The sequence below is a fragment of the Micromys minutus genome (genome assembly GCF_963924665.1).
Source record: "Micromys minutus genome assembly, chromosome: 5".
Lineage (NCBI taxonomy): Eukaryota > Metazoa > Chordata > Mammalia > Rodentia > Muridae > Micromys > Micromys minutus.
The window spans coordinates 50,195,358-50,267,446 of NC_137974.1; the positions used below are offsets into that span (position 1 = coordinate 50,195,358).

General features: G+C 39.7%; 1 protein-coding gene across 1 annotated transcript; it reads right to left on the bottom strand.

Moving 5' to 3' along the window:
• Positions 1 to 6,454: 6,454 nt before the first annotated feature.
• ST6GAL2 (ST6 beta-galactoside alpha-2,6-sialyltransferase 2) lies at positions 6,455 to 36,485 on the bottom strand (the record flags this gene model as incomplete). The annotated part of the gene is made up of 5 exons (XM_080917433.1): positions 6,455 to 6,726; positions 21,321 to 21,495; positions 23,828 to 23,929; positions 27,556 to 27,653; positions 35,555 to 36,485. 5 exons carry the CDS (start codon positions 36,483 to 36,485, stop codon positions 6,455 to 6,457), a joined length of 1,578 nt encoding a protein of 525 aa, XP_080773559.1.
• Positions 36,486 to 72,089: the final 35,604 nt, after the last annotated feature.

The following is a 72,089-nucleotide window of genomic DNA, read 5'->3' on the forward strand; positions in this document are numbered from 1 at the left end:
AATAAGGTAGCTTTTGCCTTGTCTTGGAAAGTAGATCCAAGAGAGGACATCAGTGTAATTTAGAAAACTAAGAATAAAGTTAACTAACCTCTTGGAGTCATTTAAAGTACTTATCATAGCCTGATTCTTGGGTCCAGAAAACAGTATAGAATAGTCTGGACCAATATAACACAAGTAAACCTTCTTTATTAGAACACCAAATCAAAGCTCAGACAAAAATGGCTTGCTCAACACACACACACACACAAACACACACACACACACACACACACACACACACAAACACACACACACTGCTGATAATGCTGATTCAAATTTTCTAATGTATTCATACTTAGAGACTTATAGTTCTGATTGGCCAATATGTGGGGTCAAGTGTAAGCATCTGTAGGTCAGCTCAGGCTATCAGGTAAGCCTCATTTGCATGAGGCTAGCCTCACTGTTCTCTAGGTGAATAAGTCAATTGTTTTATCACCAGGGCTACATAAACATCTGAGTCTATGTATGGACTCCTTGTTGAAAACATATAGCAAGTATGATCCCTGAAGGAACTCCTTTATTGGCAGTTCTACACGGCAGTACTTCTCAACCACCTCAGCAGCTACCACTATCTCTCCTTGTACTGAACCCAGATATGATGTAGAATTCATCAGGATATTTATTTCTTGTTCTTCCAGAGCCACATGGCTCTACCTTCCAGGCTTTATAATTTCTTCACAATTATATTTTTAACATACAACTGCAAAATGGGTTATTTAAATCCTTTGATTATTGTGTTTTCCTCTACCCTTGGAATGATAATGAAATCTGTGGAAAAACAATAAGTGCTGATTTCTGTTATACCTTGACTTTTCTGATTTGTAAAAGTGTCTGTGCTGGAGCATCAATGTAGTTCCTTTGACTTGTTTCCTGAGCACAGTAGAGTTCAGATTGACTAGGAAGGAAGAGCTGTGGGATATCATTCAGTGGTGGCCTTCTGTCAGATACACTTCATCTCAGCATTCGGCTATAGCAATAAGAGATCAGCTTTTGAGAACAAAATTAAGACATATTCTTGCCTGGTGTATACAGTTCATTCTGTGCCAGAGCTCTGGACACTCAGAGGTCTGGAAAATTATGACCATCCATAAATTTTAAATCACAATTTCTCCTAATATACAAAGTATATTTGCTTCATGAGGGGTATATAGTTTCTCAGAAACACATCACTAGACAGTTTGCACATTGTCTGAACACTGGTTTCACACAAGAATATCTGGAAAGTACAACCCACTACACAGTGATTATGTAGGATAAAGAGTTGGAGATACAGTCTTTCAATTGATTAAAATGTCATTGTGCAAAATTAGCAGAGTCTATGTAAAAATATATCTTTGTTTTGCTGGGTAGTGGGGCTATCAAGAATTGTGGCAACTTCTCACGAAAGGGCTGCCTTAAAAGACTGGTATCATAGATCTTAGCATACATTCTGGATGGCAAACTTCTAGCCCAATCCTATTCTTTACAGCGTAGAATGTCTGTTTTAAGTGTCTGGAAGTAAACTGCCATTTTGTGATCCTCAAATTATAAATGGCCAATGGTACAAAAAGAGGGGTCTTCTCCAAGTCATCTCAGAAGGACCTATGCTTCCTAAGCTCCCCAAACTGTCCACATTTGCATTCACATCCAACCTGATCTGATCTGAGGATTCTTTGACATTCTAGTAAGAAAACTACACATGACCCAGAATGACTTTTCAGGGCCTAATTAGTTGAATTTTTTCCTTTTCATGGTTGGTGTGAAAGGCCTATGCTGGTTAAAGCCTGGTAAGTAAGAAGAGTAATAAAATTAATTACAGCACAACATTTGGTTCTATAGGCAATATTAATATATTAGACAAAATTGTGTACTTTCTAATTGATTTTCGTCCATGCCATTTTTTCTCCATATTTCACTTAACCAGGAAGAAAATACGATCTGAACATAAGCTGCCTCTGGTTGCTGACTGAGCACAATCCCTGGGAATTCTCTGGAAGCCTGTGGTCGCTCAGGTTTCTGATCCTCTTTCAGGCCCAGGGTGCTCCAGTGTCTTAATTGTCTCCATGAGGGTTGCATGGATTATTTACATGTTCAGTGTTTCCAGATTAAAACAGAGACACTCCATTATAAATGAAAACATGTTTTATTTACAAGACTGTACACTGTGTACACATAAAAATATACAAAAACAAAATACAAAATATTCAAGTGTTAAAATGTGTACAAACACTTTTAAAATGTGCTGCTTAGAAAACCTCAAGCTATTAATTAGTTTGAAGAGAACACATTTTGCTTTAAAAATTATCATACAAAAAAATTCCCAAAGCCTTTAAAAAATTTCACTGGTTTTCAGTGGAAAGGTTCTATACGTATTTACCTAGAGCATAAGAGGGTATGTGTTGTAAGCTTAGGTTTTAATGCTACTGTTGCACTTGCTTGTTGAAATCTATTTTCCAGAAAGTCAACAAACGCTTCTTCCCTTAATCTTATGAGAGCCACGGGCAATCAACAAACTCTTCAAAATTCAGAGCTATATCATGCTTCTGACTAAATATTACACTAGAGTAATGGTTCCGTGAATAGTACCTTTCAATATTGTGGTTATTGTTTGTTAATGTGGCCGAGACATGTAGAATATGAGTGTGTGTGTAGAGGGCAGAGGACTGATTGATTTTTAGCAGAAGGACATAAAATATTTGTTATCTTCTCTTAATTAGTGTTTTAATAACTAAAATAAAATTTATTGTAAAGCTCCCATTATAAAGATGAATGAAAAAGATAATAAAATCAACCATGTGAGTGGATAAGATATATATATATACAATTATATAACTACATGCACATTGTTATGTTAAGAATAAGAATTCTATCAGCAGTCTTAATTCCTAAATGTCACTACCCCAATCTTGAGGAGAATCTGCTGCTTCTTTTCTTATTAAAGGCTCCATTTGTTTAACAAAACAAGAACTAGAACTTGCAGTTTATTTTCTTGAGCTGCTAGAGAAATGTTGCACACTCACCAAGTATCTAAACATACCAAGTGACAGAAATGTGAAAAAAATCTCACGATGGAAATGTCCCAATATAAAGTGTGCGGAAATCCAGGCATTGTTTCCCTAACTAATTTATGTCTAAACAGAGCTGCCTCGATCAGTCATGTAGCCACGGGGTAGCATCTGACTATCAGAAAGTCAAATAGAAAAGGACAGTGTGGTGGGACAGGTCTGGAGATTATTCTACATGTATCCTAAGAAAATCTGGTGAAACTTAATCAAGTTGCTGATGCATACCAACGTATTTTATCATATCATAACCTGGGGGAGACTGATTCCACCTGAAGCACCCAAACAGTGCCCAGTCAATCCAGACTATACACGTATGGTCAGCTGGAAACACAGGCTGAACTCTGTTCCAGCATATGTACTGGTTCATAAACATAACAGAATAAGCCAGGCCCTTTGACATTTGATTCTAAAAAACATTAATGATGAATGCTGCACTACTTTTGTTCAGATAGCGTGGCACCAATGACAGAGGACTCCTGGAAAGTCCAGGTTGACTGAACAAGAGACCAAGAGGTCAAGACATAAGCAAAGTGTCATTTCTAAATCAAAGCATCTCCAACTCAGAACCAGGTAGACAGAGACACAGCAATTCAGATGTACTCAAACTCCACATTTTCCCATTAAAGCACATCTTATATGTTTACATGTAACTTGTGTTTGACTACCACTTGTCCCTCCAGAATCTGCAACAGATCAGGCATAGTCAACCACATGGGGTTGTTATTCCACAGAGTTGTCTGTAGTTAAGCATGTTCATACATTTTCTCTTGCCTCGTGTGAGCAGTAGAGACTCAAGTTAGAGGGAATCGTGGAGTAGCTGGATTGTCATTACAACTCTGCTGCCTATGTAATAGGAACAACAAAAATATCAAGAAACAGTGATATTTTCTCAAAACACAAAGGACAATGACATCTGTCACTCCTCAGGGTGGAACAAGCAGCACCAAGTGGCTTCTGGTAGCACCATGATGACCTTACCAGAGTCCGTTCACAGAAGAGGCCAGATAGATCTGGAAGAGCCAGAACCAGAGCCATGAAGAAATGAGGTGGGACAATGTTTAATGTTGCTATTCCACAGGTACTGTGGGTTCATTTTAGGATGGTAAATGCGGTGTTGAAATATTTAATCAATGTCTGGCAAAATATTGCCAGTTGGGACCCATTTCGTTAATACAAGAAAAAGGCACCATATTAGCCATCATTGCGTGAGCATCTGCTAAGGTATTTAAACTTTTAAATACAAGAGTGTGTAGCCAACAGCATATTAATATGTGTGCCATATTTTCTGAATATTTAACAGACTCTGATTCCCACAAGTCTTTAGGGCTATAGCAAATTAAAAAATTAATGAATGGTTTTCACCTTCTTATAACCCAGGTAAAACTGAGAGAAGCTTTTTAAAGGTACATGTGTGGCAACAGAATGATATTTAACAACCTTTAATGTATTTTTGGAGCTTTTGAATTTAGAATTTTACACTGACCTCCATAAGTTATTCTCTAAGCAAAGTCTCAGGCCACTGGAGGGCATTGTTGTGGATAATAAGTATGCCTTGTAAGTGAATCCCCTTCAAGAGTATAAAAAGAAACTTACTAGTTATGATCATTTAAAATGGCAAAAGATGAAAGATCTAAAAATCTCCAAGGATCCCAGGAGAAAATGAACAGTGGGAGTTACAGAGATGATTAGACATGTCAGCATGATGACAAAGCTAAGATTTCATGAGATTACATAGTTGGACCAGGCTGAGTAGATGATGCTCACTCAGAATAGGCTGTCAGCAGATACCTCATAACTGCAAACTCGACTTCTCTCACTTCACTGCTATAGCAATACACTGGAACATTTGCAGTCTGCCTTCAGCTCTGCAGGGGGCAATACCCAAATAGAAACTGGCCTCTGAAAACCTTGCTTCCTCAGGAAGTAATCATTAGAGCATTCCAGAACAAATTTATAGCGAAATAATTTTTCCTACAATACTTTGATAGCCACACATTTTGCAAGGAGGTAGGGTGGTACATTTAATTAAACTGATATTGTCATTTTCAAAAAGTCTTAACTGTGAGTTGCTTTGATCTGATATTGAAATAACACCTAGCCTGTTTAATTATAGAATTCTAAAGTGCTTATCTTCCACTATCTTCTTAGAAAAACAAACAAAAAGTCCCCACAAACAGATATGTTAATAACAGGAGGCTCATTCTGGATACAGATACACACAGGGAAGAACACTTTCTCCTCCCTGTGCCTTTGTCACACATAGATTCACGTTGTTAAAAAACAGTTCTGTTGTTCCATTACATTCTTAACACAAAACATACTCACAGAAAACAAAGATGGGTTCCTAGCTGTTTATGCTTAGAACTGGGCAACATTCAGAGCACAAGGGTCAAGTTTGTAATAGTTGAGAAAAGCCTACAAGAGCTTCCTATAGAACTGACAGGGGAGTGTGTATCCCATGAGGCTCAGAGTGCATGTTTCAATTCTTTATCGTTCGAAAGGAACAAGTGTGTGCCCTGGCTGACCTGAAGGGATGCAGTAACTGTCCAGCATATCCCTGGCTTGTGTAAGAGCTACAGAGTCATCTGAAGGCCAAGAATATAAAGCTGAAAACCCAGAGTTGGGACACCTGCCTGACCAGTTATGACCTTGCTCACAACACATGCTCTGCCTCCTGTGTGTGCCAAGTGTTGCTAGCTAGGTGCAGTATGTTGCAGACAGACAAAGGTCCTGTTCTTTGTTGCCAGCAGAAATTTCATTTGGCCTCTGAGATTACTTGCTGTGGAACATTTGTACTTTTGTAAGTGTGGCTTGCTTCTCAGTTGCACTGGGAAGAGAGCAACAGGAAGCAAAGCAGCGAAACTACTGTTGAAAATCATGTCCCTAACAAGATACACGAAGAAATGTCAAACACGGCTGAGTGAGAATGCAGACATTCACCAAAGATTCCAGGGTGCTTAATGAGAAACACAATGTATAGATAATTGCTTGCTACAGGACCTCAACTTGGATATTTCTAGGTGGAAACCGTATCATCAGCAGTATCAGCCCAACTTATAGCTGGAACCACCTGTGATAACAAGAGTCCCTGCTGTAGAGGTTAACATGTTTAGAGGTATCATGCCCATGAGTAAAACATCTGTTATCTATGTATCTTGTTTTGGCTTCTTCTTGGGTGGATTTGAAGTTCCATATCTATATTCAAAGCGGTAATAATTACCCAATGGCTTAGACTAGAAAGAATTCTCATGGCCACTAAGTTACAGTTTGAAGACAACACATGTATAAATCTACTTTCAAGTATTTTTTTTTCTGTGACTTTGAGGACAACAGTAGTACCTTATTGCACATCAGTTCCCAAGAGTTCCATTTTAAGTGTGTGTATTGTTAGGCCTGGTTACTGGGCACCTCAGGGTCCGGAAGCCTGGCAGGACCACCTTGCCCTTGTGATGCAAATCTGCCTGGGTGCCGGTGTTAAGGCGCTGCACCAGGAGCTTTTCATAGAGCAGTGGGTGGTAGGCACCCAAGGTGCAGGCTGCATCGTAGTACAGCTCATGGTAGTGGCAAAGCTCTGTCTGTCGAACAGACGGGATGTACTCATACACGTGCACCTCTCCACACATAGACATCATGATGAGGATTCCTGACAAGAAAGGAAATGAAAATACAGTAAGTAACTCCAAGAAAGGGAACAATTTTTACTAGTTTTTTATTTATTTACTCATTTATATTGGTTCTGGAGTTGTGGTGACGGACAGGAACGTCTATGGTGAGATACACACTCTTTACATTTGCAGTGTTACAGCTTCCGTTAGGAAGAGTGGTTAGTTTGGATTATATAAAGATATAATAATGCATGTATCCATTCATTTGGTCAGTTATTACTGCAGACCTAAACGGAGTGACAACGAGAAAATCGATTACAGGGGGACCTTGCTCCGAAGTGTGACTCACAACGTCCAGTTTACTCTCCTGTGTTAAGTAAACAATTGTATCCTCTGTGGGCTGTTATGACACATAACAAATGGCATAAAAATACGATTGTGAACGTTTATTAGAAACTGAATACAAGCTATTCTTCAGATGATTCTAAAGTAGAACCTTACAGTGAAACAGCTCCAAAAAATTGTATTAAGATGTAGACTTTAAGACATATATTAACAAAGTCATGTTTTCCAGTTGTATCTGAAAAGCTACACTTATAGTTTGGGCTACGTTCAAGCAGAAGGACTGTTTGAGCCCAGGATTTCTAGACAAACTATTGTACAGGAGAATAGTGGATGAGAAAATAGGCAGGATTACAACAGTGATGAATAAGTTGTAATTCTCATAAAGGCTGACAACTGATGCTGTTTCCATTAGACAGTTATAAAATCCTAAATGATGCTATTGCCCTTCATTCAGGCTGGTCTTTCATTCTTTCTCTCTTCCTTTCTCTTTCTTTCTTCCTTTATTTCTTTTGTTCATTTTTGATTGTTTTATTTGGGAGGGGTTGTTTGTTTTGCATAACCATCATAGAGTTGTGAGATCAGCCCTCAACATGTAGTGAAAATTAACCTTGATTTGAGATCCTCCTTCCCTAGCTGTTAACATTCTGGAGTTAAATATATGTGAATCTCCATCTCACACCAGTCAGAATGGCTAACATCAAAAACTCAAGTGACAGCAGATGCTGGCAAGGGTGCAGAGAAAGAGGAACACTTCTCCACTGTTGGTGGGATTGTAAACTGGTACAATCACTTGGGAAATCAGTCTGGCAATTCCTCAGAAAATTTGACATAGTACTACCTAAGGACCCAGCTATATGACTCCTGGGCATATATCCAAAAGAAGCTCCAACATCTAACAAGAACACATGATCCACCATGTTCGTAGCAGCCTTATTTATAATAGTCAAAAGCTGGAAAGAACCCAGATGTCCTTCAGAAGAAATTAAATGTACCGTAGAAATTGTGGTACATTTACACAATGGAGTACTACTTAGCTATTAAAACAATGACTTCATGAAATTCCTAGACAAACGGATGGAACTTGAAGCTATCACCCTTAGTGAGGTGACCCAGTCACAAAAGAACACTCATAGTATGTACTCACTCATCGATAAGTGGATGCTTGTCCAAAAAGCTTAGAATACACAAGAATCAATTCACAGAAATTATGAAACTCAAAAAGAAGGAAGGCCAGAAGGTGAATGCCCCAGTCCTTCTTAGAAGGGAGAAGAAAATGCTCACTGGAGGAAATAAAGGGACAAATAGAGGAGCAGGGATTGGAGAAAAGATCATCCAAAGACTGCCTCACCTGGGGATCTATCCAATATGCAGCCACCAAACCTAGTCACTATCGCTGATGCCAAGAAGTGCTTACTGGCAGGAATCTGATATGGATGCCTCCTCAGAGGCTCTACCAGAACCATACTGATACAGAGGAGGATGCTTGCAGCTAACCATCAGACTGAACACGAGGACCCCAATGAAGGAGCTAGAGAAAGGACTTAAAGAGCTGAAAGGGTCTGCAACCCCATGGGAAGAACAAAATGATCAACTAACCAAATGCATCACAGCTCCCAGGGACTAAAACACCAACCAATAAGTTAGCACAGGGAGACCCACGGCCCCAGATGTACATGCAGCAGAGGACGGCATTCTCTGGCATCAATATGAGGAGAGGCCTTCGTTCCGGCGAAGGCTCAGGCTCCTTTTCTCAGTGTAGGGTTGGGAGAGGGAGCACCTTCAAGGAAACAATGGGGGGGTATAGGATTGGGGGAAGAGGATAATATCTCAAATGTAAATGCAGAGAATATTCAATAAAAAATATGTGAATCTGAGTCTGGTCAACTTGGAACTTGAAAATAATTATACTTAATCCATTATCTGAAAGTGATGACCTTACTTACTATGGACAAAATATAAAGTCACACTGTTTCTTCAGACTTTCATATTTTTTAAGAAATTAGTCAAATATAGACCACAGAAATTTAAAATCAAGGCTAGAAGTAGCCTCAGGAAAGGCTCATATAAATGTCTCCTGAGAGTATTTGCTAGAGCCTTACTGATACAGATGAGAATGACTGAGCTTGGGGACCCCAATGAAGGAGTTAGCTGAAGGAGCGGAAGGAGTTTGCAACCCCATAGGAAGAACAACAATATCAACTGACCACACCCCCAGAGCTCCCAGGAACTAAACCACCAACCACAGAGTACATGGAGGGATCCGTGGCTCTAGCATTATATATGTAGCAGAGGATGGCATTGTCTAGCATCAACTGGTCCTGTGTAGGCCTGTTTCCCCAGTGTAGGGAACTGCCTGGGTGGTGAGGCGGGACTGGGTGGATGGGAGGATCAGTGGACCCATAGAAGCAGGGGGAGGGGGATGGGAGAGGGGGAATTGGAAAGAGGAAAACATTTAAAATGTAAATACATAAAATATCCAATAAAAATAAAAAAAATTATAATCCATGTAATAATATTTAAAGGCCAATTTTAGTTCATTTACATTATGTCATTTGATTCATTATTTATAGAAAAATGCAAAAAGTTTTAATACATTTTATATCCCCATAAATAAGGACTTAATTGGCTTCTTATTTTTGCATCATTATTCTCAGTTTGAAAAGAATATTGGAAAAAATGGATCCTAAGGTTCAATATAATAAAAGTAGGAAATTATGAATTATTATCAAGCATGCAATTTTTACATATGTACTAAACAGCCTAAAATTATAATGCTTGCTTCTGTGAATTTTAAAAGTATTATTTACAATATTATCAGTAGAAGTTGCCCTTGCAAAACTGATTGTTAATGGTTTATATAATAAAATAATTTGCAATATTATTTTAAATTTTTTAAGTATTACTTTCAATAACATCAGTAGAGGCTGTCTTTGAAAAATATGGATGGAATGTTAGTGGTTTATATATTTAAAAATTGGCAGTGATATATTTCAAACCAGCTCAGTGTCTGGTATGTTAGACTTCTGGCTACATGTTACCTGTTAAGATGGAGAAGGCTGGCATTTCCTGAATTGCTTGGGCATTCTATGTATAACACCAGCAGTGAACCAGGTCTTAACACTCTCAGTGAGTTGAACCACTTTCTATAGAAATAATTAACCTGGTGTGGTCAAGAGATGCTGTAGGAATCCAATAAAGCATTTTTTATTCAAATAGGCTTCAGCTAAATTAATGACTTCATGTCAAAATTCAAAGGTGCAATTGCTAGTCTCTAACTAGGGATGATAGAGAGAAATGCTGATGAACTAAAGCACTGTCTGAAGAAACAGTTCCTTTTGGGTCATCTAAATGGTCCTGCTTGCATTACCTAAGTAATAGCATTGGATAGCTAACCAGGTACTGGGTACTGGGAAACGAGTATGTATGCTCACAATGGTCACCTAACCATAAAGTTTGGGGCTTAAGGAAATAGCTTAAAAGAAAGAAAAATTATATCACATATAGAAATATTTTAAAATATGTATTGCTACATGTTTAGGTGATGTTTCATTGACATAATTGCTTCATGATATCAAAGACTCTGAAAGAATAAAGAAATTAACAGTTAAAAAAAACATAAAGAGAAGGCATATATCCTCATATCAAGGCTGAAAAAAAAACTAGTAGAAGGGAAAAAGGGATCAGGCAAAAGAATCAGAGCCACCACATTCCCACTCTTAGGAGTGTAACAACAACAACAAAAAGCTAAAGAATCAGAGAGCCTAGTGTGGATCAGTGCAGACTCCGCGGTTGCTGTTTCAGTCTCTGTGAGCTCCTAGGAGCCCTGCTTAGTTGATTATGTGGGACACGTTCTCCTGGTGTCCCCAATACCTCCGGCTCCTACAATCTTTTCTCTCCTATGTCTAGTCTTATCGAATCTAGTTATGCTGAGTTTGGTTGATATCACTGGGAAGCCTGCTCTTTTTCTGAAGGGAGAGAGGAGGGGCATTTTGAAGGAGAGAGACCAGAGGCTTTGGTCACAATGTATTGTATGAGAGAAGAATAAAACCAAACAAAACCAAAACAAACAATCAATTAAAAAAAAAACAGGCAACAATTATGCTATGCAACTAACTCAATGCCCTATGAAAGGCTACTTTTACCTTCACTAGGCATTTAACACGGAAGCAGTGTGTTTCTGTTTGGGAGTATGGCATTATTTTATATACTCTAACAAATCTTTACACGAAGAACATCAGACTTATAGCTAAGTATTACTACCATTAAGACGTCCTTAGCCACATGAAAGCATTATTACAAAGGCTTGCTCATGGATTTTAAAAATGGGGTTAAGAGCTAGCAAGTTATGTCCCTGATTTTTTTCAGGTCTTTGTAGATTCCAAGATCTTAATTACAAAGTCACACAGAAGAAGGTGAGCATCCTGCAGGAGATATACTTTACAAAGATGATTGTCCAGAAGTTATCTATGTCCTATCCACCCATTTTCGCATAAGATTGTGAATGTGTACTGGCCCAGTAAGAGCTCTCTGGGGGCACATTTGTCATACCTGGATGCGGTATATAATATATAATACCTCCAGGATTCTTTTGACTTTCATACTCATGAAATGGATTTTTGGGAAAATAAATGTGTTTGTTTTGGTATCAGCTAAACAATTTATTGTATCCTGACACCAAGGCTGATAAGCTTGATTCCCAGTATACACATGGTGGAAAAACATAATCAGCTCCTTCAAATTGTCCTTTTACCTCTACATATGAGGTATGGGTTATACATGCAAGCACATAGACACACATAAAGACAGAGAGAGAGAAAGAAAGAAAGAAAGATAGATAGATAGAGAGAGAGAGAGAGAGAGGGAGAGAGAGAGAGAGAGAGAGAGAGAGAGAGAGAGAGAGAGAGAGAGAGAGAGAAAGAGAGAGAATTTTAAAAGTAAGGTCTTTCACTTACTTTTAAGTAATAACTAAGTCATCAAGTTGAAATAGATCCAGAATCATCTAAAAATGTTTTCACAGTTAATTTTCAACTATTAGTATATAATGATTAAATGTAATAAATATTCATATTTTAAATAATGATTCTTCAAAATATTTTGACAAGCAGAGTTCCTAATTTGTAACATTGATCTGATGTTTAAAATCAGAAAACATAGGACCAAACACTCAGGCCATTTGCCACCCAGAACAGCAGAGATCCAGGGACACAGGCCTGGCAAAACTGCACTGCGAGTAGCTGGGGTTCAGAGAGGGCTAGGAATAGCACGCTATAGGTGTGGCCCTCCGGTTGGAACAGGGGAGCAGGAACTCTGCTATAGAGACACAGGTCCACCCGAAAGGCCCTTGCATGTGGAACAAAAGCTTAATCCATTTGCCACCTAAAACAACAGAGATCCAAGGACACAGGCCAGGTACACAGGAGAGACAGGAACTAATCACTGACAACAAGACCATGTATAGTCATGGCAAGAGGAAAGCAAAAGAAGTTAACCAATGGAAACCAAGACAACCTGGCAACATCAGACCCAGCTCTACGATCACATTAAAAAGTAGAATGCTAAACACTCAAGAAAAAGAAGACTCAGACCTGAAATCATACCTCAAGATCATGATGGCGATCTTTGAGAAGTGTGTGAATAACTCACTTAAACAAGAATGGGAGGAAAAGCATAAAGAAATCGAAGCTTTTAAAGAGGAAACACAAAAAACACTCAAAGAAATCAAAGCACCAGAGGAAAACAGAACCAAAGAGATGAAAAAATTCAAGAAGGAGTTCCAAATGGAAATGGAAACAATAAAGAAAACACTAAAAGAGACAACCCTGGAGATAGAAAACACAAAAAAGAAATCAGGAGTCACAGATGCAAGCATCTCCAACAGACTACAAGAGATGGAAAAGAGAATCTCGGGGGCCAAAGTCAACATTGAAAACATAGACTAAACAGTCAGAGAAGATGCAAAAGCCAAAAAGCTCCTAACCCAAAATGTCCAGGAGATCCAGGACACAATGAGAAGACCAAACCTAAGGATATTAGGAATAGAAGAGGGCGAAGAATATCAACTAAGAGGCGAGGCACAGTAAATATCTTCAACAAAATCGTAGAAAAAAATTTTCCTACCCTTAAGAATGAGATGACCATGAGCATAAAAGAAGCCTACAGAACTCCAAATAGAGTGAACCAGAAAAGAAATTCCTCCTGACAATAATAGTCAAAATGCCAAGTGCCCAAAGCAAAGAAAGAAAAGCAGTAAGGGAAAAAGGTCAGATAACATATAAAGGCAGACCAATCAGAATCATACCCGACTTCTCAACAGAGACTATGATAGCTAGAAGATCCTGGACAGACATCATGCAGACCCTAAGAGAGCACAAGTGCCAGCCCAAGCTGCTGTACCCAGCAAAACTATCAATCACCATAGAAGGAGAGACCAAGATATTCCAGGACAAAACTAAATTTACACAATATCTGACCACAAACCCAGCACTACAATGAATTATACGTGGAAAACCCAATACAAGAAGGGAAACTACATCCTAGTAAAAACAAGAAAATACCTAAGCAAGAAAACTAAAAGAAGAAAGACACACAGGCACAATTCTACCTCTAAAAGCAACAATAGCAGGAAACAGCAACCACTATTCCTTAATAGCTGTTAACATAAATGAACTCAATTCCCCAATAAAGAGACATAGGCTATCAGACTGGATACATAAACAGAATCTAGCATTTTGATGCATACAAAAAACTCCTCTCAGAGACAAAGACAGACACTATCTCAGAGTAAAAGGTTGGGAAAAATACTTCCAAGCAAACAGCCCCAAGAAGCAAGCTGGAGTGGCCATTCTAATATCAAATAACGTAGATTTTCAACCAAAAGTTATCAAAAAAGATAAGGAAGCACACTTTTTACTCATTACAGGGGAAATTTGTCAGGAGTAACTCCCAATCCTTAACATATATGCTCCAAATACAAGAGCACCCATATTCATAAAAGAAACCCTACTAAAGCTCAAAAAATACATTTCACCCCACACAATAATAGTGGGAGACCTCAACACCCCACTCTCATCAATGGACAGATCATGGAAACAGAAACTGAACAAGGAAACAATGAAACTAGCAGAGGTTATGAACCAATTGGAATTAACAGACATCTACAGAACATTTCATCCTAAAACGAAAGAATACACCTTCTTCTCAGCACCTCATGGCACCTTCTCCAAAATTCACCATATAATCGGTCACAAAACAAGCCTGAATAAGAAGACTGAAATACTCCCATGCAACCTATCAGATCACCATGGTCTAAGTCTGGTCTTTAATAACAACAAAGACAACAAAAAGCCCACATACACATGGAAACTAAACAATGCTCTACTAAACGATAGCATGGTCAAAGAAGAAATAAAGAAAGAAATAAAGGATTTTCTAGAATTCAATGAAAATGAAAACACAACATACCCAAACCTATGGGATGCAATGAAAGCAGCACTGAGAGGAAAACTCATAGCTCTGAGTGCTTCCAAAAACAAACTGGAGAGATCATACACTAGCAACTTGACAGCACAGCTGAAAGCTCTAGAACAAAAGGAAGCGGATACACCCAAGAAGAGCAGACAGCAGGAAATAATCAAACTCAGAGCAGAAATTGACCAAATAGAAACAAAAGGAACCATTCAAAGAATCAACAAAACCAAGAACTGGTTCTTTGAGAAAATTATCAAGATCGGTAAACCCTTAGCCAGACTAACTAGAGGGCAAAGAGAGAGTATCCAAATTAACAAAATCAGAAAGGAAATTGGCGATATAACAACTGAAACCGAGGAAATTCAAGAAATCACCAGATCCTACTACAATTAAAAAAATCAGAAAACATGATATTAATGTACTCATTCAGAATTTCAGAGGACTAACAACATTATAGATATTAAATTTTAATAAGTATCATATTAATATTAATAAATAAGTTATGATTTAATTTATTCAATTAATATATATTTACATTAATAGTTATAAATATTTACATATATCCTCTAGTTCATTTCTTATTATTTAAAGGTTGATTATCTTTATATGTATGTGTGTTTGCCTGTGTGAGTTTATGTGAACTGCATTCAGGAGCCTTGGAGATCAGAAATTGGCACCAGATTTCCTGAAAGTGGATTTACGGGTGGTTGTTTCCTGTCCTACATGTTCTTTCTGAGAACAGAGCCCAACCTTTCTGGGTAACAGGTCCTCTTAGCTATACAGCCATCTTTCCATCCCCCTAATCATTAACTTAAAATGATAATAAATCATCAGCTTTCATAAATTTTATGAACGTGAACTGCAAACCTCTGAAGTAGATGATTGCCCCAATCTGAGGTGTGAAGAAAAGGCCATAGAGAGCTTCCTTGAGTAATTAAAGAAGCCCCATTCTTTCCAAGAATATTGTTCTAAATGAAGCACTTTTGTTCAAATGAGGTTCTACTGGAGAAGCTAATTATGATAATGTGCAGGTTGTAAAGCCTAGAGGAAAAGGCTTAATACCTTGCTGGCATCTAGTCCCAATGTTGGCACAGCTCTGGGCTTACCAGGCAGCCTGTAACTGAGCAGGTGTTCTAGATATCTCTTGCCTGTACACTGTACGGCTGTTGAACTACCCTGCTTCAGCTGTGCAAACCAACCTAATAGGTTCCCTTTTGTAATGTACATGCATTCAAGGATCCTGGTTACACACATGTTTGATCATTTTTGACCCTATATATTTATTAGACACATAAAACAGCATGTATGAAAGTCAAAGAGATTAGAGGAATGAAGGAGACAAGTCATACTCAAGAACAGGAATATTAATTGGGGAGAGCAAGAGCTGGACAAAACACAACTGACTTCAAGAAAATCCAATATACACAAAATATATACCAACAGAAACTTAGTAAAATACATGGTTGTTTATGTCTAAGTTTTGTTTGTCCATTCTTGAGTAAAGAAAGGGAACATGGATACAAATGCAGTTAACATCTAGTAGAGCCAGAAGGGAAGATTTAATGCTAAACCATTCCAAAAGATAAAGATACGCACTATGCTTATTTAAATCTTGTACTATTTAAAGTAAACAAATAAAAGTAATTATCTCACTTGGGCTTGAGTGTGGACATAATTAAGTGATAAGTAGAAGGCATGTATGAGTTTTCAGTTTTCTCACGATACCCAAGCTCATCACCTTGTTGATATATCTATCAGTACAGAACGTACAGACTAACCTTATACAGTTCCTGCAACTTTGTTTCTTTCCACGAGGCTGAAAGTGGGGATCTGAATACCCCAGAACCAGCTTCAATGCCATCAGTGAGACTACAAGAAATGGAAATTCCAACCTGCTTCACTTATTCAGAATCTTTGGTCTGAAAGGCTTGAAGGTAGCTTTCAAACTGGCTCTCAATGGTTAGTGCCTGCCAGTAATGCCCCTGCCTCAGTCTCAGAGCAAAAATACTGACTTCTGTAGAAGAAAGAACACAGGCAGTCTAATAGCCTAGTAGAGGTGTGTGATCACAAGCTCTAGAAAAACTGATCCAGAATGTTCCTGGCAATCTGTCTTCCTATTACCTACTTGTACAAGGTCTGTAAGGTCATACCTACTGATCATTCTTTTTACTTGCTAAGCTTTGCATTGAAGAAATGTTTTACTAATATAGGTAGGTGGTATAAGACATGCTAAACTTTGAGAGCCCGTGAGCAAAAACTTGCTCATTCACCAAATACTGTCATTCCTCAGTTTCTGCAGAACTGGACTTAGGGCCCTGTACAGATCCCCAAACCGAAATGTGGTCATTATAACATGCCATAGGAATCTATGCACAAATTCCAGTCCATTTTATATATGTCCAGATTGCTTTTAATATGTAAAATAATGCACATGCTATTAAATACTTGTTATTGTGTGGGAAATAATGACAAAAGAAGAAGTCTGCACATAGACAAAATTTATTTTTTAAAAATATTTTCACCTTGAGGCTATTTGAATCTATGGATGTAGAACCCAGATATTGAGGACATTCACCTAATATGTACCAGCCTAAGAATAAGGACCTTATCAAAAAAGACACCCTAGAGATAATCTCTGTGCACTGTGTAACACCTGTCGATGAAAAGCTGATGGACAGTAAGTTGGGGCAGTACTAAAGGGTGGTACCTTTGGCATAGAGAGGGGAACGTTGGGAAAATGTCAGGAGGATTTGTCACTATGACTCAGAGAAAATCAGACATATAAAACTAATGAGAGGTAAGTAATCAGGTGGCAGAACTTAGATTCGTGTAAATGGGTTAATATTCAGTTAAAAGCTAACAGGAACCACACTGTCATTTTTTGGGAAGTTGAGTGGACATAGAAAAGGCCTAAATGGTTACAAGACCCTTTATAGTGCCTTGTAACCTTGAAGCAGCCTGCTCTTTCACCATCAGCTCAGGGTGTATGTGTTCGTCTCTGCACATCGATCTACACAATACTGCGTCTCTTTCACTGCACAGCAAGCACCAGGAAGACAGTCCCTTGTTTCTATTACCACCCTAGGTCTCACACTTGTATTTGAAGCACAGGAAGTGCTCAGTATTAGCTGTTATCACTGATGAACATGGCTTCTTCCTATGTGGCAGATTCATATCCCAGAACAAGTCTTTCAATGGGACCATAACACTTTATTTTGGGGTTCAGGGGAATCTCCCTGAGAAGGTAACCCCCCCCACTGGCGTCATTTCTGTACGAAGATATGTGTTTCTTGATTAAAACAGTGAGCTTATGATGTCTCTCCATTTTATGTGCTCAAACTCCTGAGTTTGTGTAAGAAAATGCATGATGTTTGTTGCATGGGCAATCACATGTGAAGCTACTTCCCACATATAGATTGCTGTTAGTGAAGGAAGTGACTCCTACTGTTTCACCTAGCAGACTGCTAGACAGTAGTATAGTGTATGGTGAGGAGGGCTTGCCTTGGGCTACTTCTGCATGAGAACCTCCTTGCTGACCAGCACCCAAGCACAGTGGTGAGTACATACTAAAGCATTCTAACCCACTTTGCCCCTGTGAAATGTGTTTTGTTCAGGAGCTAATGCTTACATCCTTAGAGATAACAGATGCTGGTTAATCAAGTTGACACTTCAACAAGACTTTAGAGCAGGAAAAAGGCATTTGATGCATACTTTTGGTCACAGCAACTGTATTTCTCTCTGCTTTCATGGAGCATTGGCCAATATAGTCCATGAGGGTAAAGGGCGTATGACTAAGAATAGGGGGATGGTTCAGAAGCCATGTGAGTATGCATAGTGAATGACCACACCAGGACTGGCTATGTGGAGACAGATCAATTTTACTTAGAGTAATCCAAGGCATCTCAAATTTGGGGAATTGAGGGTAGGGATGCCAAAATGAGTAAAGGTCACTGGCTGTGGACTTACAGTATGGAAATGCCTCATCAGCATGGAGAAACATTTCAGGAATCTCAGGTAGTAGCTGAACAGGTTCTTATCAGGAGAAAGGAAACTAATCCTGTAATCTGGCTACTGAACATTCCTCAAATGGAGGAATGTGGGTGTGCTTAGAATTTTCCAGACAAGGTCAGAGAAGAAAAAGCCCAACTAATGAAGGCAGTCTCCCATATTGCCCAGAGCCTAGAGGAGTTCTGGTCATAGTAGACTTTAATCTTATAAAACTTTCCCACAGCAACCAGACCAAACAAAAAGCAAAACAACAAACAAACAAACAACTCCCCTCCCCCCATAACACATTGATTTCATAGAAAGTTCTCTTGAGAAAGGGAGTGAGATGTGGTTAACATCATTTTACAGCTATTTGAAAATGTCAAATAACTGAGCAACAAAACTCCATCTTGTGCAGATCGAAGAGGAAGTACAAAGCCTACAACAATATGGGGTGCCCAGAGGACACTGCTAAAAGTAAGCCAGGTTGCTACCATTGCTCCTAGTGGTGAGAATCTCACATCCTTCAGTATGGTGAGGCTCAGAGGTGGCAAGTGTGTCTAATGCAGCAGTTGCCCTCTACTGCAGCTTTGTCTCCATTCACACAGCAGGTTGCCTGCTGGGAACCCGATGTTTTCTTATCAATTTGCTACATTTGAGTTAATTTATTTTGGCAAAACTTATCAGTGCTCTGGAACAGTAAAAACACCCCCAATTAGTACTGCATAATATGGTAGCTACCAGGAGGATGCCACAACTGAGCACATGAAATAGTGCTAGTAGGCCTCAGAAACAAATGTGATTTGCTATTTAATTATAATTAATTAAAATTTAAATAGTTATGTGGCTAAGAGCTGATGCCCTGGACAAGATGGTGATAGAAAATAACAGTGGGAAGTTGTACAGCTACTTTACCTAAAGTTGTATTACTATGTCTTATTTGAGGATACTGATGACCAAAAGATTAAGCTACTTGTTAAAGGCCCGCAGGTTGCTGAGAAGAAATCAAACCCAAACCTAGGCATTCCCATATACTTTGTTACAATGGCAATGAATTGTAGCTCACTTCCTTAATAAAAGGTCAAAAGGCAAAAGGGAGCCTTTGAGAACTCCACATCCATTATTAACAGCTTGAAGAGAGCTGACCCACATGCCTGAGCGCCTCTTAAACACGCTGGGAATTACCATTCTTGGCTATAACCATTTGGTGAACCTTCACAATTGTTAACCCCTAGAATTTTGCTTTAAATCTGTGCCTCGATCAAATATAATGATAATACCATGTCTTAGGTAGGGATTTACTGCTGTTCACACACGCCATGACCAAGGCAACTCTTATAAAGACAATATTTATGGGGCTGGCTTACAGGTTCAGAGGGTCAGTCCATTATCATCAAGGCGGGCATGGTACAGAAGAAGTTGAGAGTTCTACATTTTTATCTGAAGGCCACTAGCAGAATACTGACTTTCAGGCAGCCAGCATGAGTATCTTAAAGCCGACACTCACAGTGAAAACCTACTCCAACAAGACCAAATCTATTCCAACAGGACCACACCTTCTAAGAGTGCCACTCCTTAAGCTGAGCGTACACAAACCATAACATACAAAAACTTGGGCCATGTCCTCTTACACTGTATAATCACTGTTGTAACACGTTTACTCATTGCTAAAAACTGAATTACATTTTCTTTCCTAAATCAACAGAATTTTAGGAAAGTACAAAGATGAAGAATTGGGGATTTCAAATGAAACTTTCAAAGGCGTGACTTTAGTAGTAGTCACACTAAGATTTTCTTGAGATTTCATATCATCATGATGCTCTAAATCTGGTAAAAAGCTGCAAGCCTCACTTCAGGATACTGTGTCCTTAATTAAAATGAAGCTACTATTGTCTCTACAAACTCTCCTCTACTGATGGAGGCTTTCTGTGCAACCCAAGGAATACTGTAAACTTACTAAACTTTGGATGGCAACAAACACAATACCGTTGGTTCCGTTTCAGCAACTCATATTCCCCCAGGGGATTCAAGATACATTTTCCTACACCTTACACAGGTGACATCATAGAAGATGGGGTGAAAAGCTTCAAGCTATATGAAGAAATGGGACAAAATCATAGGCTTTGCATAGCGAAACCTAGCTGAAAAACTTAGTACAAGCTACATATGACTATCAAGTGTGAAAATCCACTGCTGGCCTGGAGCTAGAGCACTCTCTCACACAAACACTGCAATGAAATGTTTCAGCTACCTTCAGCATTGTCCTGTACACCAGCAACCACACAGTATCATGTGCCCCTTCAATTTGGCACTCCACTAGCCATGTGAACGGATTTGACAGTGAGTGAAGTCCACTGATTCTTCAATGTGCTCCCTATTAAGGGTTAGACAGCACACATGCAGGTCCTCATGCCTGGGCATGATGGTTCCTGTCTTTTAAGATACTTTCATCTGCCTGCTTAGGTTGCCATGTGAGAAGCCTAACTATCTTAAGGCCACTTTGAAAGAGAAAGCACAAGTTGATTCACAGTTTGCAATCCCAGTTAAATCTGCCCTTGGCCATCCTTGCCAAAACACTAGATATGAAAGTAAAGACAGCCCATCAGTGCACTGTAGGGCAAAATAATTGCAAAGTCTCACAAGTTCGTATTTAATAGTCAGGGACAAGAATGAGAGAGTTCTGTGTAACCACTGGCAATTTGGTAATGCATAGCTGAAAAATGTCCCTTTTATTGGTTAGTATTTCAGACTACCTGCTGTTGGTTCTTGCTACGTAAAATGAGTTCTCACCCAGCTTGTACACCCTACCATTTCAACTATTAAACACACCTACCAATAAAACCAGAAGATGGTGGGTTGGGCTGTATTTTCTCCCTTGTGTTCTCCTGGATAATGTCCCAAAGCTGCCATATGAATTTGGGGTGAAGAATGTAAAATGGCTGAGTTGGGTATTTCCGGCGATGCTGGATATATGGAGTAAAAAGGTTGTAATCTGGCTTCTTATACCACTGAAACAAAATAAAAACAACTCAAATTGAGAACCAATCAATTTGTGAGAAGGAGACAGTACTGAATATTCTAGTGCCAATCAAGAGCTGGAAGGTAGGCAAGAATTCATTCACTTGGAAAAGTACAAAAAGAGATCATAGTTCTGGCCCTAGGAGGAATAATGCTGCATCTTTTAATTAATTTTGACTCTGTAATTAGTAATTATACTAATTATACATTTTTCCCTTCACTTTCCTCCCACCAACCTCTCCCAATGATGTTTTATTCATGGCAAAATGAGACCTGGGTCTAGATAAGAAGCCGCAAGCATTTTCTGCAAAGGTGAGTAAACACTAGAATTCTGCCATGAACAAACCAAGGCAGCATGGAAACAGTCACAGTGGTTAAACCAATGGGCATTACGTGTTCTGCTCCTGTTTGTTAGGAAACAGTCAGAGCGGTTAAACCAATGGGCATTCCGTGTTCTGCTCCTGTTTGTTAAGAAACAGAGTGATTAAACCAAAGAGCATTCCATGTTCTGCTCCTGTTCTTCAATGGGAGCTCTGATTGGATTTGGCTCAAACTGTAGCACTCAAGCAGTGCATTTTGAAAGTAGACTTTCCAAATTATACAACAGTAGAAGAAAATGCATCATATCCTGTATTTTGGGAGGAAGGCTGCAAAACTTACAGGGTAGATTGACATGGGTTGGTAAAAACTATTCTTCCTTAATAATGGTAAGTGAATGAAAGGTAGGGATTTATTAATAAGCACCAGAATGGGGAGGTACATTTATTGTGTAAAATACATACATACATATATATATATATATATATATATATATATATATATATATATATATATATATATAGTATTTTTAAAAAAGCAGATAAAATTGGTTTAAAATGAAAGTCCTCAAAAATGTGGCAAGGGTAATAATGATATAGGATTTGGGGAGCTTGTAGGAACAGGCTTAACCCACTCAGCTCAGTAATTCAAATAGATAGCATGGGTATACAATTGATACAGATTAAGATACCAAGTAACATTGGCTGATGAAGCTGGTCTCTTCTTTAAGATATGTATTTGGTTTCTTCTTAATTCTCAGAGCCAGATGGCAAAGAAGCAAGAGCAATTGGATCCAAGAAAGAATATGTTCTAGCCCGCCTTCCCTGTCATCCTCTGTAGCCCAGCTCCCACCACAGTGGCCATGTTGCTTGTACCGTAACCCTGTTTGCCTCCACCTATAAGGTGGGAAATCTCTGACCAGGGCTTGGATGCTCCCAATAGATGAAGAAAGGAACAACAGCCCTAGTGGTCAGCCAATTAAAATCCTGCAAGAACTGAAATCAGTATTTCAGCCTGAAGACAGCTGGAAATATCCAGTCTCCACTGATACTTGATGCTTAGTGTAAGAGTCATATGAGAATTGAATTTTCCACATAATCTTGTTGAGGCTGTATTCTCTGCTTCTGGAAATGGAAATTTAACAGGCAGATTCAAAAATAATAAGCCAGTGATTCAGATTTGTACCACTGTTAAAAACAAACAAACAAAAAACACCAACAAAACCACAAACCAAACAAAACACTGACAATAATGTCAAACAAACGTCCATCCTGAGGCTCAAGATAGACCGTCGCACATTTACTCCTCTTGATGGCCAATTCTATTCCGAGGAGTTCTAAACATGACTGATCTCTGAAGAAGCAAAGATCTGTCACTCACATTCATCTTAGGAAATTTGTATGCTTCTAGTTTTGGTAAACCAAATCAAGAATACTCACTCACTAAGGTAAACAAAAATTCTCGAGCCCATATTTAAAAAAAAAAAAAAAAAAAGCAAAGACCAAATGAGCCCACTGGTTTTTCATATGAAATCCCATCCAACATTGGCAGTTTCTTGCTTGGGAAGATAATAATTTGCCATGAGATTAAAAAAATACAACTCACTTGTAAATAATGGTTATTCCATAAAAATTTGATGCATTCAGGAAGAGTCAATGAGAACCATTCTTAAGAAAACCAGAGACACTTATTTAAATAACAATGAACAGTTTATATTTTTCTTGGCAACTACACATAGTCTATTTCCAAAACCCTTATTATCATCCTAGCACTAAGGTCAACTGTCAGTTTGATAAGTCTCATTTTAGGTGTAACTACAACTTCCTAAGCTGTACTTTATTCCTTAGAGAACATGCACCTTGACAGAACATGGCTATGCTAGTCTAAGTGATGTCAAAAAGGTGCATGAAACACGGAGTTAGTGCCTATTAGTGATTTGTTCTTCTGGGTAATTAAATGGAGACAGTCTGACCGATGGTATAGGGCATTAAGAAAAACTCTTACCAGGTTAAGATTGGCAGAATAAGGAGCTGGATCCCAGGCTACCAGGATAACATCTTTATATAAAGAGCTGTCAATGAAGTGATGACTAGGGTTGGCCAGAATCTGTAAGCACACAGGAGAAAAATGAAGGTCTTTATAACTAGTGTTTGCTTTTTCAAAAGTATACTTTTAAAGCAAGTCACAATCAGAATGAGAGAAAGTCTCAGATTTTACACTTTCCTTTGTGAGATGGAGAAAAAAAATTAAAGTATATTTAAAGTTTTTTTTTAATATAAAACAAAACCAAAGCCAGAGTCCTCCATTTTTATCAGAACTGCATCAAGGATATTATCCCTTGCAAGATGAAACTCCTCAGCTACTCCAGCTTCCTGGCATCCTCATTGCCTTTGATATGTGACCTGAGACAGATATCAGTGAAGTGGAGCTAGGATTCAGTTAGGAGGTGACAGTGCACGCCTCCCTCCAAGGTCTCATCTGATACTTGATGGATCCATTAATTCTTGATGGATCACCTGCCATCCATCTTTCTTTTAAAAAGACCAACCATTGACAAATGGGACTTCATGAAGTTATAAAGCATCTGTACAGCAAATGACACCATCACTGGAGTAAAGCAGCAGCCCAATTTACGGGGAAAAATCTCTACTAATTGTATATCAGACAGAGAGTTCATGTATAGAATATACAAAGAACTCAACAAATTAAACACCACAAAAACAAACAATCAATTTTAAAAATGGGGCATAGAACCAGAGTTAAGAAAAGAAAAATTTTTGAATGTTTAATATCCATAGCATGTTATCTAGCTAAGAGAAAAAAAATGCAAGTTTAAATTATTTTGACATTTCACTGCATGCCACTCAGAATGATTAAAATACAATTAAAATTTAAAAAGCAAAAAATGCAGGTATGGATATGGGCAGATGGAAATTCCTACTAGGTGTTGATGGGATTGCAAACATGTACAATCACCATAGAAACTGATGTGGAGGTTCCAAAAGTCTAGATATGGATCTAGTCTCTGACCCATATAATGCACTTGGGCATACATACTCTATATACTCTATACATTACTTTATTTCAGAGACACAGACATGTTCAAGTATGCTCACTGCTCATATAGTCACAAAAGCCAGGAAACGGAAACATCCTAGCTGTCCATCAAATAATGAGCACATAAAGATAATACAGCGCATATACACAATGGGTTACTATTCATGTATTAAGAAAAAGATTAAAGTTTTAGGTGAATGGCTAGATCTGGAAATAACCATTCTTGGGTGAGATAACCAAAACTCAAAAAGACAAACATTACAAGCTTTATCTTTAAATATGAATGTTTAAATTAGAATGCCTAAAAAGGTGAGGAACCCAGTAAGAGATGATGGGAGATGGGTAAAGGAACATAAATGACATGAAATGGAGTTAAGTAGAGTGGAGAATAGGAAGGCAGGGTATAGAACAATGTGTGTGTGTGTGTGTGTGTGTGTGTGTGTGTGTGTGTGTAACAAGATGAAACCCATTTGAAAAATTCTTATGGAAACCTACTATTTTCTAACACACACAGAGAGAGATGCCTATATCTATACATACATACATACATACATACATACATACATACATACATACATACACACAGAGGGGGAAGAAAGAAGGGGGCTGTATGTAAATGTAAATAGAGCTAACCTACAATTGGGGGCAATGCCTTTTCCAGACACAGATGTTATCAACAAAGAAGCCCAGTGCCCTGAACAGATTACCTCTTTGGAATTTTTTTTTTTTTGTCCTAAGTATAGCTTCATAGAATCTAAAACATTCTAAGTCATAGCCACTGCACTTGGTTACTCTCTAGAATTTAATGATAGGATCCTACTGCTAAAGCCACCACATACTTTAGTCATAGACATGGAGAAATCAACCAGGCACTGATAGGAGGCTTCATTCCCTACTGACTAGCTGTTAGAGTGCTATGAAGGTAAAACTTTATCATCTAGATGTAAATCCTGAGAGCTACAGCAATGACTGGTCCAGCAGAATGTAACTACTAGTGCAAGAGTGGCATGGGAGGTATGGGAGTAACAAACCACTTTCTTACAGGATTCGGTCCCCTTTATAAAAAGAAACTCAAGTGTGGTACAATAGCAGGGTCATGATCTTATGGTGGGTGGGCTTTAGGAAAGAACTATTTAGCATCTGATATCGAATGACTTGCTCTTATATTTATAGATTTATGTGTCTTTCAACAATTATTATCAGAGAATCTTCATTTTACAATAGATGGTGATTATCACAGGGAACTACAACTAGTGAACAGACAAAATAGAAAACTTCCGAGTTCCCATCTATATATATCTCACACCTCATCTTCCCAAAGTTCAGAGGTCAATGTGAAACTGGAAAAACTCCACTATAGCAAGAGGGTAGACATGAAGTCCCACCCCTAGCTAGAGAATTATTAGCAATTGATAATTTCTAGGAAGGGAGAGACAGGTTTTTTTCAGGGATGTATATTCTGAGAAGCTACCAAAGCTACAGAGATGGCCCCATGTCCTGGCTCATACAGGCTGCACTAAGTGTGCACTTTGCAGTATATAAAACAAAACAAAGCAAAACAAATAACAACAACCAAAGCTAAAATAAGATAATATATGAAATTAAGAGGAAACAGTAGTTGGAGTTCAGAGGGGAGGGAATCAGGATGAACTTGACGTAAAACTAAACTAAAAATGTTCACCATTATGAAGATGCATTTTTAATTCTATCACATCTTAATAGTTATGAAATCAAGCTGATTCTTACAGGACACATGTATTTTAATTTGTCGAGGTTTATCACTTTCTGAGAAATTACGAAATGAAATGTAGATCACCAGTACTATGAATTAAGAAAATATGGTAATTGTTTTCACTTTGCTGCAGTGAACTGTGCAGGGTGATAATGGCTTCTTCTGCAGGCAGTTCACCAACAATCACTGTCACCTCATTTCCCCCCATTTTCTTCATCACTAAAGTCAGGAATTAGAAACTGTGATTTGTTCCGGAAATATATTTCTATAAATTCAAGACATTAAGAACATAGAAAAGGGTATTTATGCTTCTCACTAAGCAACTTATTTTCATTTCTCAAATTTCCAAATCACAAACTGAAGTTTCAAAGATATACAACAAGCTCTAATGTTTTGTGTGCTTCTATTCCCTTTAGCACTGCATGCCTTGTTCCCATAATATCTTCTGTAATAGAGAGCATTTTGCAGTTCATTAGCTGACTCGTGATCATCTATGACAGCAACTATGGGTAGCAAAACCTTTGGCAAATGTCTACCCTCAAAAATATCTACATTAACTATTCCTAACAATATCAAAATTAGAGTATGAAGTAGCAATGAAAATAACTTTATAGCTGGGAGTCAGAACAACATGAAGAACTGTAATAAAAGACGTAGCATTAAGAAAGCCGAAAACCACTGACCTATAATAACAAAAAGATGTACACACAAGTAAAAATCATTTTTATGCTTAATCTAGGTTGACTTTGGTCTTACTCATCTTCCCTATTCAAGTCACGTCTAGATTTCCTCTCTTTGCATTTTTCTTCATTACTTCTTTGTCATCACAAGAGCCACAGAAAAACTTTCCGTATTTTGGCTATGCTCCCCACGTCTCCCCTCACTCATTACATTAAATGATTTCCTACAGAATGTTCCAGTGAAAACACTTCATCCATCTTACCTGAGAATTAATGATGCGAACTGTGGTTTTATTTCCGACATCTTTCTCATAGCCACGTGTAGGGGCAGAGTTGAATCTCAAAACTGCATCATGAGAATCTAAGGGCACATAAGTGACATTTTTTTCCTCTGTAAGATCACATAATCTGGGAGAAAAGCACTAAAACAAATCTTGCAATATCTGAAACTTAGAAACCATTAACAGAGTTAATGTATATATACACAGATTTTTATATAATTTGGTGTTGATTTTTGGATGACAACTAGGACAGAGAGACTAGTATGGATACTCAAGAGTCACACAGCACTAGGGCCACCAGTCAGTACAGCTCACAGATATAAATGTATTCCCAAGTTATACTTCCTAATAAGAGTGACATTTTCTTTTATGAAGTATACTATATGAGCCTCACTACTGGCAAAGTTACTTAATGATATATTTCTTCAGATGTACCCACTTGTTTCTTGGTAAAGTTCTGTGTGAATATCTATGTATATACACACACACAAAACCAATGGATTACAGGTGACCTACTTTGCTTTTTATATAAAGATGCTTGTTATTTTTTACACTGTGTATAAATATCATATTTTGTGTAATCAGTCCCCTTAAAGTTTCAAAACATGTAGAGGCTGTTTCTACAGGAACAGGTAGAGATTCTGGGCACAGAAGCAGCTCACTCGGGTCTTTGTAGCCTGTAGAATAGAGATGGTAAAAATTGTCATCTAATCTTGCCTTCATTCAAACAATCTAAAAACTACTGCCTTTGGGTCTGCTTTATCACCATTTAGTGAAGCTTTAGATTTAAAAGAAAGTCTTGTGTTAATGAAGCCTCTTCTCCCTCTGTGGATGCCAGGGAGTCCATGCAGTTGTAGAAACCAGTAGTGTCTCCAGTGACCAGGCCTTTGTACAAACAGTAAGGGGGGTTCTTTAGCTTTAAGAGTCCTGTGCATGTTTCAAGTTTAATCTGCAGCAAGCACAGTGACTTGGCTGTATGCGTGAGAGGCAAACTAGGTAGATTTCTGACACGGCTAAGAGTCACAAGGACCCATGGATACCGTACTTACTGTGACCATATTCTGTACACCCTGCTTTCTAGAAAAGGGTTCTTATATTCCTTTCTCAGAGTCTGCACCCTACACATGAAGGAATAGAAGCTACTGTGCATGTCCATTAAACCAATGATTTTAAAAGATACATTTATAGACAATTTCTGAGCACAATGAATGTATAGGGGTACTCAGCCACACTGTCTGTCTGTTGTCTGTCTTTCTGTCCCTCTCTCTCTGTCGCTCTCTCTCTGTCTCTCTGTCTCTGTCTCTGTCTCTCTCTCTCTCTCTCTCTCTCTCTCTCTCTCACACACACACACACACACACACACACACACACACACACCCAGGCAAGCTATTATCAGTAGGCGAAATGTGGCCTGCCTCTGTTTTAGTGAATAAAACTTTAAAACATGTAAAAAGCATATAAAACAGTCTATTCTGGCACATCTGACTTTGAAACAGAGATCTTGTGGCCCACAAAACTGAAAAATATTTACTATATGGGTCTTAAAAGAAAAAATAAAGTTTATAAATCTCAAGATTTCAAAGAATCCAAGTTCCATGGAGATAATGCAAAACCCTTAACTTTCAGCCAATGTGACCATATGCATTATGTGCTGATTTTCATTTTTTCAGTGAGCTGAGTTATCTATATTTCAATTAAAAGTACAAAATAATCTGAACTTTGGAACTATAAAGAATGTATTATAGAGAGTAATAAGTTCATATTTTACTTTTAGCAGAACTTGTTACACACATGCACACGTACATGCACGCACACACATGCATAAATGCATGAACATGCACACAGAGTTTTAAAGAGAAGATTTTATAAGCTCTTCCAGAAAATTGTGAATATTCTTTGATAGTTCTCTCATAGTTTGTAAGTTGCAGTTTGTTAAGAGCTAGTTGCATTGAGGCATCTCAAAAGCCTATCAATGAATATTTTTTTAAAAATGTCTTGGTCCAAAAAATTACTGACAACCTACTTTTATTATGAAGTGAAAAGCAGGGTTCTTTTGGCAGTCTTGTGTCTGTGCCTACCACTGATGATATCTTCCTTGTAGAAAGTACTGTATTTGTGGCTGAAGTTATAAGTCTTCCAAAATTAATTTTTAAAAAAATTTAAAATAAACAGGAATAAATCCAACTAGCTTTTCACTTTATAATCTATTCTGTATTGCTCTTAAAATAGGTCTTTAGCCAATAAAAATTTTGCAATGTTGTTCAATTTTAATTTGAGTACCCAGGAAACAAGTTGGGCAATGATCCTAAATATTATATTCCACTATAAATCGTCCATAGACCATATGGGTTAATTAACCATGGATCTCGTCTGTTTTCAAGTTCGGGAAGCGTCTAAGTTCCTTGTTAGAAGCTTCATTTTTATCATTTCAGCAAATACTGTCAGTTATCTAAGAGTGACAGTCTCATTTCACCCCTTTTCTGAGAAGGAAGCTGTCAAGTGTCCAGCTGAAAACAATTAAAGTCTGTCAGTCACTTTATTTTTTAAATAAAAACTGTGTTTTATGGCATGAGTGGCTAGTTCACCCTCTGGCTCCATCCCATAGGGCTTCCCCACGCACAGGTGTCTTCTCCCATTTCCTTCTTTGTCACACAAGATCTGCAAAACACCTGCTTGCAAAAGCCGAGACTTCCGGAAACTATTCATTTTGATTGTTGGCCATTTACAGTAAACAAGGCACTCACTGTAAACAAGGCACCAGTGTTATGGGCACACCCATCTGCAGATGTGTGCTGAGAAGCCAGCAGTTTTATCCTTCAGTGCTTTTATTTTCCCAGTACGCATGTCAAAATTGAAAAGGAAAAGATTTTGAGATATAAATAAGAATTGATTTTTATCTTGTAAATGGGCCCTAGAAACCATAAGTGAATCACAGATTTGAATCACAGATTTGAAGTGATAGAGTCGAACCCATCAAGAAATCAAGAGGGAAGAGCGAGACACCAAGGGGTTGAGGGTCTTACTAAGGACACAGAAGGATTTAGGTACAAGGCTGGTCAACAAGTGTGACACCAACTCCCAAACCATTTCTCCATATTGCCCAGAGCCATACTGCCCACCACTGTGACAGTCTCTGTGTCATGGTCTCATGAATATACCCCCTGTCCTAAGCAATGGATGTATTTCAAGAAAACTGGCTGTAATTCTAATTAACAAAATGACTCTCATAATCTCCAGGCATTTAAATGCCTATTGCCCTAGGTGAGAGGTTCTCAACCTTCCTAATGCTGTGACCCTTTAATACAGTTCCCCGTGGTATGATGAACCCCCAACCATAAAATTATTTCTATTGCTACTTTATAACTGTAATTTTACCTCTGTTACTAATTACATCTGTGCTTTCTGATGGTATCTAGGTGATCCCTGTGAAAGGGTCATTCACCTCCAAAGGTTGTGACTCACAGGTCCCCAAGATAGACCAGTACTTCGTATATTCAAATGTTACAAAGCAGAAGACAGTGAATGCCTTGGAAGGAGTGCTGGTCTCCAGAGTCACAAGGTCACTTCTGCAAAGGAGGCAGTGGTGGAGTCTGCTGATGGTGAATGCAGTCATTAAACAGAGCCAAAGGACAAGCTGAAACCATCTGTCCTAGTCATACGCACTTAGCAAATATACTCTTGACTGCACAGTAATGCATCTTCACAAGTTAAGCCATTATTCATACTCAGAGGAAAAGAAGCAGATCAAACAGTAAACACAAGATGAATGATGTCAAGATCCACTTATAGAGAATGCATTTCTGGTCAGAGTAGACCTACGCTGACTTTATAGTAGAACCCATGAAGAAGCAGCCAGGCATAAGTCCTGGCACTAAGTCTCCACCCAGCCCTGACTCAGGTCTTGCTTCTATCCTTCTTCATCCTCCTGACTCGTACTGAAAGTTGAACAGTCAGCATGCAGTTTCCAATGCCCTTCAGGGACAGGACAAACACATGAATTACCTCTATTTATTCCCACCTCATCCTCCTGCTCTCTGGCTTGCTCATGCCTCTTAACTTGTCTCATGCCCCCAAATGCTGGTTCACATGTGATGTCTCTGAAATTAAACTTCTACCCTTATGTTCCCTTGCCTTGGACATCATTGCTGTCAGACAGAGACCCATAAGCAGAATCTACACCCTGTCCTTGGGACTTTAGACGTACATGTCCTTGGCTGATTTGACAACAGCTAAAAGACTAAAATCAGGCTCTGTCTACAGCAAACAGTCTCAGCTGGCACTGCTACTGCAATTAGAGAGAACAGGACTATCTATACACTGCCCTCTTCCTTTCCTAGCCAGCTTCTTTCCTGCCACCACTGCCTCCTCTTTCTCTTCCTTTTCTTCTCCTCTTCTTCCTTTTTCCTTCTGCTTTTTCTCCTCTTCCTCTTTCTGAACCCTGTAGGCACTAAAGCTGCGCTAGTTTTATACTCTGCTGGAGTCCCGACCTGGACCAGCTTCTGCATGCAGTCTATCTTGACTTCCTCTAGGCTCACCAATAGGTAACCCGCTGTGTGGTTAGGGTTCTGGTGTCATTTCTGTCCTGCTTGTCTACACATCTCCAAGCATTTCTCCAGTGGGCAGGACACTGAGATTGCCTGCTAATAGTCTGGATTCCCCGCAGTATGATGTAGAATTGGAAGTTGTGTCCATCACTTATTTGTCTTTGGGTCTGCCAAAAACGTTGTGATCAGCAAGTATCTAGTGATTGTAGAGTGACTATATAAATTGCTTTCATGGCTTTTTAAATGTTAAAAAAAAAAGCTACAGAATATGCCAACACTTGCTTAAGAAATTACTTTGGGGTGTTACCCTTTACTCTACCTGCTACCTCCCATTTCCCACACACATGACACTATTCAGTTGTTCAACAACACAAACCCTGGTCATCTACATCAGGACTGTGATGTCCCTTGGGACATTGTCCTTTTCTGTGTTGTGCTTCCACAGCCCTGCCAGGAATTAGTCATCTGTTGTGGGGATGAAGAAAGATTGACTCATAACTCCTGGAACAAATGTTCCGTGTCTCCAAAACAGCTCAGGTCATACAAGTGAAATAAAGGCACTTACAACCAGTACATCTTACAACCACTATACCTTACAACCACTATATCTTACAATCACAATCACTATACCTTACTATCACTATACCTCACAACCACTACACCTTACAATCACAATCACTGCACCTTACAATCACTATACCTTACAATCACTATAAATTATAATCACTACACTTTCATATGAAACAACAGTCCCATAGGTCTTGGTCTAACAGAAGGAGACCTTCAGAGAAGGACTGAATGCCCACAAAACAGACACCTGGGAAGTCAAAGGACTTCCCTTCTTCTGGAAAAACAAAGAAGCAGGTGACTTTAGTTAAAAAGCTTCCCAGCAAAGATGAGGGTGGCCTTGATGTAGGACTGCATTGGACTTTAAAGTTTTCACCGGAAGAACTCTGGAAGCCCCTTTGATCTTCTCTTAGCCAATCCAAAGGGAAGAGTTTGAGGTTAGCACAAATATGCCCAACATTCCAAGGCTTTTGTGTTCTTGTTGTTTGTTGCTGTTGATTTCTGGGAACCATTAGAGACCACATAGGTTTGCAGTGGAAACTTCAAGTAAGCAGGAAGGAGGTCAGCCCTTGACATGTACAGTAATGGTCCTGCTACACCACCTTACAGAGATGAACAGCTTTTTGCTTAAACAAACTGAGCAATGTTCTATGACTTAAAAGCTGGAGGTATAAAATCTTAACTTATACACAATGAGACAGAATAAACCAACCAAGGTAGCAAATAAACAGCCAAATCCTCAAACCTGTTAGTCATTTGGGACTTTACAATTCTAATCACGAAACCACACACTTGAAATTAAATTTGGGTACTAGAAATTAACAAATATACGTGGCCTTTCATGTTCCCCAGAAACATGGCTTTCGGTGACTTTCACAACCTCTTCCAAATTGTGAATAGAGTTTAAACAGCTCTAGTCATGAGCACTTAGGAAGAAATAAAGGACAAGAGAATTCTCTTTTGCATGCAAGAGCCATTTGAGTTCTGTATATTTATGATGCAGAGGTGGTTAAAGCTAAACAAAACCAGAAGAAAGTTACTGCTTGCTTCAAAGCATAATACTTAAATTCCTCTCCTGAATTTTAATATGGGTCCACAGAAATGAGAAAGCCATGGTGTTATTTCACCCTGGGGACCTCTAAGCCACTGCTCTTTCTTAATAATTTGCAGGATGTTCTGCACTGGGTTTTACTAAAAACGTATGTGACACATGGGTAGTGCTATTATGAGCTTGATGTAACGTCGGCACAGAGACATAGGGACCTCACACTACAAGTCCAGATTTGTTTTTATTGCCTAGGGTTTTTAATGTTAAAAACAAACTCCCACTTAATCTCATTTCCCAGAAACAGAGGAGCTAAGGCTGAAGTCTGGGTTGTCTGCAGGACACTGACACTTTTCATGGACACAGAACTAAAGGATCTGCTTAGAAAAATACAAGAATCAGTGAAGTATTCATCCATAATGAAGGAGCAATGTCCTCTGAATGTCACTTCCAGACTAGTGACTTAGGAGCTGCTGCCATCTACAGGGGAACTGTGAAATAAATTAGTGGTTTTAAGGGTCAAACTGCCTGCTTATGGACACAGCAATGGAAGCGACCAGGGGTTTCTGAGAACAAGGGGTCTAAAGGTACCAAAAACCAAACAAACAAACAAAACCAAAACAAAACAAAAAGACCCAAGAGCCAGAGGAGAGACAGGGCAGAAAAGTAGACATCGTCTCTGGCAAAGAAGGGTGAGAAAATGAATGCTGAACCCCAAGAGCTGAGAATTCTGTTGGTGAGCCCAGGGCAGCCCATCTGTAGCAGGATATAAACTCCACTGTGGGAAACATACTTCAACCCTATGCCATGCACTTCAACTGAGAGATTCTAGTCCTGACATCCTACTTAAAGGTGGAAGAGCGAGCTTTGGCAGTTGACACTGTATGTCAGTCTGGCTATGCTATGAGGAGGTCTGAATATCATTGTGAGGAATTTTCCCCCTTTGAAAAACAAATAACTCTCCACATTGTACTAGACCTTGTTCAACCAGTTAAAGGTACTAAGAACATACATAGAGGTACCTCAAGGGGCTCTGACTCAAGAATATACCATAGAGGGGCTGAAGAGAAAAGCAGAGGACAGGGGCTTGGTTTCCAGAACCTACATGACTGCTCGCAACCTTAACTAAACCCAGGTCCAGGATATCTGGTGTCTCTTCTAGCCCCTACTGACTTCAGTAGTGCATAGCACACCGTATGCTTCCAGGTATTACAGGTAAGATACCCAAACACATAAAATAATAATAAATGCTTAGAGGATATTTCAAAAGAATGCATCATTAAAATTGTCTGACATTCCCCACCTGTTAGTATGTCCCACAGATATCAGACTTGCAAGCTCAGCCAAGTTTTCTCCCCCTCCTGCTCCGTGTACTATTGAGTCACAGAGAAAGTAGGAAACCTAATCTCTCCAAACTCATGAGGTTTTGAGGACAGTATGGCAGGGTCGATAGAAGTCTCAGTATAATCATGTTGCTCACCAACCTGGAAAAGGTCCCCACAGTTAAGGCTTTCCTAGGAACGGCATTCAGTAGCACCCAAGCTCTCCTTAGCACCACAAAACTTGAGCTTAGCTCTTGGGCGTTCAGTACCATCAATATCATTCTCTTTATGAGTGGCTCCCCTAAAAGTAACCTCCAACATCGTTGACCTTCGCCTCCTCCCCCGTATTCTTTTGTTTCCCCTGACCCTGATTGCTTCTGCTCAGTCTCGGTGACTATGGTTGCTAAGATGAATAAAGCTTGTCCAGCATCCAGGGCACAGCCCCAGACTGGAACTATTAGTCTAGAGATCTCGGAAAGGGTCCAATGCCCCATTCGACCCACCGATTTCCTCCCCCAAAGAGGAGTTCAGGATGGCTCCAGCAGACATGACAACTGCGCAACTGCGCAGACCGCGCGGGTGCAACTGGCTTAGAGGTACTCCAGGTACCAGAGGCCGCCAGCCCAGCCCCGAGAAGGGCGCCTCTTTGCCGTCCAACGTGCGCACACGCACACGCCTGCGCATCTCGCACAGCAGCTCTGGCCCCGTTCGCCGAGACTCCCGCCGCCCCCGCCTGCGGAAACGCACACCGTGCTTGTTGAAGGACATGTAGTAGCGCATGGCCTTCTGCAGGCGCGGGTTCAACATCTTAGAGGACACAGTCCCCTTCCAGAGCCGGTACAGGAAGGCTCTGGACATGGAGGCCGACAGCATGTCGCTGTCATAGGCTTCTTCAGGCAAACTGCCTCGCCTTGGGTGGCGAAGCTTCTCCTGCTTGGGCTGGGCAGGTCCCGACTGCCATGATGTCTCCCCTGGAGATGGCAGCCCCAGTGCACCCTGCCTGTGCTGGTACAACCCAGGCTGACTCGCAACAAAAAAGTAGCTGTCTTCCTCGGGATAGAAAGCACTTTGCGATTTTCTCCCGACCTGGGATGTAAAAAACTCATCTCCATTGTTAAAGCCATCTTGGTCCTGATCCCATTTCTGTGGGTCCCCAGGCCAGCTGTTGAAAGGGTTCTCAGGGTGGCCATCCAGCAACACTTTGCTTGCTTCCAAACTTCTGGGCAAGGAGGGCTCCTGCAAAGCGCCCATGATGACCCTCTGCTTGCCCTGAACGGGCAGGAGCCCACGGCTCTCCAGGAAGGAAAAGGAGCTGGGCACAGGCGCCGCAGGATTGCTGTTGGTAAAGTAGATGAAAATTGCCAAAAAGAGGAGCCCCCAAACAAATATTGCGAAGAGCATTCTTTGTCGCCATTGCTTCAGGTGTGGTTTCATTGCAGATCTTTGGGGCCAGCACTTCACCTTGGGGTTCTAAAGCACTGCTAGATGAGCAAAACCTGAAAAAGACAGGAGCCTGGTTAGCATAAGAAATCTGCTCAGATACTGCTGGGACAGCGTTTAATCAAAAGCAGACTGAATGGGGCATGAGATAAACAGAATTCTCCCCACCCCTCCCTTCACTCTTGACTTCTGAAGTCACACCACCTCAGCAAAATCGTGAGAGAAATAAATGTTTTCCAAGAGACTCTGGACATGTCTGCCATGTTTATCCTGTGAGGATCTACTGTTAGACCTTCCCTTTGCATCTAACAGAATTCTATTTAGGTGAGGCAAAATTGGAGAATAAAGCAGGTTTGCCTGCTCATATTTACTAGCAGTCCATCAAAGTCTCAGCTCATATATTTAATAGGCATCAATGGTAGGCATTTCTAAATTCTTTCATGATCTACCTGGGACATATCAGAAGTCCAGCACTTTAGTACTGAATAAATCAATGTTGTGTGGCTATGGGTACAGGCCAACACTGCAGGGTCTTTGCTGACTTTAATACACTCAAAAGTCGCCCTACTCTTCTGCAAGCAAGACAGAGCCACCAGAGCCACTTGATCCTTTTATCTCTGGATAAGACAGAAAGCACTGCTATATCCATTTCCAAATGAAGAAACAGGTCCAAACAGGTCCAAACTAATGTGTTCACAAACATGCACAGCAAACAATATTATATTAAAAGCCAACATGATTCTAGGGCTCCTAAACTTTGAAATCATCTGCTCATACCTGCTCATATCTGCTCAACTGGAGTTCTGTTTTCTACATTTAGTTTGTATGTCTGCGGTAAAGGACCATTTTCTCCCAGCTTGCCACTCACTGCTATACTTTTCTGTTCCTTTCTGTACCAGAATGTATGACATGACCATACCAATTACTGTCAAAACTGCTCCGTGCTTACTCTTTAGTGGCCACACATCTTACTATAAACTGATAATGGACGGTTTCCTACAGCGCAACCTGGGACCACGATCTGAGTGTCTTAGTCTATATTCCTCAACTAACCTGTCTGTTAAGGACACAGCCCATCACTGCTTCAAGTTATGATGTCCAACACAGCGGTCTAGGGGCCTTTTCTAATATGTTGAGGATGAGCTGGAAGCCATAACACTACCCTTTGTAACAATTATTCTGCTTCCACTGAAATTGTGGACATTACGATTTCATTCGATCTCTTGCTACCTACCACAAGACTTTCCTCACCTCCAATGCCAGCCTTACATGGGGTCACCGAGCCTTATGTGGGGTCACCGGGCCATGTTTCTGATGGTTCAGGTACCAAGCAGAAAGTTCCCGAAATAACCATTAGGTGTGATAATTTGCTGTAATAACTACCGAAACCAAGCAAAACGCCATAATTAATTATTTTAATTTTATATACACAATGACCACAGGTGATAAAAGCAGTGATATCTCTTCTGGTAATTCAAAGCCCCCAGGAGTCGTAGAGCTATACTGAGCTTCACTGTCAGCATTTGACTGAAGTTGTGCTATACGGGCATTATTGTGTGAACTACCGCCTGGAGAGTAAACTCAATCCACGGCTTTCCTTTCCTTGCTGGGATAGCACCGAGTTCTAAGCCAGAAGTTTCATGTCGTTAGCCCTCCTTTTGGAAGCCCCTAACCTAAAGCTTGGTGGGAGCTTGTGATAATGAGCACGGCCCTGTCACAGGAAACATGAGTATTTCCGACAGAACTTCAGAGAGGATCCTATAGCAAAGACTCGAGTTCTTCAGTGTTCACAGAGTGAACCACTACTGGAAGGATGGATTTGAAAGCCTGCCCTTCCATTTCCAAATGCAGATGGTTTTGCAGCTCTGAGCAGCAGTATGGGTAGGTAACAGGAGAAAGATAACATCGTTTCAGCATTAGCCTGTGAGAACAGTTTTATAACCTACAGATAAAGGTGAGGTAGGTGAGGTGTGAGAATCAGGGATGTAATAAAATAGAAAAAAACCAGCTTTGAGCTGTTGGGAAGAAGCCAGTCACCTCTGGCCACAGGAGTCATGCCCCACATGCTGCATGTATTCATGTTGCCTTATCATCTGGTTGCTGCAGGAAGCTGAGGCGAAAGAACTCTGGAGGTGAACCTGCTGAATTACAGATTGATTCCCAAGATCAGAGCCCGGTGTCGTTACATAAAAATGCCTTGTTCCTTGAAAATGCGATGGGCAGCCTTTTCTGTCAGGGGAAATAGCAGCTGGCATAGTGGGGAGGTAAAATAATGAGAAGATGTTTGGGTACGCTCAGAAGAGAAGGTCCTGCAGAGTACCCAAGGCATTTGTCCACATTTCTTCTTTCCTTCCTGCTGTGCTAGACTGGAGAAAACTGAAGAATTCCTATGAGCCTCAGTGCTCTCGAAAGACGTGAAAACCCCAAGGCAAAGACAGCCGTTCTGCATCGGGTAAGATACACACACCTGACACAGAGGAATTATGCAGGGGAGGAGGTGTACTGCTTGCACTCGAGAACAGGCTTCAACTTATAATAATTCAAGTCTTTGCTGCAACGTGGATGGCTCAAACCTTCTGTTGCTAATTAAGGGACCATTCACCAAAATAATTAAATCTCAAAGCCACTGGCAGATCCTCTGCTAGCCAAACACACAGAATTCCCTGTTTATTCAGACACATTTTATAACGGATCTAGGTCATAAAGGTGTGTCAGAGTTAAAGCATGTGCTTCTCTTCATGTGGAAGGGAAGCATTCGTGATACAACAGAGATCACCTTGTCCCTGTTAACGTACCACTGAACTGTTATAATGACATCACTTAGGCAGGGACATCTGTTGCACTCACTGTTCTAAGTCATCATTAGCTGGCATGATATAAATGGTATCAGAGGTGGATAAGAGGCCCATAGGCAAAGCATCTGTGTCCAGATGTCAGTGGAAAGTGCTCCTTAATCAGACCTTTATGTGTATGTTGTCAGCGAGGGTTAAATGACTGGAACTGTCAAGTTCCTGCCACATCCTCCCTGAGAACAGCTGTGGCAAGATTACTGGACCAGTGCAGCTTACTCTGCCTTCCACAGCCACGCTCAGTCGTTTCCTAGCAACAGGAAGGTTTTGATGCCCAGAGGACTTTCTCTGTTATTGGCACTACCTCTGTCCTATTCCTACCCTTTTCTCCACTTCTGTTTCTTGTCTGGACAAACTTGAAGAAAATTTCTATTTTTATGTAGAGAATCTACCCATAAGCTCTAGAAATTATTCTGATTATTCATCTAGAAAGCTTGGTGGGTTTCCTTAACTAAGATATGGATCTCCCTTCCAACCGGAGGAAATGAAAAGAGTTCAGTTGTGTTCAGAATAGTCATAATTAGGCAGAAGAATGTTTAAATTCTTCAAAGTATTCTAAAAAAAAATCATACTTTCCCAAAGACACAAGTTATCACATGTTGTTAGATGAAATTATGAAATGTAAACTGTTCTGCAAACGGTACAGGACAGCATGATGGTTACCTACCTAAGTTCCTCCTTTGTTTAAAGACAAAGAGTTTAGTTAAACTCTTCGTTCCTTTAATGGAGTCACTCCTGAGCCCTGAGATTGACGAGATTCATCACCAGGATGTTGCTGTAAATATTAAATACAATAACCTTTTATCCCGGGCTCGTGCCAGCATCTGTGGCGCTACATGGCACGGTGGGCTATCTTTATCTTAGTGCCTTCAAGCCACTTCTAAGTACTCACAGACCCCGGCTTCTTTTGATCCAGCTGCTTCTGGTCCATGACTGCCCCAGCATTTTGTTTTCGCTCACCTTCCCTTGGTGTGTTGTTGCCAAGCTTTGTAGAAACATTCCAAATCAGTTGTGGGCTTTTTGCCACTTCAAACTCAATTAAGTCACCACATCAAAGAACATGCCAAAATACTTTGATCCAATTGGTATTATTTGCCCACCTAGATAAGTCAAATGGCCCTGGACAATTCCATCCCTAATAAAATATTCCTAACAACCTTATCCATATAGAAATGCCCTGAGAGAAACATCCACGTCTGCTTCCATGCTGACTCCTCCTGAATCTCCTGCTTTCAGTTCCTCCTCTCTCCTTCCTAGACTTTTCCATGCCTACCCTTCCTTCTCATCTAATGATAGACTGGACCTGCCTTGATGACATTATCCTACACCAGGTTTTGTTTTTGTTTTGATTCAGGTGTTTTTGTTGACGCTATTGGTGGTTAATATAATTTTAATATGTTTGCTGTAGCCCCAATGACCAGGTTTTTTGCAAGTCTCAGGAACACTTGTTTTGTTTTTTTTTTTTTTGTTTTGTTTTTGTTTTTTGTCTTTTATGTGTACCAAAAAGTTGTCTGGACCAACTTCAAATCCAAGATTTAACTTGTAAGCTACAGAGGTACATCCATATCTGAATGGTCCCCATGACCTTAGTTATTAAAAATGGCTCTTGGTACATCTGAGAAGGCACTCCATACACCATACACACAGAAAGAAGATAAAGTGCTCCAGGGAGAATTCATCTATCCACTCCCAACCTCACAGGCCCCTTTACAAATGGCCCTTTCCTTTACTTCACTTTTTGAAAGGTAAGAAAGTTTCTAGACTGCTAAATACAGAAGGCTAAGAGTCCCACTTCATTTTTAAGTGATATTCAGAAAAATGGAAGGGAAAGGTCAGTCAGGTTGAGGAGCACTGTGGTGATGGGGCATTTGCCCCTTTTAAGGAGTACATCAAAACTTTGTCTTTGGAAGGGCAGTCCCCCTTGATAGAGAGGTCTCTTCCCTATGACAGGGAAGGGTCATAGAGTGAGTGCAGATGTCAGGAAGGAATGCCATACTCAAAGCATTTCATTTGGCAAAGGTGTAAGTTTTCATGATGGGTGTCATGGCAAAATTAATGATAAGCTAGTTAGACAAACTACAGGGAGATGACTGCAAGCTTCCTATAGGTGGCAGCAACATCTTACTCAGTCTTAAACACTCAGGGAAAGTGGTGTGGCCTATGAAACATTCTTAACCAGTATTTCTCAAATAAATGATTGGAACTAGTAAAATATAGCAAAGGAAGGGAAGCCTAGGTTCCTAGCTGTTGAATAGGATGGCTCTGTTGGTATATGCTTCTCAGACTACAAGGAAGGCCTGAATGGCTCCAGGAATATATACAGTTAGGTGTTAGGTCTTTTGTATGCCTAGTGCACTAAAGCAAACTTGAGTACTTCAGTAAACAGAAGGCCTAGAGATGGACACTGATGATCAGGGTGGAAGAGGGGTGATTGTCTCAAGTCTCGGAACACCTAGGCTCATTCCTGCGTGAGGATATGTGCAGAGACACACAGCACAAGGATGGTGAAGGTTTGGTCTGGCTAAGTGGGATGCTCTTACAAGATCATGGCATACATATATTTCTAGATTAGTTACTGTCTACAGTTCAGTGTTTTTGCTGAATAGTCAGCCATAGAAATGGTTTTAAAGAAAGATTTGCAAATGTAAGTCTCTTAGGCAGCTTTCAGTGGGGCAGGAGCAAAGGAAGAATAAGTGATTTCAGAAGACTATCATTGGTTGTATTATATGAAAACACCACAAGCTGCCTAGTATGAGAGTCTATTCTCTTAATGAAACAGCATTCAGGCTTGGGGCACAATGTTCCTTTGTTTTATATTCATTAGCATTCAAATATTGACAGTTTATACCAATAATGAGCCAAGGCTTGTAGCTGAAGCTGTCAATTTGATTCAGCACTGATAATTTATGTATTTATCTATTCATGTAATCACTTTACATCCCACTCACTTTCTTCCCAGTCACCCCCTCCCACAATCTTTTTTCTAACTCTTCCCCTTCTCCTCTGAGGGGTAGGATACCCTGGGTATCCTCACACCTTGGCTCATCAAGTCTTCCAGCCTAGGCGCATCCTCTCCCATGGAGGCCAGACAAGGCAGCCATCTAGAAGAACATATAACTTTTGGGATAGCCCCTGCAAGAGTTGTTTGGGACCTACATGAAGACCATGATGCATCTCTACTACATATGTGCTTGGAGGCCTAGGTCCAGCTCGAGTATGCCCTTTGATTGGCGGTTCATTCTCAGATTACCTCAAGGGTCCAGGTTAGTTTATTCTATTGCTCTTCTGTGGAATTTCTATCTGTCAGAGCCTGCAACCCTTCCTCTTATTCTTCCATAAGCATCTCCAAGCTCCATCCATTGTTTGACTTTGGGTGTCTGTTTCCTTTTGAGAGACCTGCTTGACAGAGACTCTTAAAAGACAGTCATGCTAGCTAGACTCCTGTCTGCAAGCATAACATAGTATCGTTAATAGTGTCAGGAATTGGCAGCACTAATGTCTAAATGGACAGAAATATGAATTTGCAGGCCTGCTCTTGAGACGTGAAAGGTTTGCATGGACTCTTAAAATAGAATTGTGCTTTGATATAACAGAGATGGCCAGAGTTGGCTCTCTTAAAAGAGAGTTCTGTACAAGCATAGACTCCCTATTTTTTTTTCAAAAGGCAATGCTGTAACTTTAATTTTTTCAACATATACTTTTAATGATGGTTCTTAAATGCTTTAACCACTTTTTTTTAGCATACCATTCACTAGAGGTGGTAGAAAAGAAAGAATATAGGGAAAGTCAACCTACTTAGAAAGCTTCTTTGGAGCAACTCCATATGTGTTGTCTGGAAATCTGCATTGCTAGTCCAGTTACACAGAACTGGGGTATAAAACAGGGAGAAGCAGCAGTGGCACTACCTAGTAGGAACAGCCAGGCCTCAGCCTGGACTCTATTCAACAGGAGGGACCAGGAGGAAAGCCAGGATAAGGTCTTGTCTGTGCCTCCCTCAGGGAACTGATGACTAACAGAGACGCAAGACGCACAATCGTTGCACAGCTAGCTCTATAAGCAAGCCAAGCTCAGCCTCTGTCACTGTCCATTGAGTGCTTCTTATCGTCTCCAAACATCACGTGTCTTCTGCAGGTCTTGCCTCTACACATGTCTTCCCTCAGCACATTCATCTGTCTCAGCTGTCTCTGTCAATAAGCCAGAGTCTGTGAAAGAGGCAAGAAACTACAGCACACCACCAGAAGGTTTTTCTGGATCTCTCTCTATGGAGTCCTGACAGATGCAGCTCAACTACGAGATGTAAGGCAGACCAATACATTTGCGTCATTAGTGAAGAATCCTTCATCATATGTACTTTCACATGCTTGCTTTAGCTGTATCCTTTCTCCTGTGCCTGCTTCAGTGCAACCTTCCTTCATGAGTCTGCTTAGTGTGTCCACTTCAGGAAAACACTCCTTCTTCACATGGTTTCCCTACAAAACACTATCTGAACAACTTTCCAAAGACTCCACAATTTTCCACTTCACAATATAGTTTGCTCTCATCCTAGTCCAAAGGGGTGTCTAGAATATCGCTATGGGCATCTAATGATAAGAATGGAAAGTCAGAGCCAATATCTCTGACCTAGGCATTAGATGGAACGGAACAACACATGACAATGGCTCCTAAGAACAGCAAAGAAGGGGGCTAGGGATATGTTTCACTGGTACACTGCTTGCATACAGTGTGTAAAACCTTGGCTTTTAGTTAACAATATATACAATCAAATGTGGTTGCACAAACGTATAATTCTAGTACTTGCTGGGATTTGCCATGGGAATAAGAAGTTTAAGGTCATACTTCCCTGGATACTTGGTATGTTCAAGGCCAACCTGGAAGTCATTACACCCCATCTCCAAACAAACTAACCAACCAACCAACACACATAAACACACAAAAATCAAAAAGAAAAGCAAAGGCAAACTAGGACTGAGTAGAAATTTGTGTGTTAAGAAGAGTGTTACCTTCTAACACGATACTAGACTCTCAGTTCCTATACCAAACCTAGGTCAATGGCTATGCTTACTCACCATTGTCTTACTAAGTGAATGAATAAAGAGACACACTCAGCACAGAGTCTGACCCACACCAAGAGCCCAGCTCCTTTTTTTAAAATGTAGGTTTCAATTTTGTACAAATAGAAAGAGTGGCATAAAAACCTTGGTGTCTTCTGTCTTGGGATTTAGGTCCCTTGTATTCATGTGAGCTAGGCATCTCCCTCTCCTTAAGTGACCCTACATTGAGGAATCCTTGGTAAGACAAACATGAATACCTGACTATAGCTTTTAAGCACTAAGTAAATCTCCTGTACATAAAGACCCTTGTTTCCTGCTTCAATCATAAATATAAAACTGCCCTAGAAGAACTGATATGTATCTTCAAATGGAATTTGGGCACTAGTCAGCTTATTATAGTTCATTCTGCTATAATTTAGTAAATATTTATTAAACTGAAGTTAAGTGTGAATACATGTCACATGGTGCTTTGCCCTTGGAGAACTGACTTTGTAACACAAGCAGGAATAAGAAGGATTCTACAAAATTAAAGCCACAAATCTCTCTAGAACAGAAAATTAGGTTTCTTACAAGAACCCAAAAAAGAGGGCTTAAGGTAAGTTGCAGAAGATTTCAGAGGCTCCATGTGACATTTTCTTCTCTTTCTGAAAAAGGGTTTGTTTGTAAAGATGTAAACAAAAAGTAAAAATAGAAGAAAAGTTAAATGTCTCAGTGTTATCCATGAGCAAATGTCAAATATGACCTGAGAGGCTATCAGAGGCTAGAAAAGCAGACACACAGGCTGGCCATTTACGTAACAATGTAAAACACATCACAGAACTACATAGACTCAAAACATCTGAGGGAAGCAAATAAATTTTAATGGGGAAGAGGGAAGAAGTGTACATGAACTTTGCAAAACATTTGAGTGAAACATATGATAGTGAACTGGGGACAGTGAAATATTGCAGTGGTTAAAGGTGATTGTCACCAAGGATTATTTGAATCCTGACCTTATTTGAATCCTGGGACTAACAGGGATGGAAAAAGATACCCACCCTCCCAACCTGTCCTCTGACATCCACACCTCCATTCAAATATAATTTTCTTAAGTAAACGATAATCACAGGGATCACAGTGAAATAGGCTTCAGGTCCACAGCTCTACATCCATGTAAACTTGGGTGAGTCTCTGCATGTTACTGGTATCTTTGTATATAAAATGAAGAGGATCTCAGCCCCATAGAGTTACAGTTTTTATTTTCATGTTCTATCTCTCAATTTCCTTTAATAATTATGTATAATTATGAGGTAAAGTTTGAGATTTCAGTATGGATGCAGTACATTTAGAGTGTGGTAATTATAAATTTTATCTATCAATTCTTTCCTTAAAACTTTTAGCTCCCTTCTTGTAGTTTATTCTTTATAACACAGTAAGTAATTTTTAAGAACAATCACTTTTCTATGCTAACAGATCAGTGTGCATGGTACTGTTGCTTCTTAATTTCCTAAAATGATTGATGTTTAGGGGTAGTTATTACTTATTTGACTATCATTACATGTTCATGGTAACTCTACTCTGTAGATTTTAAGACATTAGTCTACTCTCAGAGGAGTTTTGGGAATCAACCTGGTACCTTGAGCACCTGTATGAAATAGGAAAATCAAAACTCAGTCCTATAATCTGGTCTATGAATATATAAATATGTACATCAAAAGAATGAATACATTAATAAATAAATGACCTAACCAGAGATGGGTAAGTCCCAACGTAAAATGACAAGAAACATGATAAACTAAGGCAACAATTTGAGTGAATACAATAAAACCTCAGACAAAAGATACAAAAGAATGATTATAAAATATTCAAAGAAATCAAACAGGACAAAAATAAACTCTAAAATTGATGCCAACACAAATAAACATATGAGTTAAATGAGGAATTTAATACTATATAGGAAAATGAAATTCAATAAAAAGATATAAATAATGAACAAAAAAGCAAACTTGAAATACTGAAAATGAAAACTTCAATAATGTCAATTAAAAATGTGCTCTCGAAGTCTGATAGGATAGTACAGAAGGTGTTCCAAATATGAAGCCTTAAAAATAGAAAATTAATTAGAGCATTTAGTCAATGATAAACAAAAATAATAAGACATTATCAGAGCATTGAAGATCTATGGAAATACGATGGAAAGGAATTTCTATGCATCATGAGCAGAGAAAAAGAGGGACTTCATGCCAAAGGCAGAGAAAACTATTTCAAAAAAGCCATATCAGCCGGCCCACTTGCATCAGGACGGGCGGCTCGCCTGTACACAGGTCCCGGGGAGCTGGGAAGAGCAGCAGGAACGCGTTCCATCCTAAGTGGAAGGAACACTCAGTACCCATCTGCACATGGCTGAGACTGCAGAGAAGTCTTGCAAGCGCTCTTCCACCTGAGCCCACCCAAGAGAGCCGGGTGACAGCCATCAAGACTCAGGACCTGCCCACAGACAGCTGAGACCCTGGAACAGCCTTGCAAGTGCTCTTCCGACTCAGCCCACAGAGAGGAATTGCCTAGAGGCCCTGGAGACCTCCTAGCCTAGTGCACTACTGGATCCGGTCCTTTCCGGCCCAGCAAGAGGGCAAGGTGACCACCATCAAAACTCAGACCCACCTGCACATGGCTGAGCTTCCAGAACATCCTCACAAGAGCTCTCCCACCTGAGCCCATCCAGACAGAACAGAGTCATTGAAATCAGAACTCACTACCTGCCTACAAAAAGCCAAACACCCAGAAGCAATTTTCTTCCTGAGCCCATGGGTCCTCAGATCCACAGGAGAGACAGGCTCCAGTTAGAGACAACAAGATTACCTATAATCACAGATAACAAGATGGCAAGAGGAAAGCGGAAAAAACCTAAGCAATGGAAACCAAGACAACCTGGCAACATCAGAACCCAGATCTCCCACCACAGCAAGTAGTGGATTAACAACCACACCAGAAAAAACAAGAGTTAAACTGGAAATCATACTTCATGATGACGATGAGGATCTTGGAGAAGCACATAAATAACTCCCTTAAACAATTACAGGAGAACCAGAAAAATTCACTCAAAGAACTACAGGAAAACATAACCAAACAGATAAAGGAATTGAAAATGGAAATGGAAACAATAAAGAAAAAACAAAAAGAGACAACTCTGGAGATGGAAAACCAAAAGAGAGAGAGAGAGAGAGAGAGAGAGAGAGAGAGAGAGAGAGAGAGAAATCAGGAGTCACAGAGTCACAGATACAAGCATCACCAACAGACTACAAGAGATGATGAAAGAGAGACTCTAAGAGGTCAAAGAAAAATTAGAAAATATAGACAAAACAGCAAAAGAAGATGTGAAAACCAAAAAGGTCCTAACCCAAAATGTTCGGGAGATCCTGGACACAATGAGAAGACCAAATCTAAGGAGAATAGATGTAGAAGAGGGTTAAGAATATCAACTAAAGGGCACAGGAAATATCTTCAACAAAACCATAAAGGAAAATGTCCCTGCCCTTAAGAACAAGATGACCATGAACATAAAGGAATTCTACAGAACTCCAAATAAATTGGACCAGAAAAGAAACTCCTCCCAACACATAATAGTCAAAATGCTGAATATTCAAAACAAAGAATGAATATGAGAAAAGTTCCTGGCTAGAAAAGAGACAGATGGAAGAGGGCTACCTGAGTCTGAGAGTACTTGGAGGCAGCATGGAGCTGCTGAGATAAAGATGCCCTGCAGTGACATGTGGCCTTAATGGTGCTAGCACTAGCATGGATAAAAGGTTACAACATTTGTATTTACTGCAACAATATGCAGAACAAAATAAAGTATATTTAGAATTCAAGAGAGTGTAGATTTAAATATACTGTATTTAAATCTACAAGTGAAATATAAAGGCAGGCACCCGATTTTTCTAAAGAAACTTTAAAACCCAGGAGGACATATATTCTGAAAGAATAGACTAAATGATTTAATGGCCATCAAGCCATCTTTACAAACGATGCAGTAAAGTTCCCCTCAGAATGATATGGAAAGGAGGAAGCCATGGTGGAATAATAGTGAAACAAATGAGAAATAATAAAACGCCAAAGATTACAAAGTAACTAGTGACAGAAATTAATTGTGACTTCAACATCTCAGATTGAGCAATTGATAGGTCATCTTAACAAAAATAAATAAACAAATGGAGAAATATATGAGTTAAAGGGCAACAGAAATCAAATGGATTTAAGAGACATCCCCAAGATATTATACACAAACAGTGCAGAACACATATTCTTCCCAACCACCTTCAGAATTTTTCTGAAATTGTTCAAAGCAAGTCTTAACAAATACAAGAAAATTGTATTTGACCACAATGGAATGCTAGCAATCAACAGCAAGATTACCTACAGAATATTCACAAACTCAAAAAGATTAATTAAATTTGTTGAACGAAGAACAGATCATTGAATAAACCAACAAAGAAAAAAAATCTAAGAATGATATAAAGATGAATACAGCATAGGAGAACTTGAAAGAGTTAAAATCTCAAGTTGGCCCCACTGACCCTGCTTTGAGGACAAGTATGCTTTAAGGCTAAAAACAAAATAACTTGTTTAAAGAAATGGCCCAAACCCAGACTGGCTAGACTCAATAAGGTCTGGGCTGGCCTTGCAGTTCTGAGAAAAACTAGTATGAAAGTCAGTGTGCCCCAGAACAGAGTGGTCTAGAGTTGAATCATATCCAAAAGCAGACAGAGAGTGCCAATTTAAATAAACCAATGAAATTATAATGTACCTGTTGCTAACTGCTTATGTAATTTTCCCTATAAATATGTTCCCCTAATTAAGTTCGGGGTCGATGCTTCTGTCTCCTGCATGAGATATGTATCGGCCCGGAGCTCCGTCATTAAACTACCTCATGGTTTTGCAGCAAGAAGGTCTCTCGTGTTTCATTGGGTAACCGCGTGTCCTGGGACTCGAGTGGGGGTCCCTGAAAGGGAGTCCTACAAACCTATATACTATAACAGAAGTCCCAAGAAGACAGTTTACTGCTCAAGTGTATACATTAAGATACAGAGGTCTCAAATAAATACATTAATGATGCACATTAGGGTCTCAGAAAATTAAGTCAAATTTCAAAGCCATATATGGAAATAAGTATAGTTTAGGGCAGAAATTAATAAAATAGAAACCACAATAACAATAGTAGCAACAACAAAACACAAAGTATCAAAAGTTATTTTGTTTCAGTAACCTCTCCAACCCAAATAAGCCCTTGCAAAGAAAACACAACCCAATTAATATAAATACAAGTGGACTGCCTACATTGGACAGATCTACCACTACACTACTCTATTCCCCAGCTATGAGAACCCTTATAACTTGCAGTTTCTCCAGGCCACGTGCTTCAGCTTTATCATCCTTCTACCTCTTCCTTCGTCGACCCCATCTATCTCCTCTTGCCTTACCCTCAAACCTTTTAGCTTCAGCTTCCCTTCCCCTGCCCAACCACCAGCTCTAACCTTTATTTTACAAGTTAAAATGAGAAGAAGGTTCTGATAAAGTCACCTGACAATTAAGTCATCTTAGTACTCGATTAGACAGCCCTTCTTGGAAAAGCAGAATTAATCTCAAAATACAAACAGCAACAGGGCAATCCACAGCATTACTCTTTATAGAAAAACAAAATACAAAACTCTTACCTAAAGGCAAAAAAAAAAAAAAAAAAAAAATAGAAAACAGTTTTAAAGGAGCACACTAGCACAGATACCAATTAAATTAATACAACACTGAAAATACACACAAAGGTTATTGGAAAGATGGTTCAGCAGATAAAAACACTGACTATTATTTATAAACTCCAGGAGGATTCTCAACACCCATGATAGCTTAGAATCATCTGTAAGTCCAGGTCCAAGGGATCTGATGCCTTCTTACGTCCTTCATGGAAACCAGCAATAGATGGGATACAGACATCCATTGGGACAAAGCACTAATGTATATAAACATAAATGTTACAATTGTTAAACAAACAAACAATCAAACTAGTTACTAAAAAATATTATATTGGAAAACCTGAAAGAAATGGTATAATTTAAAGCTCATGAGGTCTACCATAATTAAGCCAAGATGTGTTGAAATAAATATTAAGAAATCCCAGTGGTGGGTTTGCTACCAACCTCAATGTTTTATGTTCCTGAATGAACAAGCACAGCCTTCACATTTTAATATGCCTTAAACAGCTCAATAGCTGGGCCACGCTTAACCAACACATGGGTAATCCCCAGTTATTACTTACTAATTTTATTTTTTATCTTGACTGCTCTAGCAGTAAGTGTTCTCCTGGTTCCTTCACATGGCAAACATCCCTCTCTGTCTTGCACTCTTCTCAGGCATGGTGCTTTCCTCTCCTCCATCTCTCCTAACATAATGGATTTCCCTTTCTTCCCCAATCCAGGGAATCCCATAAAACCTGCCTGTTTCTGCCCTGCCCAGCTATTGACTGTTGGCACCTTTATTTACTAATCAGAACCAACTGGAGCAACTGGGGGAAGGTTCCAGGAATCTATGTGCAGTCACTCTAACAGAAGCAGATTTTTGAAAAATGTAATTAGTTTTCATTATTCAAGCAGTTACAAAGATGAGATGAACAATTTAAACAAGTTTATAATAGGCAATAAGATTTAAAAGTGATAAAATATCTCCCAATCAATAGACATCTAAGCCCAGATGAATCACTCTTAAATTCTAACAGAATAATGAAAGAGAAACACCAATGCATCTCAAATTATTCCATGATATATAAAAAGAAGGAATGCTTCTAAACTCTTTCTAAGAAGCCAATATTAACAGGATGCCCAAACTAAATAAAAATAAAGTATACAACACATGACACATGAAGAAAATTAGGGAAAGAAAAAATAGGTCATTCAGTTAAGAGCTTATGGTCATGCGAACATGAACACAGTCCATAAAACTGGAAATAAAAAAGCCAGGATTTTTTGTGTACATTTGTAATTCCATCTCTGGGGAGGAGGAGAAAGACAACAAAGCCTAAAATGGTAAAAATCCTATTTCAAAACGTAAAGTAGATTGGTTCTGAGAAATATCATTCAAGGTTTTTCTGTGACCTCTACAGGCACACACAAATACACAAATGTACACATACATGTGGCGTGTGCACACACATGTTTGTACAGATGTGCGTATGCTCGAAAGTGCACACACACACACACACATACACACTAAATCTCCTTCACAAACACAGATGCACACTCAATAAAATATGCCAAACAATTCAAGAACACAGGGCAAAGCTTATTTATCAAAGTCAAACTGGCTTCATTTCAGAGACACTAGGATAGATCAATACACTCTGTGATCATAGGTAGAAACTGTCAGACTGTCAGGATCACTTGGCAGACAAGATTTCACACACATCTATGAGGGATTATTTAGTGTCTGATCATTTCTATAGAAAATTATCCTAACTATGTTAATTGCTATGGGAAGACCCATCTTAAATGTGTGTAAAACCATCCCTTAAAGTAAACTAATGAAAGGTATAAAATGGAAAGACTGAGTTAATCACTGGAGTTCATCATTTTGGTATGCATCTGTAATCCCAGCACTGGGGTATGGTTAAGTAGCCTTCATGACAGCAGATACAATGTGACCAGGTCTTTAGAGTTCCTAAGGCCTTGACTTCCATGGCATGAAAGACTGTAGCTCAGATTGGGAGCTAAAAGAAACCTTTTTCTCTTGTTTTTAAGTTATTTTATTATTTCAATAAAGATAAAAACTAAGACATGCAAATCAATAAAAGCAATACATCTACACAAATGGCCTCAAGAGTAGAATTGCATGATTTTCTCGATAAATGCAGACTTATCCTTTGGCAAAATCCAGCATCTCTCATGACAAAAGCACAAAGAGACTAAGGATAAAATGAATATATCTCAACAAATTACAGATTTTATGACACATCTACAGCCAATATTAAACTGTGTGAGGAAAGATGCTCTCAAAGCAGTTACACTACAACCAAAAACTAGAATCTCTTCCCTCCCCCATTCAAAATGGTGTTTGAAGTCATAGCTCTAGCAATAAAGCTAGAGGGGTATGAAATGGATACAAATGGTGCAAAAGGTAGTCTAAGTCCAGGTAATTGTGGATGATACAATTCAATATATTAGAAACCATGAGGACTCAACCAGACTCTTAGATACATAGTTGAAAGTAAATGTAACTTGAAAGCAAAGCAACAGACTGTAAAATGAGCATGTGCAATCAGAAGCCTTCTTACATATCAAAGATAAACATACAGAGAATGAAATTAGTTGTAAATAATTCCATGTACTACTGTGCTGGTGTGAACAGGGTTGGCCCCATAGACTTGTGTGTTTGAATGCTTGTCCCCTGGGGAATGACGCTATTAAGAGACATGGTTTTGTTGGAGGAGGTGAGTCAATGTGGGAGTAGGTTGACTTTTGTTATACTCAAGCTACTCCCAGTGTGGTATCAGAGCTCCTGACTGCATGTAGAAGACAATCCCCAACTGGCTGCCTTCAATCAACATGTACAACTCTTAGCTCCACCAGCACCATGTGGGCCTTTGAAATTGTAAGTCAGCCCCAATTAAATGTTTGCCTTTAGAAGAGTTACCATGGTCAAAGTGTCTCTTCACAGCAATAAAACCATAACTAAGACAACAACAGCAGCCCCCCACCCCTGCCCCAAATGACTTGGAATAAGCCTGACCAATGAAGTTAAGACCTCTATAATGAAAACCCAAAGTCCAATAAGAAAGAAAGTGAGGAAGACACTAGAAAATGGAAAGAACTCTTACGTTCATGGATTGGAAGAATGAATATTATGAAAATGACTCTTACCAGAAGCAATCTATGAACTCGGCGTCTTTCCCAACATCCCCCGATGTTGCTATTCACAGAAAGAGAAGCATCCATGCTACTTATGCAGGCAATGAGAGGCTAAAACTGACAGCTATGCTGTGAGGTAGCAGATGTGCTATGTACTTATCCACCTATGTGAATATCTTAACTTCCTACCTCCAGGGACAATGAAACCTTTCCTGTTGCAACTGCTTTTCCTATTTCCACCCATCAGTTCCTCCTGAACAAAAGGAGTCCTCAACCAGCTGAGACAGAATGATCCTGGTGTGATAGTCTGCCACAGGATGTGCAGCCCAAACTGTTGGGTATATGGGTATATGGGTTGGTTCAGGTGTGCAGTCAAAAAAAAAAAAAAAAAAAAAAAAAAAAAAAAAAAAAAAAAAAGCTGCATAGCATGAAGTGATATTGGGAAAAACACTTTAAATTAGGGTGTTTTACCAAATCCATTCAGTTTTCATTATATAATACAATAATTATATCATAGTGATACAAGGAGTTATAAAGGCACTAACACATTGTCCTTAATGATGACCCATCCATAAAAGTCAAGAGATGAGCCAGCCTTGTCTACCAAGGTAAAGACCATGAGAAAGAAACATTACATTTCTATTAAGGCACATATACAAAAATATTTTGAAATGGAATACAAATATCAAGTTGAGTATTTAGTATGTAAAATAAGGCTTTGAAGATACTTCACAGTTAAGTTTTAAGTTCTGAACTCTGAAGCCCTTTTTTGTCCTCACACAAATACTGAGTAGCACTGGCTGAGGACGGGGTGCCAGTAAGAGTCAACCCTACTGTGAATGGAGAAGTCCCTTGGGGTAGGATATGTGTTTTTTTTTTTTCCCCAGTATTCCGGTCCAGTTTGCACCAGGTGATTTTGCACAAGTGTATAGAAAGTCCATATATATATATATATATATATATATATATATATATATATATATATATATATATATATATATATATCACATATTCACCTACTGCTTTTATCATTCATTGTTCTTTGGAAACATGACCACCTACTACATAATGCTGAACAGATAAAGAACATCTGGCTCTCCAGATTCAGAAGTTTAGCATTTATGAAGAAAACCAACTGCAGATCGAAAATAATTTGGGAAGATAATTGTATCTCTACTGAGCACATATAAGCTTTTTATCCCCCTGTCATTATTCCCTAATCAATACAGAATGGCAAGTATCCACCTATACTAAATTTGGTATTGCAAATCTCCTAGATGATTAAAGTATGTAATAAGGTGTATTCTCTTAGATGCTGTGCTATTTTATATAAGGTACTTATATATTAGCACAGACATTAGCAACCATGAATGTCCTATAATGCTCCTGTGCGGTGACCAAGGAAGGACGGAGTAACTTTTTCTAATGAGACAGACAGTGATGTGGACAAACAAATCTTAATTACATACATTTTATAGCATGTAGTCTTTACTGCTCCCTTATTGTTGGAAAGGAGAGAATAGAAACTGGAACAGAGGAGTCAGATGTAGTCAAAGGTCTTGAAAGAACAGCACATGCTTAAGTAACTCCTTACAGGATAGCACTACTGGGCTGTTCTGGTCTTTTCCTCAACCCCCATTGCCCAGTCTTACTCATGCTACCACATGGAGTTTGCACTGGCCTTTTTCTCTAACCGAGTCCTTTCTTCTCTAGACTGACATGACTGTCTGTTGGTTTTACTGAAATGGAAGTGCTTTCCCAATTCTCTCATGTCCTGTCTGCCAAGGCTTTTTTTTTTTTTTTTCTTAGTTTTTGACATTGACCATGAAATTATGTTGCCCAATATTCTTCTATAGTGAGTGTAGACTCCTTTGTAGACCTATCCACAGTGCTTAGGACACCACGAACTCAGGAGAAGGAAATTGGAAAAGAAAGAAATGGCATTAGATAAGACATGTGACATAATTCTATCCAGGGAAGGCCATAAGAAGATTGAATTATTTAACTTGGGAAGAAATGGATGGTGAAAAATTATATTTATGAGTGGGTTTCAAGTGGGGAAACCTCAGCAATGAAGAGCTAAGGCAGCGAAGAGCTAGACATCATACAGTGTAATTTGGTAAAGTTCCAATTTAACATCCCCTATAAAGGATCTAGTCACCTGTTGCCAAACCCACAAACACACAGTAAATTGGATGTGCTGCCATCTATAGATCATATTATCCATTTTTGGTACTGTCAAGACTGTCATGATACTTGCAGACATAGTGAACACAGCAGACTGCAGTCTTCTCCCTAGATCTCAGTAGAGACCCTTCCCCACAACTGATTTTGTGAAAACTCCTTTGCAACAGTGGAGTATGACTTTTGGAAGTCTAAACTGTTATATATAGAATCAGAAAAAGAAAGGAGAAAAGTAATGACACAGCCACAACGTTGGCCAGTCACACAGAATAGGCTGGGGGACTTTGATCTGCTCTTGATCCAAGAGTGACAGAAGTAAAAGAGGGACAAGGAAAAAGTCATAGCCCTGGTTAAAGGACCGAACTCCTCACCTAAAACCCCTGAGGATGACACAGGTCTAGCACAGCAAAGGAGGATTGGTCTCTAAAACTTCCCATCCAGCAGTGGTGAAAGCAGGGCTTTTTCTGAAGCATGCCCTTTTCCTTTATTGTAAAGCCCTCTGGTCTGTGCATAGAAATTGCCCACCTGCACTGAGAGAACAAAGCTCATTCACAAATTCAAGGAAATGTTGATTTATCTAAAGAGAAAATTTGCTTAAGTATCTAATATTCAGAATGTGCCAACAGTTGAAACTTTGAGGGGCAGCCCCATCCCACAAGCAGAAATTTCAATCCTTGGCTTCTGTGAGTGCCTGTGCTAAAAATAAAAGGACACTAAAAATCTGGCACAGAATTGCCTTCATTCTGTCTGCAGGTGCTCCCGAGACATAAAACAATTCCCTGTTTAGACACGGGTCTCCTCCCCCAAGAGCCTTATTATGCACATTTTAAAAATTCAAAGTCAAAACCATCTGAAATCTGAAACATGTTTGGTCTCAATCACTTCAAACAAATTTGCACACACACACACACACACACACACACACACACACACACACACACCTTGGGAATTTGCTAAATGCCCAGATACCATGCAAATGGGCGGAGAATAAATAGATGACATAGAAAAGACGTATCTTCCTCGGCTGAGGGATTAGTGAAATAATCAGCAACACGGTCTTCGTGACATTTGAGCCACTTAAATAAATTCCATAAATAAATGAAACAGCTTATGTCTCTTACGTCACACTCTTAACTAAGTATATGAATGACGTACAACTATGTATCTGAATCTAATATCCATGGTGAGTATACTACATGATTATTTATTTACTCAGTAAATACTTTTGCAATCTCCTTATACTCAGACATAAAATTACTAGATACCATTCCATATGTGACACACAGATTAAGTGAGGTACTAAAGCCATGGCCATGCACCCAAACAGCAACCCTGGTTTTTATGAGTTGCCTCTCACTCCAGTTTGCCTTTGCTCATTTGATTTCGGCTCTTGGAAATGTTTAAATAAAAGCCTTTTTTCTTCCGCTACAAATGTTTGCAGCATCTATTTTGCTTCAACTTTAGCACAGCTTTTTACTACACTAAAAATACACATGCCCTAGATTGCTTTTTGAAAAAGGAAAATGATTATGATGTCTATCAAAGAAACACAGAATTCATCAGTCAAGTTTCCCTTAAAACGTCAGATGAGTTGGATAAAAATCTGTTTCTACAATTTATTTCTGAACAATGTAAGGTTATTTATTCTTTTTCTTCCAAAGGAAAAATATACTCCCTAAAATGTTCTGGCTCTTTCAGAATGTCATGTCATGTATGGCTACTTCGAGTTTACACCACATTATGTGCTTTCTGGCTTGATTGCCTCTTTTGTCAGAATGAGATTTTAGTTTCAGTTCTTTAATAAGATATAGTATCAGATCTTAACAGAATCAACAGGGAAGCAGGGTGAGATGAATGGAACCTGCTTTCTAACTAAGAGACAAAGTCTGAGGCAGTGTGTAGGGCAAGCATCCCAGATACAGATAGCCATGCAAACAAAAAACATGACCAAACTCTGGGCTAACCAAATTGCTGGGCTATTTAAATTTAAATAATTTGACTGGCAAAATGTATTCTCATTGTCTGAGGTCCCAAATAAATTAATGTAAGGGCAGAACCCTGAATATATAATTTACATGCAAATATTTTGTCTTAGACCAAAGAAGATGCTATCAGTAGAGTTATAGCTTTGGAACAGACATTACAAAACTCCCACATTTTCATCTTTGAAGGGGGGGGCAAAATTACTCAAGGTTACCCAGCAAGCTAGATGCAGATAAAAAGGAAGCACAGGCATCTGGAGTCATGTTCATTCCCTTCTCCTCAGTTTTATTCTGTCACCAAGCAATGGACAAAATGACAGAGGTACTTAAAGTATCTATCTATAACTCTAACCTGTGCATATGAACCCATCATCCAATGATACTGGTTAGATGAGAGCATCATTGATTTTCCAAGGCACAGTCATATGTTACTTAATGATAGAGATACACTCTTCAAAAAGTAACACAGGTGATGTTCAGGGCTGTGCAAAACCCTTAGTGTGTACTCACTCTAATTGAGATAGTGTGGATGGAACGGTTACAAAGTGACTGCAGCTTATGATCTCTTGCTGCATGAATTGAAACCAAGGAATCTCAAAAATGAGAGAGGCTACTCATTGTGATCAGAGAGGAATTATTCCAAACAAACTCACAGTTATTTGGCAAGAACAGGCCCCACCACCACCAGAGTTGATAGCACCATGTTTCTGAGGTTGGTCCTGAACACCATGTGGCAACATCCTTACAACACATTAGCAGTATCCACTCAGAGGCTGTCTGCACCCCCAAAAAAAGCACATTAGCAAAATTCCTAGAAGTGTGGATCTGGTGTGAGCTAATGAAAAGTCCTAGTGCTGCTTAATTCACTTGAACTATCAGAAGATGGGTTTTTCATGAGGCCTTTCCTGGAGTGGTTGACATATCCAGTATCATTCTAGTAAAGAAAACTGACCTTTCCTCTCCCGGCATGTGTAAGTAGCAGTTCAGTTGTTAGCCTTTACCTTAGTGGCTAGGTTTTCATTAATTAATTGATTCATCCATTCATTGGTTTTTAAAAAGATAACATAAAATAGAAAACATATGAAATACTTTATGAATTTGCATCCCATCCTTGTGCAGGGCCAAAGAGATATAAAAAAAAAAAAAAAAAAACATGAATTGTCTCAGCTATAAGCTAAGAAAAATAATTAATGGCTTGCAGCCTCTCACAGCAGCTGTAGTGGTCCATTCAGACTGGGAATGAAGTGAAGAGGAGCAGGGAAGATGATTACCATTGAGTGTATGTCATTTCTTTTTACGTGGATGTTGGAGAAGCTGTAAAACAGGCACCTTCCTTCCCAGTGTGTGGTTCCTGATGCTGCCTTGGAATCCCTAAGCAGATGTGTTTAAGATGCCCCATCCCATGCTAAACTCAAGACTCACTAGATTAGGACCATGGCTGAGGAGTCTCCTTAGGAGAACTTTATAGTTGAGTAGGTGCTTGAGAGAAATCCAGAGGAAGGTGGATTCCAGGTGTACTTCAGTTGGTTTATCACTCTGGAAAGTTACCCACAGTATGTTGAACAGAAAAACTTCCATATAATGACTGAAATTTACAAACTACGCACAGATGCCAGTCTGACAACAATCTGTGGACTCCCCATACCTCTATCAAAGCCAGCTCCTCCCTTCAATCGTAGAGACCACCAAGGATTGCAGGCACATAGTTACTGGCTTTTGCATGTGCTGTTTTCCTAAGACCTTTGCTGGCCTTTTTAGATCTCTTCCTATACTCACCTTCATGAGCAACTACCTCCTGTGGTAAGACTATAGAAAAACAATAAAGCATGAGCCTAGTACATGTATAGCCCTAAGTTCCATTTCTTATATCACACAACAATAACACTAAATATATTAATACTGTGATTGACTAAAGCAAAGATAATGAAATTTGAGTCAAGAATATCTGGACTCAAACATACTTCTAGGACTTTGTGTTGTGTGGTCATTTTCTTTTATTACGTTTATCAGATTGAGAAGATTGTTAAGCCATAGAGCAGCTTCTCCAACTGCCAGAGCAATGTAGTCTCAACCAGTTCAGCTCATGTAGAAGAGGATTGTAATCAGAAATCAGACACAAGGCAATTAAAGTTTCACAAGGACCAATGGTCAAGGAATAGCCATTCTGTTCGCTTGCTTTCCCTTTTCATGTTCTCTAATGGCTTCCGTAATGGCCACAGTAGCTACCACTTGTAACAAAAATCCTAAAGTAATTTATATTCCAACTCTGCTGCTTGCTGATGGTTTTTATTTTCAAGGGTATTATTAGACTTTTACCGAGACAGAGGCAGAGAGTTAACACTTGCCGATCTTTGTTAATTATCCTTAGATAATTTTAAACTAGCAATGTGATGTCACTCAACAGAACATAAAAGAAACCTACAAATACATATTGTTGTAGATAGCACACATAAGATGCATGAAGAAGAAACAACATTGTCTAAGAATATATAAGATGTCAGTAGGGCTGATAGACTTGGTTTGCCAATTGTAGAGTCTGGAATCAAAGGCTTAGGAGGCTCACACTAGCTAATGCTTCTTGCTACTGTGTGAAAACTTTATTCTGCAGATAGTGTGAATTGGAAGAGAAAGAAATAAGGCGTCTGAGCAGAGTAGAACCTAGCAATGTGTGAACTGTGCACACAGCCAAGCGTTGCTACCATTGCCTTATCAACATTCTGGGGCACGGGACTGGGCCAGCCATGTGCATGGAACTCTGCAAGCACAAACAGGAATACAAGGTAAGCAGGCTACCTTATGGCAAGAAGGGCTCCAACTGCCAAATAGGCCATGCTATCTGTTAGAGTCATATGCTGTTTCCACAGCAGAAGGAAACAGATGCACTGTACAGGACCCGGGAGCCTCTGTCCTTTCTTACTTCTTTTTCTCACTCAACTACTTGCACTGAAGAGTAAACCAGAAACATAGAATCCCACCTTGATTTCAGAAACGTATTTCCTACCTTTAGCATAAATCTAAAATTTAAAAAAAAAATAATTTTGACCAGCATCCCACATACAACCTTTGTAAATGGCAGTATGGTGTCCCAAGCAGAGTGACTTCAAGATCTCCACTGCTGTTCTAAGGTTGATGATGAATCTGGACTCCTGAAGAGAAACAGTTCATCGCCTTCACCTGCACTGATTTTCTGTGTATCTTTTAGGCGAGCTTTTGTCATCTACTCACTGAATGCTAGACACACCTAACTGCCAAACAGGGCACATCAGCCTAACCTGCGACTTCAGAAAGAAATAGTCACTTCTGTTAACCTCAATGAAAACCAAAAGTTTTAATTTACACAACAAGTTTCACATAACCTCACAGTCTCTCTCTGGCTCATCCCATATGTAATGACCTCTGCCCAGAGGCTGTACACCCTGGCAGGTCTGATCTCTTAGAGCACTGTACAAACAGGAAAGAGAGGCTAGAAAAATGCCCTTAGCAGCTAAGAGGCATTGAGTTTCAAAGGGCTGTTTTCACTCAGGACCAGATGTGCACTGGAGGTAAGGGATTAAAACTGTGCACTGAAGTTCCAAGAGGGAATCAAAATGGAAGATTTCTACCACAAAGCTTTGCTTCTCTTTCCCCCTCAAAACCACCATCTGGCTTTTAAGTTACATCAACCGCAAGTACCTTCATAGAACAAGTCATTATCCAAAGAATTAATGTGAAACAAAAATGCTATGTGGCTTAGCCGAGCCTGCTGAAGCCATATGGACTAGATTGCAGTCAACTCCATCTTCTTTGACTATTTTGCTGTGTTCCAAATGGGAGCAAGGATGCTGATCTTGCGTCCTGCACAGGCATTATGGCTAGCCCCTCCAAATATTGCTTGTCACAAGAGTCATGTGTTACAGAGGTAGAACCTGAAGTACTTAATTCTTTCTTTCTTTGTTGGTTTTGTTTACATTTACTTAAAAAGAAAAAGAAGAGGAAGAAGAGAAGAAGAAAAAAGGTGGAGAGGAGCAATAGCAATAACCATATGGAGATGAGGATGGGGTGGGGATGGGGGTGGGGATGGGGTGGGGATGGGGATAGGGATGGGGATGGTGATGGGGGTGGGGATGGGGATGGGAATGGGGGTGGGGATGGGGGTGGGGATGGGGGTGGGGATGAGGGTGGGGATGGGGGTGGAGATGGGGGTGGAGATGGGGGTGGGGATGGGGGTGGGGATGGGGTGGGGGTGAGGGTGGGGATAGGGATGGGGGTGGGGATAGGGGTGGGGGTGGGGATGGGGTGGGGGTGAGGATAGGGATGGGAATGGGGATGGGGATGGGGGTGGGGATAGGGATGTGGGTGGGGATGGGGGTGGGGATGGGGGTGGGGATAGGGATGGGGGTGGGGCTGGGGGTGGGGGTGGGAGTGGAGATAGGGATGGGGGTGGGGATGGGGGTGGGAGTGGGAATGTGGATGGGGTGGGGATGGGGAAGGGGATGGAGATGGGGTTGGGGGTGGAGAAGGGGATGGGGAGGGGGGTGGCAATGGTGATCGGGATGGGAGTGAGGAAGGGGATGGGGGTGGGGATGGAGATGGGGATGGGGGTGGGGGTGAGGAAGGGGATGGGGGTAGGGATGGAGATGGGGATGGGGTTGGAGATGGGGATGAGGGTGGGGATGGGGATGGGGGTGGAGATGGGGATGGGGGTGGTGGTGGGGATGGGGATGAGGATGGGGTGGGGATGGGGTGGAGTTGGGGATGGGGTGGGAATGGGGATGGGGATGAGGATGGGGATGGGGGTGGGAATGGGGATGGGGGTGAAAATGGGGATGAGGATGGGGATGGGGATGGGGATGGGGGTGGGGATGGGGGGATGGGGTTGAGATTGGGGGTGTTCACAAATCTCTTCAAGGCAGTGCCCTTGGATTTGAGCCCTAATCTGCTGAGTAGAAAGCCTGGGTCTCTTCCGTGCCTGCCCTCTTTTTGCCTTTTGCCAAAGCACTTTCACGAGTGGAAGAACTCAGTGACATGGGTTTCTGATGAAGCATTTCATTCTGACTTCAGCTACACTGAAAATAAAACTTCAGACGTCATAATTTTAAAACTGGTCATAATAAACTAATTATCTTTGTGAAGGTCCCAAAGCAACAGTAATGCCGGTGTCCGACTTTCCAGGAGGTCAGTACTGTTGTGACTGAAGTACTCTTGTGGCGGAATGGAGAAAGACAGTAGAGCAGCAAGAATTTCCAGGGGAGGAAGAAGGGTGACTGCAGACTTCTGGGCAGAAACCTAATATAAGGAGACACTATCCACCCAGCCACAAAGAGTTGTCTGAAGAGACAACTTTTCTCTGTTCTTAGGAAGGAAATTTCCAACCTTCACATGTGCTTTCCTGCTCCCAAATGCATTACTTTTGGTGGAAAGTATGAATCAGTGGATAATAGTTGAAGAAGAAAACCAAAGTAATGGAGTGCATTACTTTCTATTGTACTTTCTACTGACTGATAGTAAGTTTAAGGAATGTAGGGGCTAGAGAGTAGAGAGAGATGGGTCAGCAAGTAAGAACACTGGCTGCTCTTGCAGAGAACGCAGGTTTGCTTTCAAGCATCCAAATGGAGGCTCAGAACTATCTGTAACTCAAGTCCCAAGAGATACACTGCCCTCTTCTGACCTTCACAGGCACCATGCATAGATTGGCAAAACAACTTACTTGTAAAAGAGTGTAGGTACTAAAGAACCCACTGCTACTAAGACATTTTCCGTGATAAAACACCACAACCAAAACAAATTGGAGAGGAAAGGGTTAGTTTCATTTACAGTTTATATAGACTGTTCTGAAGGGAAGTCAGGCAGGAACTCAAAGTAGGAAGCTGGGAGGCAGGTTTCTAAACTGAAGCAAAGGGGATGAAGGAATGCTGTTTACTGGCTTGTTCTTCCTGGATTGTTCTGTTTGCTTTCTTAAATACCCCAGGGTCACCTGCAGAAAGGTAGCACATCTAATAGGCCAGGCTCTTCCATATCAACCATTAAAAAAAAAAAAAAAAAAAAAAAAAACCTGCTGCATAGACTTACCGACATTAGCCCAGCTTGTGTCTAGTTGGAGAAAAACAAACAAACAAACAAAGATGTCAATCAGCATATCCCACCTATTTGTGAGGGGCATTGCATTGGTACTAATAAGAAAGCTAGTTAAACAAATTCTCATGATTGAAGGACCTAGAAAATAGACATATTGCGGGAATAATGAAGTGGTAACATCCAAGAGATATGAACAAGGAGGACAGGAAGAAGCCGAAGAGCCCTAGAATTCCCCATACGAAAGGCAAAGGTACCTTTCAAATGTGTCACCCTCCAGGAAGGAAGGTAGTGAGACCGGGCAGCTTCTATGCGCAGGGCTCGTTATTAAGGTACGCTGAGAAAACCAACCTGATGACAATGCGATAACCTTTTCACTTTGTCTCACCATTTCTCCCAGGATCTCTCAAATCATCTCCCTCTCAACTCCTTAGATTGTGCTTAAGCTTCCTGCCCTACAAAGCTTCCAAACTGAGGTGGGAGAAGAGGCGCTCTGTGATTTTCAGCTCATTCTTCTGATACTATGAGAAAGACCCATTGATGATTTTAAGTTTCTAAACCCCCTCCCATTATCTAGCCTCTAGGCAGTAAGTAAGGGAGATCCTCAAAGCTACCAGTTAAATCTTTCCTGAACATCAAAAAGCCTGGAGAAAACACAGTATTTTCTTGCTTTTAGAGCCTTCTCATTAACTTTACAGCCAAACTCTGTACTTGACCTTGTGGGGCCCAACTAAGGTTTAATCTGTTAGCAGATTTGGGGCTTATAATGCCCTCCATCACAGGTTGGAAGGTGTATGGAGCAGAATACCCTCCCTGCCCCAGAGGTTCTGAACCTCAGGACTGGTACAGACAAGCCTCTCTTTGTGACGAATGTTAGGAGGCAAACCACAGTAACGGGAAGATCACACACACCACACACACACACACACACAGACACAGACACACACACACACACACACACACACACACACACACACACACACACACACACGGGAGGGAGTTAATCCCATAATAAACATCATCCTAAGCTTTCAAAGAAAAGGTTTTTTGTAGTATGTAAAATTAAAATAATGTAAATTTACTAAAGGACACCAAAATGCTATAATTTCCAATTACCACATATGATCGTGAGCATAAACAATGGCAAGACATCTCACTAATAAAGTTATTTTGCCAATTTTCTAGGAAACCCCAACATTAAATTCATTTTCACTGTCCCAGGACTGTAATACAGTTGAAAAATAAACAGAAGAAAATCCAGCAAATAGATGGGAAAAGCACCCACTGACCTGTCAATCAGGAGATGCCAAGGCGAGTCATCCTCTTCCCCATGCCTGGCATCATTTTGAAGGTTCTGTCAGTGAATATACTCATTCCTTTCCTATACTGTACTCTGGTTGATGAGTTGGCTTTAGTGTAGGATGAGGCTTTCTTAGCTGGCACTAATATTCCAGAACAAAAGTAGAAAACTTCCTAACCACATCCTCTTATCAAATTCTTGTTAACGACAACATAATTAAAAGTACACAGACACCAGCTGGCCATGCAAGCTCTATTAAGCTGGCATAGCATGACTCAGAAGGCAAATGAAAAGGGCTTGGGATACACAGAGATCTAAGTTTATTACAAAACATGAAATAAATTTTCCAGAGTTTCATATTTCACACATTTTGAAGAACAGCAACACAAAGATGCCCTGGGACCCACCTAAACTCCTCATTAGTAGAGCTGTTTTTCTTAACTTAAAAGCATCATTTTATTCTGTCTCAATTCCAGACCAGTTGAGACTGTTTTATGATGTGAGGATAGGGCACAGCCCAGGTGCTGGTAGGGCCATCAGACAATAGCACTGCCAGACTGTGTCATCCTGCAGGATAACGGTTAATAGCTAACCCGCACAAAGCCATTATTAGCACTTCACATGACTATGAATGCTAGAAAAATAATTTCCACAGTGTGACGAGTCCACCTCAGCTCTCCTCTTCACTCCGAGCCAGCCTATCTAGTCCACCATCAAGAGAGAGTGAAAGAGTTTATACAAAGGCTTTATACACTTTTCTTTGTTTCAGATCCCACCTGTGCAGTTTAGTAAACACATAATTTTCTGCTCACGGTCATTCGGTGCATCAACTTCCAGCACTAATGTATCTGCTGTAGACTCAGAATAACCGACATAGCCCTTTTAATGAACTCACTAGTCTAAGACAGTCTTTCAATTTCAACTTCACTTTTTGAACTACACAGATAATACGGAGGGAAATGCACATGGCTTAGGACTCAGAGATGTGGGAGTCTGGGAAGATACTTGGACAGAGGGCTCCTGACGAACTCTGACAAACCATGGTGGTATACAATGACCCCTGCTAAAGCACACTGACCCTTGGCTCAGTCCCTCATCAATGTATCTAGTTCCTGTGGGAAGCACTGGCAGAATAAGGTCAGAGCTCTGCATCTAATATGGTGTGCAGGGGATGTGGGGCAGGAGACATCACAGCATATCCTCAGGCTAAAGACTAAAGGTGTCATATTTCTGACCTGCAGTTGGGCTTAGACTGAACTGAGGATCAAGTCCCTCTATATATAGAATTCAGGGGCTTTAAGGTAATTTTCCCATATTCGAATAGCTATTTGGGCAGGGATAATTCCATATGCACTCTAATAACCAAGCATTGCTGAGCTCACTTACACTAATGAGCCTTATTATCTTTGTCAGGTGCTGGTACTGCATGCAGTCCTAATTGTTAGGCTTTAATATAGAATTTATAAATCTGAGATGATGTTCCTGTATAAATCCTCCACGACCAAAGCCTACCCAAGTTATGCTCTAATTGTTTACCAGTTTCTCTTGTCCCTCGGTTCTGAATGGGTGGCTGAAGAAAGAAATAAAATCATTCAATCCTATCTGTAACAATTATAGAAATAAATGTGCATTTCAGGTTCCTCTTTGAGGTTCCCATTGTTGAAAAATATTTAAGGTTGAGTGGCTTTATACTGATTTCACCACACTGCTAATAAAAGTGTTTTTTTTGTTTTTTTTTTTTTCAAAATGATTAATAGAAACTCCCAAGGACAAGTTAACATACATTTAAAAGAACCTACTTTGCCGTGGGCCCATTGTCTTTACTCTGGTTCTATGTAAGGAGCTGTCTCTATGGAAATTTGAATTGAAGTAAGGAGGGGTATATCTTGCCCATTCTCTTCCATTTTTAAAACTCACAGTTAAGGAATGAACAGCACTCATTTCAGTATAATAAAATTCTTAGAGCTACTCACTCAACAAACATTCATGAAGCACCTACTGACTTGAGTATCATGCATACCATGAGCTATGTAGCTAGAACAAAGATTCTTATAGCCAAGGCAGGGATAAAGGGGTAAAGGTCCTTGAAAGAAGATAGTGGTTAATGCATCAACAGAAAGTCCATTAGCTAAATCCCTGCCTCCTGTCTCTCTGTGTCTCTCTACCTCTCTCTCTGTCTCTCTGTCTCTGTTTCTCTCTGTCTCTCTGTGTGTGTTTTTTTTCTCTCTGTGGGGTGTGTCTCTGTATGTGTATATTAATACCTGTTGGAAAAATTAACAAGAATTGGTGGTTGGTGTTAGGGAGAGGAAAAATGAAGTGACCAGAACTATTTGGAATTATAAAGGAGACAAAATAGCTTGAAAGCAGAATGATCTAGAATAGCAAAAAAGTGGAGACCATGACCTGGCCCAATACTGAAACACATCCCACTGATGCTCTAGATCAGAGGCTTGGCCCGTATGCTATGAGAATGTCTGGGGCATCTAAGGAGGACATGATAAGAGGACTCTGTCAAACAGACTATAGATAGGTGTAAAAGGGAAGGGGAAAGAAACAGAAAAGGCAAATGCTTAAATGTATACATGTATCCGCATTCCCATTAGCATGATTATCTCCATTAGCTTGGAGAAATAAAAATAGATGGACAAAATTTCTTAAAAGATTGGAGAGAGACAACATAGATTCATCCTTTGTAAACAAGGAGTCATTTCTCCTTGCTATATTTCTCAAAGGATATGTGAACCTGAAACTGAAGTTCAAGAAACATATTCCTCCAGAAACCATAAATGTCACTGCCTGGGAGAAGAAAGGGGATTGATTGACAAGCACAGGGGGCATAATGACTTGTTTCCAAACCCTTAAATAGCTCTTGCCCCAGGGCATGGTGAGAAAAGGCTAGATTTGCTGAGAGCAGGTAGCAAACACAACTTCCTCCTCAGGAGGCAGCCATAAAACCTTCCTGCCTGTAGGTTGTTCTGTCTCCAGTACAGTTCTACTAGGAACATCTGCAGCTAGAGTTGAATGTAAGCCAGCTTTGGCTTTAGGGGAATCCTAAATTCATACAACATAATCTGAATACAGCTAACCTTCATTAAGCAATCCACCCACTATCCTTATTGTCTTAATTTCATTTCCATTTTACTTTTCCGTGATTTTCTAATTTTCTGTGTGCCCATGTGTGTGTACGCACATGTGTACTACATTTCTACAAGTGCTAAGGGGGGCATAAGACTTCACAAGGTCCTCTGGGGTGTGGATGCTTCTAACCAAACTCAATTCATATGCAAGAACTCTGAGCAATCTCTCCAGTCCCACAGCTCTTCTTGCTACTTTGGGGGGAAAATGCCTTTGTACTTTCACTTTCAGTAAAGAAGACAAGTCTCTCAAAGTTGCTCTTCACACTCTAGCAAAAGGTGGTAATCTAATGTATGTTACAGTCTAAATTAGGTTTTTAAAAATTCCATTAATTTCCACAATATAAGAGAAATATTCTTTAGGAAGATAAGTGTCAAAGAATCTGATTTGAGTCCACACCATGCTGACCTCAATACCTTCTCTACCGTATCTCCATCTCTGAGGAGACTCTAACTCCACTGTGGAAATCCCCCTACTACTATGTGTGTATTAATGTCCATTTGTCAGTATTAAATTATCTCTAATTTACTATTGATATGAGATAAATTCAGTTGGAAATACAAATTTCACTGATTATTTTCCTTCCACACTTTGTCTTCATAATTTGAAGCATCACATGGTAGTTTTAAAACACTTTAAAATTTACTTTTGGCTGTAGTCAACAAAAAGGAAAAGCCTATGGTGTTTACCCAGTGACAAAACTAAGTTCTTGTGATAAAAACAGCAACTCTAGAGTTGGTAACACTCACTACAAAAATTTCCACAATGAACTACTACAGTAGTTTTCAACTTTTTAATGTATAACCAATACTTCTATTTCTAATTAACTTTGCCTTAATTCTACAAAAAATATAATAAATTGTTAATCATTTTGATTAAACCCAATGTAAGTTGAAAGGAAACATGGATGTATACTATTAGAAACCAAACAGAGATTTAGGGACAATAAAGTTGGTTTCCCCATGCTTTCTACAAGCATATACCATTCATGACCAGTCACTAAATAACAGTTCTGAGAAAGACTAGACAGTTCAATAGGTCCTCTATAGTCAAGGGCTCTAGATCTACACATGCAGTCAACAATGGATTAAAAAAAAAATCCACTCCCACCCACACAAAATGTTGCATGTATATCAAACACAAATAATTTGTTTTCATAACATTATGTCCTAAGATATGCATCACAACTATCTTTATTAGGTACTTGTCATTTTAGAGAAGATTTGAAGGATACCTGGTTAGTACCTGTAGGATTTCTGTGCTGTAGAAAGGATGTGAGTATTACACACCTACTAAGGTCTTAGGTCCTATAACAAGAGGTGTGTTTCTACCATATTGAAATTGCCAATCCTGTGTACTTGTAACACTAGAAAAATTAAAGCAAGTAACATAAGATGTGTGTGAATTTTTTTAGGTAACAATGCACATCAACACAATAGGTGCTGGCTCTGTAATAGACAGCCAGGTCTTGGACTCATGGTGTGGGTACACATTCACTTTATAGGATTCAATATCAAACACTAACCTGCCATATTCCATATCTGTCCTGCTAAGTGCAATGTAGATTCAGTCCAGATGACTGAGTTTACACAGAGAAATTCAGGGTAAAGTTATTCTTACCAATACAACAGGCACGGCACACACCTGATTAAGCCAGTTCTTCAAGGTAACTTGGCTAAGCACACCCCTAGAAACAACATAGATAGTTTGGTGTAGACTTCCTTTAACTGTTCATAAGAGAAATAATATGTAATATGTACTAAATCTCCTCTACCAGATGGTGTATTGTTAGGGTAAGATTATAATATAGTATGATATCCTTCAATTTTGTGATTCAAAGAGTAGAATAAAGTATATAAGAGAACACTGGGCTTTACCTTCTGGAAAATCATGTTAAGTAAAGGGTACATACAGACACCTGTTTTCTACATGGTTAAATCAATTTTTGAAGCTCCCTCACCTCAAATGATAAATAAAATACTTTATTTCATGGCCTTTAGACTGTCATTGTGGTGTGTGAACTACAGAATTTTCTCTAAGAAAGTGTTTTTTAGCCTATGGGCCATGACCCCTTTGGATTCAAATGATCCTTTCACAGAGGTTGCCTCAAACTATTCGGAAATACAAACACTTACATTACAATCCATTACAGTAGAAAAACTACAGGTTCAAAGAAGAAACAAAAATAGTTTTATGGCTGGGAGTCAGCACAGCATGGGAACTGTATTGAAGTCAGCACTGGGAAGACTGGGAAGCACTTATCCTAGACCACTCGGCTACTCCAGTCCCTCAAGTCAAATGACTGCATATTCACAAAAGTACAGATGCCCTCTCACTTCAGTCTTCTTTAGATTATACATGTGTAATGCTGAGTTGTTCATGAATGGTGCAAAGAAAAATTCCACATATGTTCAGAAGAAACACAATTTTGTGAAATTATTACCAAGCAGACTTCTGTTGGTCAAATTGTTTGTGTGGTATTTAGAGATGCAGAGGGCCAACCATATTAAATTAGGCAAATTACTTGATGAATTCAAGTTTTCTCTCTACTGTCTACATGCAGAACAGAATAAGTCTTCGTTATACTGTGGATCAAGTCGGAGGTTCTCTTTCAAAACTGGAAATTATGTAATTCCATACATATTACAGATAGTCAGTTAAAATAGTTTCACACTTCACCACTTTCAATTACTCATACATTTGTATACTCAAAAAATTCCTTTTAGACTTAGAAAGTGTAGTATTTAAAAAACAAAAGCCTTAGGGTTATTGTTTAAATTCTTTCATCTACTTAAATCTACACTGAGCTAGAAGACACTGTGACTCACGAAAACTTCAGACAATGAACTGTTCCTGGGAGAGAGGCTGAACCACCTACACCATGGACCAAGTTCATGCTAATCTGAAGTAAGTGGCTCAGCCTGTAGCCTGGAAACCAGCTTCAACGGAACAGTTCCAGTCCTCAGTCCATCAGGTCACTCCCCTGCACGCCCTGCTCAGGGCCTCTCCAGAATCAGCCTCCTCAGTCCAGAAACTATGGCGCGGTGAAGATGCCGCTTGCTACTAAAAATACTCACCAGTCTGCACCTCATAAATACACACACAAACACATAAAATAACACATACGTTTCCACATATGTCCTATTGATAAGAAACAAAAGGCTCTCTAAACCCGACCCATTTGGGAACTTTGTGATTTGGAGCATATCATTCTGTCAGGGATAATTTATATAAGAAAATAAATGTTCTCTCAGTGAGAAGGGACAAATTTAAATACTGATTTTTGTTATTTGTCTCAAATTGTTTGGGATTTCAAATATTTACTACCATGCTCAGCATCACAGGGTGGTATTAATAGGAAACTTTTTGAAGATTTAAAACATAATTTACGTAGTTAGCTCCTTCCTCAGTAACAAAAATTCATCCATTCATTTAATCATGCACTATAGATCCATCTTACATTTGAATGCGCCACCCTGAACAAATCTCATGTTATCTAAATTCTCATCCATGGTCATACACAATAATTCATAAAAAATTATTACCAATATGCTTTCCAGGAATATGCTTTTCAGATTTATTTCTGAATAATTAGCTGATTAGATTATATAAGAGGTTTACCTCACCAGAATTTAATTTAAAGCCAAGTCAGTTTAGAAACATGAAGAATCTCTACTTGAAAATTTTGTATAATTCAAAAATACAAAGTCAACTGTTTGAAATTTAATAAAGCATTCTCCTCTCACGCTCAAACTAGAAGCAACACTGACCAGAACTCAATGTGTGAAGTACGAAGTTCTGAAAAGAGTCTGATAATCAACACTGCAGGGTCCGGCACAATGAACTCGGTGATGCTTTAGCCAAAATACTTCTACATGCCCCAAAAGACTACTCTCTGAACACCCTCTCTTCACTATCTAATAACACAAAGCAAATGTGTAATTTTCTCAAATTTCAACAAAATCTCTGCCTGAGAATTTCACTCAGTTTGCCTTCCTTAGTATCAGGTAGAGTTTCATTCTAATACTGCTTATTTGAATTCTCAAGATACCATAGCCCATTTCCAAAGTTTTAGCTCAAAAACGTTCTTTCTGCTTGCAGGGTCTCTGAGGGTGTGCACCTGCCTCAGCCAGCAGCGCAAGCCTGATGGTGGAGGTGACAATTCACAGTTGTAACAAT